The 72,089-nt window shown below is 38.1% G+C and overlaps 1 non-coding gene across 1 annotated transcript; it reads left to right on the top strand.

The window, feature by feature from the left end:
* Nucleotides 1–48,216: 48,216 nt before the first annotated feature.
* LOC138388907 (small nucleolar RNA SNORA73 family) lies at nucleotides 48,217–48,421 on the top strand. Its single transcript, XR_011234363.1, has one exon. It is a non-coding gene; the product is annotated as a small nucleolar RNA SNORA73 family (small nucleolar RNA).
* The last annotated feature ends 23,668 nt before the right edge of the window (nucleotides 48,422–72,089 follow it).

The raw sequence follows: 72,089 nt of genomic DNA, 5'->3' as shown, positions 1-72,089 counted from the left end.
AATGGCAAAGAAAATATATTTACTGAGGTTTACAATTTCTTTTCTCACCATAATATTTGACTATTGACATAGAAAAATGTAAAAAATTAATTTTACAGATCAAAGGGTATGCAAACATCACTTACTAACAGTCCTTATTTATCTCTACTTAAAAAATAGATCTTATGCTTATTTGTATTCCAGCAATTCAAGTCCATTGTTTCCCAAAGAGAAATGAAGAAAATATTTGCAACAAATATCAGCTATTTTTAGACCTTTTTTTCCTACCAAAAGTTCCAAATTGGCCATCTTCTTGTCAGATCTTTCAAAGCTTTTCTGTGGTATACCACACAGAAACATCTTTCTGGAAAGCTTCATTTATCTACCTTACTTGAATAAGGTTTATAGATTTCTTAAGCCATCAAATCACATTACTGTTGCAGAAGTTCTTAATGATAGGCACTTCTGTAAGACAATTGAAAATTTTTTGTTTTCTACATGAAACTAATAGTATAATCATACACAATAGATGACTTTTATAACCATAACAGATAGATCAATTAGACTATTAATTTGTTGATTTGTAACTAATACTTGAATCTAAGTCCAGAGTTTATAGAACTAACAGTGTCAGGAATGAATATTTTTAAATCAGCCATGGGCATCTAACACCAAAGCCTATATACTCTCAACTAAATTAAAGAGAGTTAAGAAAATTGCATTTAATTTCATTGAATTTCATTGGGATTTATATTTAAGTAATGAGTCATGATTTATCACATGAATTACCTATGTCCCCATTATTTCAAGAAAATATTTCACAACTTAAAACTGTTTTACACATGGGGTAGAAGAGTAGGTTAATCCATGAAAACAACAAAACACAAATATGGTCTATATGTTTAAAAGGTAAATATTGGTGATTTTTTAAATTGTTATTTAAGACTGTGATAAATGCACATTTATTAGGGATATTTCAATAAGATTATTGGTTTTGTGTGCACAAGCTTTCAGTATGAAATCTATTTTGAAGTTAGGCTTTAAATGAACATATAGAAAACATTTTTAGAAGCAATCATTTATATGAAAAAGACAGTATGAACCCAAAGTATCAGAATACAGATACAAATGCCCAAAAATCCATATGAAAACTATAATGTGTAAATCATAAGCATTAAAGAATATGTTTTAGATAATTTCACTTGTGCCTTTTTGTAGACTCTTAATGCTCCCTCCCCTCATACACATTTTAATTGCTGCATTAAATCATTCATTCATTTATTCACCATATATGTATGGAAGGTGTGTTTCATGCCAGGGTCTTAGACAAGATGTAGAGAACAAGCAGCGAACAAGATACAGTCCTGAACCCATGCATCTCAGGGTATAGAGGCCAGACAACCAGGAAAGTAACTTCAGGTTCTCTTCCAGGAGAAAGCACAGGTAAACAAAATAGCATGAAAGCACAGAGGAGCGCCAACAAACCTGGGCTTCAGAAGTGCATCCTAGAGAGGTGCCCTCAAAGCTGAGATCTGAAGACAAAAGAGAAAGAGAGAGGGAGGGAGGGAGCAGGAAAGAGAGGGAGGGAAGGAGGGACATTCTGATTTGTGCATCCTTAATGTGGCTGGAGATGAAATGCACCAGGAGAGGGAAGAAGCTTCTGCATCATCTCCCAATTTGTACACTAGAGGCTGAAATACCATCCTTTCCAGCAGTGATGGCTTCCTGGGAGTCCCATGCTAACCTAGAAAAGTGACTTGGAGAGTTTTATTTTCCATATGAAATAGGAGATTCCACAGGAGAACACAATATGCAGTCTTAAAATCTTCCAAAGGAGGCCACATAGACCCAGGTTTTGTAATTCACAGAACTGCATGTTCTACCACGTGTGACAAGACAGAAAGTTTTGATGTCTGTCTTTTCCAGAAATGTCTTACATGCTCTCTGATTTTCCAAGGAAAATAATAACAACAGCAACAGCCCACCCCCCCCAAAAAAATTTTTTTTCGCAAATTTTCTGACTCTCCATTTCACATTTCCTAGAGCAAAGACTGACATCTGACTTTAGCAGATACCAACTTATCTATCCGTTTACATGGAGAGGGAGTAGGGCCCTCTCATTTTACTACTCTACTGTTACCATCTTGAAATTCTTAATGATTTTTGAACAAGGGGCCTGGGATTTACATTTTACACTGAGCGCTAAAAGTTATACCATTAGTCATGGGAGAGCGAATGGCGACAGAATTAAGCGGGGGACAGATCTGGACCATATTAAGGACATGGCTACAGGAAGAAAGATATGTACTAGGGTTTTCAAGTCTCAGTCTCTTACTCAACCTCTTGACTGTTTTTGCTGCATCTGTGTGCTTCCTAAACATTTTTTCTGAATATCAACTCACTATTTTTTTTTAAATTTACTTAAATTCTGACTTGGCCTTATCTTAAGCAGTGATATTTATGAAATCATGAGTTTCATGATCCAGCCGTATATTTTTTCCTAACATATATTCGAAAGAAAGAAATAACTTTAAACATGAATGTCTGTGGCATACTACCTAAAATCATTCTGAATACTCTTAGGAGGAGTACCACACTCTGGGACACACTAAGACATGCAATGAAAGGAATGTGCATTTGAAACTTTCTCCCTTAAGGTAATTATCACATTGCTAAAGGTAAACGTAAATTGGGACATGTTATTATGTCTCCTTGAAGAATAATCTATACTGTTTTATCATCAAGCCCCTATAACTTCCTGTGTTGCCCTCACTTAGCAAAGCGTTCTAACCTTCTGCCCATTCCTGCAGGTGTTGAGTGAGGTGACAGTGTCATCCATCCAGGTGAGACCTGGATTCGTGCACTGTTGGCCAAATTAGTCTTAGCTGAGGAGCTCAAGATGTGAATACTCTGCTCTACTGTGCAGTGGACAGGCTCAGCTTTAGGCCAGAGATTTTATATCATTTTGTTGAAAAGTCCACTCAAATACCACCTAACCAGCTTGATGTGAGCCACTCTCTGACTTATGTGTTTCTTTCTTTCTCGTGTCACTGAAAATTCCTTTCCTGAATGAGCGAGTGTCCCAGAGTCTCTCACGTCCTCTGCTCGTTCTCCACCCAGACCCCTCTGTCTCCACTCACTGAGGACGTCAATTCATTCAAAATACTCCTTTAGTCCTTTCTTGTTTGTCACAATTTAAAAATGTTTTCCTACATCCTCATGTTTTACATTCTCACATTCTCTCTTGCCTTAAAAAAGAAATATATGTATTTATTACTATGCAAACATATACATATATTTACATGTATAGTATATGCATATATGTGAGCATGTATATGCGTGTGTATATATATTCTGTATTTCCTTTATCTTAGCTTAGAGCATTTAAACACAGATTGTGCTTTATTTTTCTTTGAAAACAATGCCAATTATTATTTTTATTATGATCATTAGTATTATTCTATAAATCAAGTTTAATCCATCACTGCAAATTTCTCAAGTAGCAAATTACCAGTTGGTTTGAACCCATGAAAAAATGAATGCTAATTAAAATATTCATCACATTGATTTTTTTAAAAAAATATTTATGTTACAGTATAATAAATTCTCTTGGGTCTTCCTTCAAAAATAGAAAAGCCCTAGGAATTTTCAATAAAGGTTTACTTAATTTTCAAAAGTGAAAAAGATATATATATGGGTTGATATATTTGAAAATCTTCCTCTCGTGAGGCTGTATTTTCCTTTAGCACAGATGTGATGAGGGGCTCATATGAGCAGTCACACTTTTCATTTGACAATAAAATTACTGTTTATGTGCTTATTCATTGAAAAATTATTTTAAGGCTTAAATTAATGTTAATATATGAATTTATTTGAAAATGATTATTGATTTTATATGACTGTTCTCTATACCCATCATCAGATAATTAGTTGGGCCAGTATCTCCCACCCCCCAACCCAATCTAATCTATTCCCATGCCAAGGCATACCAGCGTCCTGTAGGCATAATTACAGTATTTAGAACAAATTGTCACAGATAAATTTTGAGACTACTTTAGATCATTCTCTAAATTTGGAAAATGAAATATCATTGTGTGCTATATACCTACCTCTATTGTATTTTTTTAAAAAGAGAACAAATGATAAATATAAAAGTTTTGTTTTCACAATCACTATTGACTGTCTTAAGTTTGACGGTCTTCTATTGAATGACTCCTGGTCTTTCACAGTATCACAAAGTGAAATTCACTTCAATGATGAATAGATGATCTTTCTTTCTTCTGTATCTTCTAGATGATTAAAAAGCCCCAACTGTCACAAAATTCAAAGTCCAACCCTAAAACTTTAGAACTTCCTAAGTACTCACTTGTTTTGCCTAAAAGAAATAGTTATTCTATGTGACTCCCTCAAAGTTTTTGTTTCATTTTTGTTTGTTGCTTTTGTTTTAGTTCTTGTGACTTATTTTCTCTGAAAATCTATTATTGAAGTTTCACATTATCATAAAAATGTTAGGCTCAGGTAGAAGTCAAAAATAGATGGATGTAAAATCTGAATTTAGTAAATGTAAATCAAGTTCCAAGATTAGTCAGCACATCTGAAAGCAAATAAAACATTAGAAGACAATTTTTTCTAAATTTCAGATGACATAAATATTTAAGAACAGATTTTGAAATATCAGTATTAAAGATCATTTTAGAATATATTATCACTCTCTGTAAAATAACAGTTGTTAAAGCATCCATAAATAGGGATATGCAAAATAATTGTAAGACATTTTCTAGCCCATGTACAAAACACTAATTCCAGATGTTTATTTTGAAAGCTTTAGTCTCGTGAAACACCTACACAAATAGCTTGTATAGCCTGTGCTGTCTCAAGGATATAGCAGTGGAAAGTTACAAAAACTCACCCATGTTGTACCATCCTACAATTGTAGACGATTGGCTCTTACAAAAACCCCCAACAAGGAAGGGTTCTGCCTTCGTTCATCTGTCCCTTGCCTTTTCCTTAAGTTGTCTGTTTTGAAAGATGTATTTTCACTAGGGTTTGCAAGGCCCTCAAGCCTTTTCACTCTAGTCATGTCATCTTTCCCTCCACTCAAATGAAAAATGTATTTTTTTAAGGCGTGAAATGAATTTTTCCCTGAGCCAAACTTTCAGTTCCCTGGAATAAGTTTTGAACAGCTAACCTTATTTTACCAAGTAATACATCATCAAAGCCACACGGATCTGACAGTACATCACACAGGTCCAGGTGAAGTATTACACCTGTACATCATAAGACCCACGTCACTCAGGTGATATAGTCACTGCCTTGCCACCAAGTTCCCAGAAACCTACACAGCTGTCACAGACCTTTCAAGGTTTATTTAAAGGAATTTTACTTATTTAGCAAATCTTGCCTGATTCTGAAGAAGAATATCCATGTCTACTGTACCTGGAGAGAGAAGCAGTTACGGTCTTTCTGGGTTAAAAAAAAAAAAAATCTGATTGGGAAACTGAATTGAATCAAAGGGAATGCCTTCCCTTGCCTGCTTAAAAATGGGAGTCCAGCTGTTATTTTTCAATCTCCTTCTAAAACTCTGCCGTGAGAGAAAATTACAGCCCTCCACCAGAGCCAGGGGTGCAGGAGATGAAGTTCATCTCTGGTGTTTGTTCACTCTTACTTTGTGCATAACTTTCTCCTCGGGTGTCGGCTCCTCTGTTGGAATTTCCGGGCTACACATGGCCCCCCGCTGTGATAACTTTTGGTACATGAATGTCCATACTCTTAAATTTCACAAGTAAAACAAGACCCTAAAACCCTGGCTCTGACACTCTCTAGCTGCGTGATCTTGGGGAACTCTTTATTTCTCAGTTTGTGTAAAATGGCAGTAGGGTTCCTTATCACCTGAGATTCCGGTGAAGGTTAAATGAGATCATGCATGTAACTCAGGAAACAGTGCCTGGCACAGAGGAAGCAAGTAATTAAGACCAGCTCTTATCATTTTTATCCTGGTTTCTTTTGCCTAATTATTCTACCTGCTTTTCTAATTACTATCTCCTTACATTTCATTGTAGCACTCTGACTTGGAGCCTGTCTCATCTTTAATATTACATCCTTAGGGGGTCCTTTCCTAATTACCTCCCTCTGTTTTATGTTTTCATAGCACCAGATACTTGTCCTTAGTGGTACTTATTGCAAGTGTATGCAGTTAATTGTTAAATATCTGTCTCGCCCTGTGGTAAATTAAGGATGGCCACAAATTTTTTGCTACTCCTCCCATTCAGAGTCTGGGGATAATTCACCAACCTATGACTCTGGACAGCTTTAGTAATGTGACTGACCGATAGACTTTAAAGTGACAGTCTTTGACTTCAGAAGAAGCATTGCAGCCTACATCGTGTTCTGCTAGAACACTGTCTGTGAGGAGAGTCAGTCCCCATAAAAGATGTCTAAGTCCCCTGAGACTTCCATGTGGTATGGAAGCCCAAGCGGCTGCTGGGAAGGCCACATGGAAAGGAAGAAGGGCCCAGCTAATGGTCCTGCCTCAGTTCCCAGGTGAAAGTCAACACTAAGTTACAAGCCAGCCTGTTAGGACTGGGTCTTCAAACTACAGTTAGTTGGACAAGCTGATACCACTGCCCTGACAAAGTGCAGATTTGTGAGCAATATAAATGACTGTTGTGGCTTAAACCAATAAATTTAAGGGTGGTCCAATGTCCAGCCATAGATAACCAGAATACCCACCTCTACCATGAATCCCAGGAGGCCAAGAGCCATGTCTACTTGTTCAATGCTGTATTACCAGTGCCTCATGTGCTGCCTGGCCCATAGTAGGAGTTAGCCATAGGATTTGTTGAAGGAATGAATGAATGAATGAATGAATTGCAAACATCAAAGTGCCAAATAAATTGAAATAGGTCTGGAATAGATAAATTTATCTTTGTTATTTTATTAGTAAATCAAATCTTTTACCACTTCCAAATGATGATTTCTTTATCTAGATGTGATAGAAATGCCACCTCATAGGGCAATTTCATTCAATTCAGCAATAGTTATTGAGTATCCATTCTGCTCTGATTGCTGGAATTACAGCCATGAACTGGATAATCTCTAACCTCCCGAAACTCACAGTTGAGATCTATATTTCTCAAACTGTGATCTGTAGACTTGCATTAGTATTCCCTGGGAATGCTCATTAAAATTCCAGATTCCTGGGCCCCACCTCAGATCTGCTGAATCAGAATCATTAGAGGTGAGACCCCACAATTTACATTTTTTAACAAGCCTCCTAGTGATCCTTATACACTTTGAAGTGTGAAGGCAGGTCTAAACAAGAGAGTCTTTCAAACTTTCCTTGTAATCGCCAGGACACTTAATAAAAACAAACACAATAGATTTCTCTCTGAACCCACTGAATCAGGATCCCCAGGGACTACCTGGCCTGGCATCTGTCTTTTGTAATTCTTATCATTAAGAAAGTTTGGAAAACAATGCTCTATTTTTTTTCCCTGAAGAGGAAATAGGTATAAGATGTCTTATGCTCCCAGGTGCCTGGGTATTGGGGGGAAAAATGAGAAAGCGATACTTCCCAAATCACATAGCTAGTAAATCAGGAGGGACACCAGCCTGCTGTTTCTTAGCTTATTGTTCTTTTCAGTATTCTACAAGCATTTCTTATGCTAAGATATATCTTCTAATTGTAGAGAAAAATGGGGATTTCTGACAGTATAACTAGGTAGTGATAAGATAGTTTTACAATAGATCCTTAAAAAGTACTGCCTTATTACCTACCTGCTCCACCTATGCTCATATACGGCCAGCAAAAGGCATGTTTAGAGTAATTGCCAATCATACAAATGCACTGACTAGCAAGGTCTTGCATAAATTATATTCATAGCAAATGATTGATGAATGGGTGAGTGAATGAATGAATGGAGTGGAGACTTCATCTGAGTCCATGATAAGTTGTTATGGATACGGATAGCTGTTACCAAATAAGACATAGGCAGGGTGGTAGAATGCAATGGTGGTACTTTTCTTTCTCTCCCTCTCTCCAGCATGCATAGATTTAGACCGTGTGAGTGTGTGTGAGTGTGTGTGTGTGTGTGTGTGTGTTCTGTAAAGGCAAGCAGAAATGCAGGTGTAAGGCACCCAAACCAGTAATCACGTTCAAGTGAAGGCAAAGTGGGACTTGACATCATCATTTCTTCAGTCTGTGTATAACAACTGAATTATCTAGAGATGTGTTTGCAAAGAGAAAATGGAGTGGAGGTCACAGCATCTGTCTAGGCCTAACCTACATACAACCTTTGGTTTTTTTTTTTTCCATTACCAACACAGTTACATTTTCTCTTTTTTGAAGAATAATTATTCATTCGTCAGATTTTTTTGAGAACTTACCATATGCAATGAGCTATTTTAAATGGAGGCGGAATGGGAGACAGTATAATGACAGATCATGTCCTCTGCCTTCCAGGCACTGGTCACATGGTCAGAACAGAGGGCACAAGTCCAAATAAGCATAACACGAAATACAAAGTGTGCCCGTCTCTTGTCCATGGAATGTCAAGGTCAAATTTTCTGGGATATCCGATTGATCCTTACTTGACTGTGGGGGATGAGATCTGGGAAGGCTTTAGGAGAAGCTGTGATATTTTAACTGAGCCTTGAAGGATTTCCACAGGAGTGGGAACAGCACTGCAGGTTGAGGGAAATAATGAGCAAATCAAAGTAGTGGCAAGAATAGGGCATGGTTTGAGAACATTTTTGCATAACCGCAGTGTATATGAAAATGAATAGTATGGGATATTACTAGGAATCACAGAATCAGAAATGCAAGGATGAGAAATATGAACTTTATTCTACCATGATCTTGTAACATTACTTGTGATAATTAACAAAAGGATTTAATGCTGAGGAATTATATTAGTAAGAACAGAGCATTCCACTTTTGAATTTCCTTGACTCACAGAAGCAGCCTCAATGTGGGCTTGCACCATTTCAAACAAAGGGTTTTCAAATAAATTCCACGTTTATCTTGACTCTGTAGTTTTCAAAGCTATAATATACATCTGCTTTTCAGCTCAGGCCTGAGGTCAAGCCTTCTATAAACAGCCCTCCTTTGCTTTGAGCCTACTAAAACACTAAATTGTCTAAAGTTCTCTTAAATTCCACTCTTCCCCAGATCCCTGCTGTAACTGTGTCTCTTCCTCCCTTTGGTGAACCCCCTCTGGCTCCTCTCATAGACAGATGCAGCAAATTAACAAGCCCAGCTTTGTGGGACTATAACTAAGTCCCTTGTGGTCTTCATCATACAGACTTTATCACTCTAGATCAGCATTGCCCAATGGAACTATAATGCAAGCCACATATCTAGATTTAAATTTTTGACTTACCACATTTTTTAAAAGTAAAAGGTAACAGAGGAAATTAATTTTAGCAATTATTTTTAACAGTGTATATATATACCTATATAATAGTATTATTATTTCAACATGTAATCAGCACGCAAAATTATTGAGACATTTTGCAGTATTGTTTTTGAACTATGTGTTCCAAATCTGGTGCGTATTTTACACTCATAGCACATCTCAATTTGGATTAGCCACATTTCAAGCACTTTATATCCTTATATGGCTACCGTACTGGATAGTCCAGCTTTTGATCCAAGCTATAAAATAGAACTTTCTTTCTAAGTTGATAGGAACTTTGTAGAGTTGTATTGTCTAATACAGTAGCCACTAGTGCCCTGAAGGTATTGAAAGGTTGAAAGATGGCAACTGTGTCTGGAGAAGCAAATTTTTAATTTTTTTTTTTAATTTTAATTTATTTAGAGTCAAATAGCCACATGTGGCTATAGTTTTGATCAGGGCAGTTCTAGATAATGGGAAGCTATTAAAGTGTTTTGAGCAGATGAGTGTCCTTTGGGGAACTAAATTTTAGGACTACGAGTAGAATAGGGAAATACGATTTTAAATGGGGGCATTCCCTATAGCACGTTGGAGCAGTGTTCCCTTATGTTAAAGGATGATTAAAGTTGTAATGTGTTCTGACCTCATCTGATCTATCATGACATCTATAACAGCAATGTTATTTACCTCAATTATCCAGTCAAATCTTGGACTATGTCAAGCAGTAACCCAGAAAATAGCTCGTATGACCCCTGTATCATTTTAACATCTTCACTTTTCTATGGTTGGTTCACATCCCTCAGTGTCTGATGACCTTCAGAGATTTTACCCGCATATAACTCCAGCAGGGGTAAAACTGATGAAAATTGATGATGCTTTAAAAATGCACAATTACAGTAGCTTCATTAAAAACCAAGTGTGTTTCAAGCAACTTATTCTTTGTATCAATACGATATACGAGTACTCAAGCTAACGGTCAAACTTTCTCCCCTCTTATAATGAACCATAAAATTACACTTGGCAATCAAGAATACTGTAGCAGATAAGTAAGGCAATTTTCCCCATCATTTTTCCTTTTGTTGTCAATCTTGTTGCAAAGCCCATTGCCTTTTCAATGAACCATATTGTGAATATTCAAGATCGTGCGTGCCGCGCTTGAGCATATACACTTAGGTCAATCCAGGCTGGTTTTGAGCTGTTCATTTTAAATAGGTTAAGCCAAGTAAAAGCTATGCCTGGAAAGTTTTTATTAGATGATGTACTCCTTTTTCTTGGACTTATTTTAATAAGAAGGAACTTTTCCCTTTTTTATTGTTTTAAAAAATACTCTAGAATTTGATCTTGCACATATATTGTAGAACATCTAAGTCTTCAGGTTATTAAGATGCTATTATGAATTTTAATCTTGTAAATTATTATATGTTGACTATGCCATCTCTAAAAGTTTTATCCATACAGGTTTAAAATGAATAAGGAATTTACTTTCTCTCTGAAACTGAAGCTAGAAGAGGTAAACTTTCCTGGGCTTTGTTCCATAAAATGTTTTAGGTAAAGACTCTATGAGTCCCTGAATGGCCTTTAAGAAGTCATTGTAGGGGCTGTTAGGACCAGTTTATTCATTACTGAGAAACATAGAGTCCTTCATCTGTAAAATGGAGATAATGGTAACTAGCTCATGCAGCTGATAAGATAATTAAATGATATACTATTTATACAGTGCTTGGTATTTAGAACGTCAATATATGGCAGATGTCACTACCATAAATGAATAATCTATTTGTTACTATTTTGGCTAACTGTTTTCATGGATTAGCCCTGGGATCTTAGAGGCTTAACACAACAGAAGTTTATTTCTTGCTGATAAAAATTTCTGATTGTCAGATGGCTCTCCCCCAGGTGGTGAATCAGAGACACAAGCTCTTTCTACTTTGTGGCTCCATAATCTTCAACAAGTGGCTTCCAAGTGTGTCCTGGGGATTATAGCCATTCCAGCCAGTTGAAAGGGAAAAGAATATGTGAAAACTCTTGAAGATTGGAAATGCCATAAAGCATTTCAGCGCAGTCCACATTGTACGTGAGCTCACGTAACTGTAAGAAAGGGTAGGAAAGATGGTTTAACTAAGTACCCAGGAAGACAAGGAAACAGTTTTTTGTGAATACATAGCCATGTTTGCCACAAGTACGATCAGCTTTCCAAAGCTGGTGTACATTTCTATACGTGGAGTATTTGACTCCTTATTTGTAGAAATGCACCTGTCTGCAACAAGAGAAAGTTAAACACAAACTTAACTGGTTTTCTGTTGGAGTAGAGAAGACACAGGGGGCCTCTAGAGAAGAAAGGCTCACACTGAAGATTCCAAGAGGATCTGTGGTCAAAGGGTCGAGCACCCAAGTACCAAGCAGCAGCCCCCTCAGAGTGTCCAGTAAGGAAGAGATGGCCAGAGTCATTGTAATCCTGGTGGAGTTGCATTGTTATTTTCAAATTAGAAATGGTCCCTTTTGATTTCTGGGTGACAATGGCTGCCCCTGGGATTCAAATTCTTCCAATTTTTAACCATCTTTCTTTGCATTGTTTGCAGTGCCACAGAGTGAGTTTAAAAGAAAGGAAAACAATGAAAGATGTGTTTGTTGTTTGTTTTAGTATCTGATTTGTAAGAGATGAGAACGAAGGTACCCAACTGTTCAGGTTGGATCCCTGAAACTTGCTTAGCTCTCACCTATTCAAACTCAATTTTTCTTCAGCCTTAGATTCCTATTTTCCTTCAGTGGATCCCTCTCCTTCTTCACCGCTGTAAGATCTACCTGTCTTCACTGTCCCTGGCAATGTCCTGTCTACTCCCTCTTCAGCCCACAATCTCCTGGCTTCTGTCTCCCCTATGCTTCCCTCACATAGACCATGTTCTTAACATGGACATCAAGGCCTTCTAGACCTTTTCCCTGTCTTTTAATTTTATTTATCAGCAGTATTTGACCTAGTTGACCAACTCTAGTGAACAGTTCCTCCGACTTCTGTCTAGTTTTCTTAAACTAGAAATCCAAGTGTTTCTGTCATTATAACTACTCCTACTTGCTCTATGTCCATGTATAAACTAGCAAAAACCTCTGTTTGTTTATGCAGTCAGTCTTCCATATCCATGGGTTCTGCAACTGTGCTGTGGGCCTACCAACCACGAATCACAAATATGCAGGGAAAAAAACAATAAAAATAACAATAATAATAAGAAATAATACAAATAAAAATACACTATAACAACTATTTACATAGCATTTACATTATGTTAAATATTACAAGTATTCTAGAGATGATTTAAAGTAGAAAGGAGGATGTACATAGGTTATAGAAAAAAATTTGCCACTTTATATAAGGTACTTGAGCATCCTTGAATTCATGACTGTCCTGGAATTAATCCCCTGAGGATACCAAGGGAGGACTCTACATACTCTTTCAATTGTCTTTAATGGTTGTACTTGTTTCCAGATCACTTTCTATTGCCCCATTTAGGTTATCATTATCTTTGCCTAAATTATGACAACAATCAGCTGAGTGGTCAATTTCCCTTATCTTGCCCAATCTAACTTATTCTTTATCCTGCAGTCAGTGGTTTCTTTGAAATGTTCATCTCATTAACTGTTTCCCTGAATAAAACGCGGCAGTCTCTCCTTATTGCTCCTACGACAGAGGCCTAACTTCCTAAATTGGCCTCTCATGATCTTAATCTTGCTTTTCACTCTGCTGGGTTTCTGGGCCACCCGATTTTTCACTCCCTTAGGTCCAGATGCCTTGAACGTTCCATCCCTTTCCAGAACTTGAAAGATGACAATCTGTAAAAAAGAAGAGATTTATAAATAGCATTGAACAGAATACCAAATTGGTAAATTTGTAGGTTTGATGAATAGTAATCTGAAAATTGTTCTTTTCATCATTCTTATTTTCATTTGGTCACGCCATAGGTAATCAGTGAAATTTTATTCACATCTTTTATGAAAAGAGTAAGTTTTTATGGATGTTGCATGACTGGCTGAAAGCTGAAGAAAATCTTGGAGAAATTAAGAATGTCTATTTTCTAAGGTTTTTTAGGGACTCATAGAGTCCTCACCTGAAAGATTATCATGGAACAATAATTTTTAGTTGGGCTTCTTTGTTTTATTTTATTTCCATTTTTGCTAGAATCAAAATGACGATTTCAACATAGCAAAGAAATCCCTTGCTTTGCTATCACTCTTTCCCAGATTTTTGAGATAGTGTAGCATACACTAGCATGCAGTCCTCCTCATGTAACCACAACAGCAACCAAATGACTAAAGTGGCTTTCATCACAGAAGTTTAACTGTTTATTTAAGAAATCTGTAGGTAGACTGTGCAACAGCCATTGAGAGGTTCAATTGTATCAGGATTCTTTTAGATTCTATTCCTCGTGGTTACAAAGAATCATTAATGTTTCAATAAGGAAGGAATGGAAAGGAGTATAGCCATGAGATTTCCTTTTAAGTGTGGCTCTTATCAGAAAGCAGACCTCCACTTATATTCCACTGACCACAATTTATTAGAAGGGGAATTCTAGCCATGCATAATTGGGAAAGCATGTACTTGGCAAGTCAAAATAGACACAATGAGCTAAAAACCATCATGAATTGCCCCTAGGGCTTGGTCATGTTATGGACTGTTTGTCCTCCAACCTCCAAATTCATGGGCTGAAATCCTAAGCCCCAGTGTGATGATATTAGGAGGTGGGGCCTTTGGGAAGTGATTATGTCATGATGGGAGAGCGCTCATAAATGGGATTGGTGCTCTTAAAAGAAGAGACACAAGAGCTTGCTCTTACTCTCTGCTCTGCCATGTGAAAATCCAACAAGAAAATGGCCATCTGCAGAGCAGGAAGTGGCCCCCACCGGACGCTGGATACCAGGCCAGCATCTTGATGTACTTCCCAGCCTTCTGATTGTGAGAAATCAATGTTTGTTGTTTAAGCCACTCAGTCTATGCTAATTTGTTGTAACACCTCAAACTAAGACACTATCTCAAACAAGATCACACACTTATAAGTAAGAAAGCAGCTAGAGGGTGGTACTTAGAAGATAACTTAAAAGATTCATCCCAAGATACGCCCTATTTCTACCTGGGAACGCTAAAGAAAGTATGAATTATCAAGGATTTGCAAGCCTTCATTACAGTATTTGTGGGTAATATTCTCCCATCAGAACAGTTGTCTTTATAATAAAAAGCAGAAACCTTGTGGCATAATAAACTTCATGATTTTATTTTTGTGCTTTTAAAATACAGGATTTTTAAGAATTTTTAAAGGAACATTTAGTGACTTCTTTTAAGAATCACTAGGATAATACTCATTCTCTAAGATGAATAGAAATTAGCCTAGACTTAGAAGGAATAGATGATGATGCCTTATGTTTACACAATATCTTGTATATTACAAAGTGTTTCTATTTACATTATACCATTTAATCCAACACATGAGGTTGGTATTATCATCTCCATTTTATAGGTGAGGAAATGAAAGCTTAAAATTAAAACTTTTAGGAATTTGCTCATTCTGTTAAGAGGTTTGTCAGAATTTTGAACCAAGCCTCTCTTCTTTCCATCTTCCCATTTTCATGATTCCATGCACAGTAAGTCAAGGTTTTTGTTGTTGTTGTTGTTAAATTACCCTATCTAATTCTGAATGAATTTGAAGCATTTCAGTACTAAATAAATACAACTTTTTTTTTTTAATTTTAACGGCACTCGTTATATTATGATTGTTGGAATCACTCACTAATTCCTCAAATGTTTACCAAACTCTTGGTCTGTCTAAGGCACTGTGAAATAGACAAGTATAGTCTTGTACTTGCACCAGGAACCAAAAATTAGAATAAAATATTCATACAAATTTATATAGTACCTATTAAGGTCATGGTACCTATTAAGATATTAATGCTATTATATTATTAATAGTAACACATTAAAAGAGGCACATTAAAATATAAAGAATTTATTTGAGCAAATGGCGAGTCATGAATCAGGAAGTTCCAGCCGACAAGCAGTTGGGGGTCCCACCAAATGGGGTACAAGGTGCAGGCTTTTATATGTTGAACATGGAAGCAAGGCAAAGAAAATACTTGATTGGTTAAAGTGGAGCAGTAGATTTGTTTGGATCCTTCCAGTGGAAATGTCCTAGTTTAAGGTTAGTTGGCAGGTTCTGATTGGTTAAGCTTCAGTTTTGTTTTACCATTTTCACCTAGTTGGGTTTCAATTTGCTTACATAGAGCCCAGGGTGCTGAAGCCACCTCTGTCTAATGGCCTTTCAATTAATTATTTTAACACTATATTCCTTTAGCACTATATCCTTAGCAAACCCCACACACATACAGCTCATTTGATCTGTACAGGAATCCTCTCAGATAGATATTTTTATTATCCCCATTCTACAGATAGGAAAACTGAGGCTCGGGTGAAATAAATAGAGGCTCTGTGCCTTAATAATCACTTTCTTGCCACCTTGCCCATATAAATGATCAAAATACACCAGAGAGGAAGATTGAAAGTGTGTGCTTTGGAATCAAACAGGATTGGTTTTGAATTCCAGCCACACCATTGAGTAGTGGTGTAAAGAAAATGCGTAATAATAGTACCAACTCATGGATTTCTTGGGAGATTAAATAAAGTAATCCATATGAGGTGTTTGGTGTGTATTAAGCACACCATCAATGTTAGCTGTTATTAGGAATTATGCCTAGAATTGACTGAGCATAGACCATGCGGCTTGCACTATTCCAAGATTTCCTACATTAACCCAATTCATTGGTAATAACATTAAGTGGGAATCGAACTGAGTTCTATGAAAAAGGCAGTTTTATTAAATAAACAAAATGACTCAACAAGTACTTATGAATGCCTACTCCTTTGCCCGGCAGTTTTTGAGTCCCTGGTGATGCAGCACTGAAAAATTCTAATTCCTGCTTCTCACGGGACTTACATTCCAGTAGGAGGAACAGACACGAGATCCACGTGATTTCACACAGCCATAGGCGCTAGGAAGAAAAATAAGGCAGTAACTGGATTAGCAGTTGGACCACGTGATGGCTTTTTACAAAATACAGGCAAATTTTTTAACATTCCTCCTCCAAAAAGTGGAATTTAATTCCCTTCCTCTTGAATATGGGCCATCCTTAGTGACTTGCCTCCAATGAATAGAATTTGGCAGACATGAAGAAAGCAGAGGTGACACTGCTTTGAGTAACTTCCAAAGCTAGGTCACAAATGGCCATTTGGTTTCCACCTGGCTCTCTTACACATGCTGTCTCTCTCTCTCTCTCTTTTTCTGTCTCTCTCACCCTCCCTCTCTCCTTCTGCACCTGTGCTTTTGGAGTCTGGGTAAACCTGAAGCAGTTACAAAAAAAACCCCATGTGGTGATGCCACACAGAGACAGAGACAGATGCCTGAGGAGCCCCAGCTGTTTGGTCTTCTCGGCCCAGGTGTCAGGCATGTGAGTGAGTGAGCCTTCAGATGGCTCCAGTCCCCAGCCTTGTAGCCACCTTTCTCGGCCAAAGTAGAGTGAAGCGGAAAAGAGCTGTTCCCAGCAAGCCCTGCCCAGACTGCAAATTAGACAGCAAAATAAATGGTTTTGTTTTGTTTTGTTTTGTTTTAAGCCACTAAATTTTTGAGTGGTTAGTTACACATTCATAATAACTAGGTCAGTTATTTTAAAAAGGGTATGGGGAGGTTTATTTGAAGAGCAGATATTGGAACGAAGACCTGAATGATATGAGGTAAGAGGCATTCAAAGATCTGGGGGATGTATTTTCCGGAAAGAAGAAATAGCAAATGCAAAGGCCCTGAGGTAAGAATGCACTTGGTGTTTTGAAGGAATAATATGTCCGCCAATCTGGCTGAAGTGGAGGGAAAGACAGAGAAGAGTAACAGATAAGGTGGAACGGAAACAGGGCCAGATAAGGGAGGGTCTTACCGTTGGCAAAGAGTTTAGATTTTGGTATTAATGAGCTGGGAAATAATTGGAGAATAATTAGGAATAGAGTTGATGTGATTTAATTTATGTTTGGAGAAGGACCTCTCTGATATTGGTGTGAAGAGTACATCGCAAGGGCAAGAGTCAAGGAGAGATGTCATTTAGGAAGGGAGGGCAGAAATCAGAAAGGCTGTGATGGTAGCTTGGCTTGAGATCTTGTCTATGGAGTTGGGAGAGATGTGATCCTATTTTGGTAGTCTTTGAGGGCTAAGCCAATAGGTTTGCAGAAGAATTGAATGAAAGCAGAGAGGGAAAGAGAGGCTGGAATTGCCAGGGCTCCCTTGCCTTGCTACACAGAGTGTGATTTGCTGGCCAGCAGCGCGAGAAATGGTGAATTTCAGGCCCCTTCCCCATCTCATGAAATCAATATCTACATTTTAACAATATGCTCAATGATTGATTCGTATGCAGATTAAGTTTGAACAGCATTGTTTTAGACACTTAAGGCATATCAAGGAGGAAGTTGGTTCTTCACATCTGAGTTTAAGAGGGTCAGTCAGGATAAGACACTTCAAAAGAAAAGAAAGTCAGACTTTCATTCAAATTCTTGAGATAAATAACACAAATTTACAAAATATTGTTTGATGCCTGGTAACAGAAATACTATTCTCTGTTACTAGAAGAATCTACCATAATTCCTTCTGCAGATTTTTGCTCAGTTTTTGAAGATTTTAGGTTTTTCTTTAAAAGTATATTCAAAATGTTTTTCTTGAATTGCATTTTTTCTTCTGGGTTCTTTCTAACAGAACACAGTATAATTTTATGAGTCTCCAGATAACTGTGCTGAATTTTCATAGTTGGGAGATGGATTCCATTTTCTCTAGAAACTAGTGGGCCATCAGTAAAATGCTCTATTACCCTTCCTTGTTTTAACTCCTGAACTATACTTAACAGCCTTTTTGCTTCCCCAACAAAAGCTTGAAGACTCCTAATTCCACAACTGTGGCCAACTCAGCAGTTTTCCTTAAAATGCAAGGTCCAGGCTGTTAACGATAATGTAATAATGATAATAGTTTCTCCCAAACTCTCTTTTTTGCCTAATACCATATGCATGATATTTAGGGCCTTAAACAAAGATTTTTAAAAAGCCACATATTAAAAGAAATTGATAAAATTTCTAAACAACAAAACGTACATTGAAGTGCTGCAGAAATGATTTCAGAGACCAAATTATCCTTCAGGTTCCTGCAGTTTGTAGATAAGAGTAATTTTAGAAGTTTTATGCAAAGTTCAAGATGACTAAAAACATAAATTTCAGATGGGTATGTTCACTGAGAAGGTTGGAAGACAAGATTAGAAAGATCTTAAATTAGCCTTTTTTTTTTCCTCTAGCAGGTTAAATGCAAGTTGAAAGTGTTGAATATAATGCATTCCTAGATAAAATTTAAGACCTCTCAGGTTACAGAAAATGGATTCTATAAAACTAAACCCAAAATGTGTATTATTTCTCCTAGGATACAATTGTACCAAACCGTACCTGATGGCAAAAATCCAATTATAGCAGTAAAGCTTGCCCTCGGTTATTCCTTTCTTCAAGTAAAAGCAAACAGCAAAATGAGGTGAGCAGGAAGCAACTGCCTTCATAAATACATGGGCTTAAATTTGGTATCAGTTTTTTGTTAGTGAAAGAATGAAAATGGTAAAAATATCCAGTGCATTGCAAGTACCTTTCATATAGATTTTTGTGTTTTGTTTTTTTTCCCAAGAAGTGGACCAGAGAAAGAAAATAACTTTTTTCATGATAGCAGGACGTTGTCTAAGGAAGACAGTATGGTGTCATGGGTCTGAGTCAAAGCTCTTGAGTAAAAGAGTCAATGACTGAAATCATAATTCCAGTGGGTTCTATGACTTTGGAGCAAATTACGTAAACTTTCTGAGCCTCGGTTTCCTTTTTTGGTAAAAGAGGGATAATCACAGTGTTGCCTTCTTAAAATGAATTAGGATTAAATGGAACCATGTATATGTAACCATCTGTCAGCACTCAATAAATATTAGCTATTATGATCAGCTCAGCCTTTACAAAATACCTATTCTTGGCAGGCTGAGTTTCATTTTACCTAAACTAGCTTGATCTGCATTGCTTTGGGGCTGGCTCATTTAAGGCCTGGAAGATTACAAAGACACCATCAGCATAATTACAGCAAGATGTTTCCCAGTTTCTATACCAGAGAACAGTAGCGGTGATGACAGAAAAGGAGGCTTTGCTGTTTCAAGAATCACTTATGGGGGGAAATGACACCATGGTGAGCCCCAGAGTCTGAACTATGCTGATAAATTCTGTTTTCTCACTAACTTTTCTTTTCTGTCTGATCTTTCTAATGAACCCAGGTTGTCTAATCGGCAGAATATTTATAGTTCTAAAGCAGGTCTTTTGTTGCTGAAAATAGGCACCAATCAGAGGTGAGAACAATGAAACATTTATCTTATTAAGATCACAAAAGAAGAAACTTCTCTGCTATGTTCTCTCTTTCTCTCTCCCCCCTCCTTCCCCCTTTAGTGCAATAACTGGGATTTATTCTGGCATCTCATTGCTGTCGAGGTAATGTCCCTGCTCCCAAGCTGCCAGCTCCCTGATTTGGCTCATCGATATAGTTAACGACCACCTGAGAGCCAGCAGAGCCCGCTCACTCACTGCCTGCTGGGTCACCATCCCAGACCCCGGGTGTTCCTCATCTGCCTGTCACAGAGGGAGAGACAGCATCAAACAGGCTGAATCAGGCTGGCTCCTAAGGTTGCTCCTACCACTTACCAGCTGTGTGGTCTTGGCAACGTTGTTTCACCTCTCCAAGTGTCAATTTTTCATCTGTAGCAAGGCAATAACTATGATACTTGCCGAGCTTTTGTGAGAATTAAAAGAGATAATTATGTAAAAGCCTCTGGCATAAAGGAGGGGCTCAGTGAATATGTGTTCATCATGAAGCTGTGGTTCCAAAGGGATTTAACCAAGAACAATATTTTTTTAGTCAAACCACCCTTTCCTGCTTGTCGTCGTACACTATTAAGATCAGATCATTTTCTTTTTTTTTTCTGAATTCAAGACTCTCCCACAATAAGGGTAAGCACTCGGACGTTACCTTAGGCTTTCTAAAAGTAGTTTTCAGGTAAATCCCATAATGCCACAACACTGTTTATGCCTCATGGTTTCTAGATTCATCTGGGAAGATGAGAAACACTGAGGGAAGCAAAAATACGAACTTGGACCCCAAAACAGGCAGCACAATTGGAAAACACTTCCTCACATAGAAGAAAAGGAATTTTTGAAGCGTATAGATCAGCACTGTCCAACAGAAATACAATGCAAGCCACACATGTAATTTTTAATTTTCTAGTAGCCACATTAAAAAAGTGAAACAGCTAAAATTTAATTTAATAGTAAATTTTATATAATCCGATATCTACAAACATTATTTCGACATGTAATCAATATAAAAAAATTATAGGCATTTTTTTCATTCTTGTTTTGCTACTAGGTCTTTAAAACCCAGTGTCTGTTCTATACTTAACAGCCCATGTCAATTCAAACGAGCCGAGTTTCAAGTGCTCAATAGCCACTCATGGCAAGTGGCTACTGTATTAGACAGCAGGATTATAGAGAATACAATTTGCAGTTATGTTGAAATGATCATTTTAAATCCATAAACCATTTACCAAGGGCAATATCCACATCATTTTCAAAAGTTTGCTTCCAGTTAGAAAAGGCTTGAAGAGAAAAATCATCTAATAGCACTGATAAACTATTCAGCGAGCAAGGCTGCTGAGTTTAGAGCCACTGATGTTTGATCAGTGCCCTCTGCTGTTCATGTGCTGATTAAACGCTAAAGAAACAAAAGTTCTATCACAGTCGACGTTGCCCTAGACTCCAGCAGCAAATCAAATGTATTTTCTTTTCAGATAAATAGCAACTTAGATGTATGCAGTCAGTTAACAAGTGGCATAGTCAGAGAATTTCAGACCCCTCTCACTTCAGTGAAATAGTCTCTTACCTTGAGCCAGTGAAGTAACTAAAACTTGGAGGAAAACAAATGCATAGGCAATCATTTCTCATGCTGCAAATGCCGATGGGTATTCCTAACACTGATGTATTAATAAGATAGCAGGAAATTTTAACATGGTAATGAACTTTCAGAGCGAAAGATGGCTGGGCCTTTCAATGCACCATTTTCTCCAGAAGCAGTCAAGACTGCAGGCTGCTGTTAATTTAATTTGAAATCTCAAGAGCCATGTTTCAAAAGATGGCTAAAAAACAATAGCTCCTCAGGTGGAATTTCCTGATACTGCCTTTTGGTGACTGGGAGGAGAGACTCAAAGGAAAGCTCCCCACAGCTGTAGGTACGATAAGAATAACTAAGCCTGTGTACTTTGCCAAGTTTGGGGAAAAGTTTGTAATGCTTTCTCAAGAAAGTTTATTGTGCTTGGTTACATGGCTTCAGATGGTGTGAGCAGCATTTGGAAAGGTTGTGAATAGAATAAGCAAAAGAATTTATAACCTTGGTATATCATAGGGCCACAAGTAAACTTATTCCCTCTTGAAGTCCTCCCCTTCCTCTATCCCTTCAAATTCCTACTTTCAGTAGAAGCATATCCCTGGCCTCTGTCCACTGAAGCTGAGTGCCTCTCTACCCCATGGTCCGAATTCTGCATCTCAAAAAGCCCCGGAAGTGGCTGGCAAAGACAGAACTTTCCTTAGATTTTGAAGGAGGGAAGAGAGCTGAGGGGCTGATCAGCTGATAGCAAATAATCTTTGGTGGCTGCTAACATAGGCTGGGCACACATGTCCACAGCCATTGTTCCCTGGTTTGTATCATTGAGGAAGTGAAGATGTATCAGAAATGGACCTTGCAGTTATTTATAAACTGAAATATCAGCATAGGAAAGGGCTTATTGAAAAGAAGAGAATGGTAAATAACTTTTCTCTATTGCCGTGAAGATCAAATAAAGAAGCAGATCTTACACCAAATACCTTTTTGAAAAATGTAGAAGAGCATTTGTAAACAATTCCTCAGGAGTCAGACAGAGCTGTCTGAATCCTGGTTCCACCACTTACCAGCTGTTTGATAAGGCCAAGTATCTAACTTTATGAGCCTTGTTCCCCTCATTTACAAAACGAGATAATAGTATGACTCACTTCCTAGTGTTGTTATGGGGATTAAATGAACTAATGCTTGTAAAGTGCCTGATACATAGCAAACACTTCAGAAAATGATTACCAAAGTGCATAAGGGTTTTCAAATCTTTAAAGAACTGTGCAAGTATAAACCATCAATTATTGATATATATGAATCCTGCAGGGTACTTAGTAGATTTCCCAGCACAGAACATAGAAAACATTAAACTAACTCCCGTACTGCTTTCTATTCCCACCACCACTGCCCTAGTTTAGACTCTCAGTTCCTTCCACTTCATTTTTCAAATCACCTCCACATTCTGTATTGTTGCAGGATTTACCTCCTCACAACTCAGTGGCTTAAAGCAATGATTTATTATTTCTCATCATTCTGTGGTTCTGCAGCCCCCAGCCCCAGGCCATGGACTGGTACTGGTCCATGGCCTCTTAGGAACCAGGCCACACAGCAGAGGTGAGCGACTCCGGGAGCAGGGAAGCTTCATCTGTATTTACAGCCTCTCCCCATTGCTCACATCACCTCCTGAGTTCCATCCCCCCTCCCACCTCCCCACCCCCCGGTCAGTAGAGAAATTGTCTTCCATGAAACTGGTCTCTGGTGCCAAAAAGGTTGGGGACCTCTGTTGTAGCCTATGGAGTGCCATAGAATTGTAATCAAGGAGTAGCATGATTTTCTTTTTAAGTTTTTTGTTGTTGTTGTTGCTGTTGTTTAATCAGAGCGTAGAAGATAGATGGTAGAGGGGCAAGACTAGACACAGAGAGACATGTCGGAGGTCCCACACCAAGAAACAGGGATGGGGTTATTACAGGCTGAGTTATCAGAACACAAGCATCAATTTGAAATTGAAGGATCAAATGGAAGGAGTGGTGAGAGGAAAAGAGGAATTTAGGAAGGCGTCTGATTTTCTGGCTTGCTGGTTTGGTGGAACGGTAAGGTTAATTACTAATTTTAGTTCACAGTATGGGTTAGGGAATTGTTAGTCGGATTTGGATCCGTGGAGTTTGAGATTCCTCCGCCCCAAGCTGCTAGCTAGTAACATGCAGTGTTAGACTGTTTCTCAGCAGAGAGATCCACGTTGCTTGAAGAGGTTTGTGAGTTATGAGAGTGGGTAAGATCAGTGGAGGGAGTGGAGACAGTGAGAAGAGGAGGCTAAGGGCGGCGTCTGGGCGTGGTGAGATGTAAAGAGCAGGCAGGAGAGGAGAAGAACACTGATAAGGAAGATTCAGAGAGACCCCATCCTTCCCAGTCCGAGTCATTTCATACTCCACTGCCAGAATGACAACATTGAATAATGAAAAGATGAGTTCCTCATTCTACTTCTTACCTTCCTCAATGACTCCCCGCCGCTCATTGACTGAAATCCAAGCCAGGCACATAATGGTTTATACACTCCAGATCTTGCATATTATTTTTTTTCTGGCTTCATCCTTTACCATGCTCCAACATTCACCCTACCCTCTACTGTTACTGAGCCACTGTAATTCTCTGACCTTGATATGTTGTTTTATGTCTCTGGCCTCTGCACATTTTTTAATTTCTTTTTTTCTTTTTTTTTTAACCTCATCTCACCTTCTTTCTCTTTTCTTTGTTCTCTTACTAAGCTCCCATGAGCCATCCAAAACTCAATTCAAATGTATCCTTCCCTCTGCTCTGATTAGAAAGCTTTTTAAGCACTTTGCATAGATCTTTGCGCAGAGTGACATTTCCCAGGGAAAGGCAGTAGAATATAGTGGTTAAAAACAAGCACTCTGGAGCCAGACCTGCCTGCGTTCCACGTGGCTTCCCCACTGGACAGTAAGCTCCTCTTGAGAAGAGACCCTGCCATCTTCTTGCTAGTATCACCAGTAGGTTAACATACTCCTGCTTACATTAAAAAATGTTTTAATAACCTAGAAAATTATTTTCTTTTTTCTTATTAATTTCTTAATTATTATTTCTCTATTGTTTAAAAAAATCTTTTAAAAAAGACTTTGGCCAGGCACACTGGCTCATGCCTGTAATCCCAGCACTTTGGGAGGCTAGGAGGATCATTTGAGACCTGGAGTTCAAGACTAGCCTGTGCAACATAGCAAGACCCTGTCTCTACAAAAAAAATTAAAAAAAAAAAATCAGTCAGGCATTGTGGTGTGTGCCTATAATCCTAGCTACTCAGGAGGCTGAGGCAGTAAGATCGCTTGAGCCCAGGAGTTCAAGGCTGCAGTGAGCTATGATGAGGCCACTGCACTCCAGCCTGGGCAACAGAGAGAAGACCCTGTTTCAAAAAAAATTAATCAATCAATTAATTAAAGAAAATGACTTCAAGTGGAAAATTTTATGGGCATATTTATAAGCACAGGTATAAATACCTCAATTTTAAATGATTTTAAAATTTATACTGGATATTAAATTCAAATAGGTAGGGCTTTTAATTCATTTCATTTTCATTGTTAACAAAAATAATGTCTTTTCTGGTAGACATTAGGAAACAAATGCATACTTTGTCAAGAAAAAATATTTCCTGTCTTTGGATCCTCTGTGAACTCACAGAAAGTTTGTTCTGGCACAGTGAATGACCTCTTCCTCAAAGTCTTCAGGACCATAGTAGGTCAGTTAATTAAAATACTGATTAAAGTGAGATTTATACACTTCAACTTCTGGGAGCACAGGTACTTGTAAGTACCCCAGTGGACGAATGTGTCAGCATGTTTTTACCAGAGGAAATGGTGTGGTTTCCTCTGACAAGTTAGTTAACTGGAGAGGTTAAGGGAGTCTCTGCTCTTAATTAAATTTTCATGTCTAGTTTCTAAGAGCTATTGGGATTTGGATTCAGAGTGGCCTGGGTTAAAATCTTGGTTCTGCCACATTTATTCACGTGACAAACTGTCTGTTGAGTTCCTACTCTCAGCCAGTCCCTTTTTTTTTTTCTTTTCTTTTCTTTTTTTTTTTTTGCACACCTTGCCTTCTTGCATAGTTAACTGCTAGAAGACAAAGATGGCATGCCTATGATCAAATCTTCCTTATGCTACTTACTAGTTGTAGGACACTGAGTAAGTCATTTAACTTCTTATGCCTCAATTTCCCCATCTCTAAAATGGAGATAAAATACTATTCTACCACATAAGATTGTAGTGAAAATTAAATGTGTTAATAGGTGGAAGTTCATCAGATGTCAGCAACTGTTTTCTGTAAAGTCTCAGATGATAACTCTTTCCAGATTTGTAGGTCATATGGTCTCTTTTACAACTGCTCAACTGTGCTGCTATAGCACAAAAGCAGAAACGGACTGACTACACAGAAATGAATGGGTGTGCTTGTGTTCCAATAAAACTTTATTAACAATAAGAGGTGGCACCCAGATTTGGACCACAGGCTGTAGTCTACTAATCCCTAAAGATAAAAAGCCTAGGACATACAAAATTTTATCTACCTTTATTATTACTGTTATTCTACATTTGTGGAAGAAGTGTTTTATAATCAGTGGCATCTTCACTGTGTGGTCAGATTGGTACTTGCTTCTGCCAGTTATTTGCGGGCACTTTAAATTAAATTTTCTGCTTAAGATTTCTGGACCACCATAGTAGGGTGAATTAAAGACTAAAACCCATGTTAGTAAGAGCTTCTGGTCCAAATTCTTAAGGGAGTTAGTTTTCTTTTCTTTCTCTCATGCTGTGCCAAGGTCAAAACACAAAAGTTTCTTATTGCCCTTTCCACATGGTGGTTTTATTACTCATCTATCTCGACACTGAGGATTTAGTTCTTTGGTATCCCACTGTAAGTGGAGGTTTCCTATTAGACCCCCATCTTGGGCTCTGTTTCATTTCTATATAGTACTTAAAATCATAGTGCATTTCATAATTGATGAGTTCCTGAATCTGATGAAATACCTTATTAAGGGTTCAGGAAATATCAGCTTTTCTTGTTTATGATCATATCTGCAGTGGATGCAGTGGGGTACCCAGCCAGATTGCCTTTCCCAGCACCCCTCTGCTCCAACTGCTTTTCCAGAGACACTGGGAAGGTCACTTCATGCCCTCTTCCCCAGAGGTGGCCTACAGACAGCGACCCACAGATTGATGTGGGTTACAGGCTGAATCACGTCCATCCAAAATTCATATGCTCAAGCCCTAACCTCAGGTACCACAGAATATGACTGGATCTGGAACTAGGGCCTTTAAAGAGGCAATTAGGTTAAAGGGGACTGGTGTCCTTATAAGAAGAGGAAATTTGCCCAGAAAAAGAGACATCAAGGGCAGGAGGGCACAGCCAGAGGGTGGACACCTGCAAGCCAAGGAGAGAGGTCTGATATAGATCCTTCCCTTCTGGCCCTCAGAGGAAACCAGCCCCTCCAGCACCTTAATCTTGGACTTTCAGCCATTAGAACTGTGACACAGTAGACTTCTGATTTTTAAGCTACTCAGTCTGTGGTATTTTGCTACGGCACACCCAGCAAACTAATGCATCAGGGGTACAAGTGCTGACCCTCTTGTTTCAAGGTGGACCAACCCTTGCTGGCCCTGGTCCCCTTCCTATCTTCTTTCCTCTCCCCTGAGCACCTCCTTCAATACATCACCTACATCCAAATCCCCATCTCAGGTCTGCAGCTAGAGAACCCGACTTAAAATAATGCCTAAACTTCAAAGATGTTTCTGGTTCTAGAAGCCTATAAGTTTGAGAGGTAAATGATGAGGCTACAAATCAGATTGAATTGTAGTGGCTGCTACTGTCATTAGAAAACTGAAAGTGCTCAGTAAATGAATGATTTTTTTTTTTGGAACAATAGTGTGCTCTCACATTTGTGCTGATATTCCCAGCACACCAGCACCTGGCAGTGATACTAAAATATCACATGTGTGTATATCACTGGAATAGAAGACACGTTCAAACCCCAGGATCTAAGTCGGCAAAATGACTCAGGAAAAACCTGGCATCTTTAAGCCCATGTGCGGAGCAGATTTTAAAATACCCACATCAATCTAATTACAAAAAAGCAGGGAAAAATATTAATATCCTAGGCATATGCAAGGATTTCAATTATCTCTTGCAATATGTTGTGATTTTTTGTGTTACACAACATTGTTATTTTTATTCATTAAATCGTGATGCATGCATCTTGAGTAACTTTAATTTCTGTGGACTTTTTAAAAGTTTTCCTGTATCAGAATGCCTTAACATAAATAGCTACATCGTGTGTGTATATGTGTGTTTGTGAGTGTGTGTGTGTGTGAGTGAGAGAGAGTAAAAGGGGAAGAGGAGGAGGAGGGAAAATTCAACAGATAGGTAGATACATACATACATACATACATACATGGATGTATACAAACATGTTTGTGGAAAATTGTATATTTTCATTTATGCATTTTAATCTGTGATAAAACTGTGATATTAGGAGATAGCAGCACATGAATTGTTAGGATCACTGAGCCACGAAGTAACTTATGGTTAGGTCTCTACAGGATGATTGAAATAGAAACTTGAAACAATTATCAAGTATTCAATGAATTTCCAAATAATTGCCACAATTCTCTACCTCCACTGAGACTTAACTGATGTGTGTCTAAGGCAGGTGTACCATTCTAACTCTTTAGTGTAAATTTGGGAAAAAGAAAGACCTATGATCTGAGATGGAGATTATACTCCACTTTCTCCTTCTTAATCTCCTAGATAAGTCTATATCTATTTTTTATTTCCCCCTGAAGCTTGCCTGCCATAATAAAACCCATATGCAAAAAAATTGCAAAGTTCTAAAGCAGTCCTTCACTTCCATTATGTTAGAATCTCTTGGGAAACCTTTTGAAAGTTTGCATTCCCAACCTCAGTTCTGACAGTTCTCATTCCAAAAGCATGGGAAACATTTCTCTAAAGTATAATAGGTAAATAATAGGAAACTTTAGACAGCCTTGCTTTTTGACTTCATATAGACCAAGGATGCAAGATATCTTGCCCATATATGGTACCACTTTCCACTCCCAAACTCATGGCAGCCGTCAGTAACTGGTCATGATGACCTTTCCCAGTGACTTCACATAAGCTCTAAATCCTCATTCCAGCATAATTGGTGGCTACTAGGAAGTGAAGTTGGGGCCAGGAGTGGTGGGAGTTTGAGACAAGCCTGGGTAACTCCATCTCTGCAAAAAGAAAAAAAAATAGTGAAGTTGGCCTAAAATAAACAAATAAATAGGTAAATTAAACCTATTTGCTTAAAAACGGGGAAAGAAAATGAGTTAATTCAATTGCTGTAAGGATAGTGGAAACTTAGGAAGTCGCAATATATTGCACCATAATTGTTCCACTTACAGTTTTTAAACTTATTTTTGTTAATATCATGTGATGACTTAAACATGAAGAACTGCATTCACCCCTAAAAGAGGCCCATTTTATGTGTTATCGAGAAGATACTGCATAGAAGTCACCTTGATAGACAACTGTCTCATTAAATCTTCATTAGCAGAAGCAAGATTATTAAAGCTTGCAAACCTCCCTTCCCATTTTTTTCTTCATTCTGAGAGCACATTCAACCACTGATGTTAAGAAGACATTACAATCATTTACAAAACTAAAATTAAGAAGGTTCTACTTTTACGAAGTTAGCCTCAGAATGTTACACTTTCAAGAATAGAATACAATTTTGATTAGGAGCTTGTTCACACAGACAATTTGGAATGCAGGGTGAAGGCAAATGTGATGATGAAGCTACAGAGCCAGGAAGGGTAGTGCACAGCAAATTCAATTTTTGAAAATTATGTGGTGTAATATTAATCATCAGAGGGAGGTCTGATATTAAAATCTAATTGAAATGGAGTTCAGACAGGAAACTTCAGCTCCTGCACTCCTAACAGGAGTTCCTGAAGGCAATATAATTTTGAGAGGCCAGACATCTTCACAGTGGCTTTTCTTTGATATTTTCCTTCACAGATAATTGAGTCAGAATACTTTTGTCATAGAGTAAGCCTCTGGACCATGGATCCAGGAAACTCCACTAAAAGAAAGGCTTAGGTGGAGATGTGAAAAATGTATTGGACATTTGTTTAGGATTGTTGAGGGATGGCATGGATCTTAGTGGTTATTTATGGTCTAATTGAATAAGATGAGATTTCTCCAGGAAAAAAGTCAGAGGTTTCAGCCCTCGAATTTCAGTATGGGAGTGGTGATTGGGCAGGAAATGGAAAAACAGAAATTGAATTTGAGTTGATATTAAAATGTGTGAGCTTATTAAAATCGTGTGATAGCCTATTTTTCTTAGACTTGGCTCTGGTCATTGCTTGATTCACATCATTTGGAGGATGCTACATGGATAATAAAATAACCAGAGTTTGTGCAAACCAAATGGGTTTTGTCCTAGTTTACATTACCCCAGAGTTGGGGAGCTACTGATATATTGGGGGGCTTGGTGTGGTTAGTGCTAACTAATAATAGCAAAGTATCGGGGTTTTGGTCTGAGCTTATAAATCCAGGTAATTGCCCTAGCTTCAATTTCAGCTGGCCTTTGTAAATGTTGCCTCCAATAGGGACTAGATAAGAGGTAAATTGTTTGCTATCAATAACTTGCATTTATTCTTCTTGTGCCTAAATTCTTATTTTGAGAATAAAGGAATCATACCTGCTAATTATTTTCTTACAAAGTATATTTGTTATTTTTTGCCACTTTTAGATGACAAACCCAAACCCAGCCTTTAGGCAGTACTTATATAACATGCTTAGTATCTATTTGAAAAAAATAGAACAGTTCAGCCAAGTTGCCATTTTTTTTTTCTATCAGTCAGTTTTAACTGATAATTTTTATAAATATAGAACCCAGTCTTTTTGTTGTTGGAGGGGTTTATGAATATTAGGACCTCACACCCTTATCTCCCTAAACACATGCCTGTGGAACTGACAAGCATAAGGTAAATATTTGGGGAGAGAGTTATCCCCTTAAAACTTAAATCCAAACATGATATAAGCTAGAAAGAAAACAGTAATATAGAACGTCTTCTTCAAAATGAGATTAACTTTATATCCGAAGCCTGGGTTTTGCTCTTTGAACACAGGGTGAAATGAGCCTCTGACCTATCTAATGACAAAATCTCTTCCTTTGATTTTTAACATCAAGCTAGCTTTAAAAGAGCCTTTTATATTTAATATGTTACTGAAACTTATCCATGTAGAAACAGATTTGGTATTAGTCTGGTGCCAGCTTACTTCCAGAATTGATGAATTGAAGTTAAAATTGAATATATCAGGCGGCAATAATATGGCAATTGAAAATTTGGGGGTTCCAATCTAAGTTCTGGCATTTATTTGAGGAGGAACTAGAGGTCTAGAAACCTCACAGTCAACATCTGTAAAATGAGAATAACCATAATATCCATCTTCGGGAATGATAATCAAAATATTTAACAACTGGTTGCGCATGAGCACAGAAAAATCAGAACAAACATTCATGTGATCAAAATAAATGCCAGCCCCACAAGTACCACTGAGGATCAACTGGGTATCAGCCATCTTTATCTCATCAGATGGTTGGCACATATAATGAGACCTTAAGTCTTAGCTGTGATGGCTCCCAGGGACTTGTACATTGAACCAGTGTTGGTCTATGTGACCAATTAAATACAGCAGATGTGATGGTACTTCATTTCTGAGGTGACGTTATGAAAGTCCCAGCAGCTTCCACTGTGCTTGGTACCTTTCTTCTTCCCCTCAGTCACTCCCTCTGGGCAAAGCAGTATCATAAGCAACCTTTTGGAGAGGCCAGTGAGGTCAAGAACTGAAGCCCCCCACCAATAGCCATGTGAGTGAGCTTAGAGGACAATCCCCCAGCAGAGGAAACCTCCAAATGACTGACGCCCCGCTGATAGCTTGGTTGCAATCTCATAAGACATCCTAAGCCTGAACCACCCAGTGAAGCAGCTCCTGGGGGTTTCTGGACCCCCAGAAGCTATCTGAGCTAATGCATATTTGTTATTTTAGGCTGTTACATTTTGGGGTAATTTGTTGTGCAGCAATAGTTTACTAACTATGGCATTGGAATTACATAAAAGAGAAATGAGGAGAAAAACAAAACATTTCAGGACAGAAGGATGTGTCATCCTTCTTAATGCTGAAATATCAATAAAAAAAGATCTTAAACAGGACTTTTTTTTTTTCTTAGCAGAAGTGATGTTGACAAAAGATCATCACATTCAGTTGCATAGATTGTACTACACACCAGGGTGCCCACCTAAGGATGGGAAAAGGAGGTTACAATCAAACTTGTGTGCTGCTCTCCAAGCTGACTCAGAGTTGCATCTACCAAGAAGTAGAGGTGCATTTTGCTAACACACACAAATGCTGAATCCTCTTGCCAAATGTCTACCCATAAGGTTTTGTCTGCCCTGAGGAGGCATTTTTTAAAATAAGCACAAAGACACCATATGGGCTAGGAGTGGTTCCACAATTGGTGGGGGCAGGGGATTTAAACTTTATTGGAAGAGATAGTTTTAGCTTCAGATCCTGCCTACCTCATTTATTTTATGTGTATATTCAGATACATTTTATGACTTCTTTTTTCCTCACTAGTAAAATGGGAAATGAGAACAAAAATATCTATATAATTGGATCATGGCAAGAATCATATGAGATAATTTTTGAAAAGCATCAAGCTCAGTGGGCTAGGGCAGGGTAGATGATCAATACATGCAGCTTTTCCAACTCTTTTGCATCTGTTTGGGTTTAGGCAGAATAAAAGGGCTGTTTATGGAAGATATTACAAGCTTGCCAAATGAGTCAAAACTCATGATGTTTCCTATTACAGCAATCACTAGGAGAGAAACTAAAGGGAAATCTCAGCAGAAAGTCCTGAACTATTCACCTGTCAGTATCACAAAAATGGGATAGATGATCGATTAGATAAATAAATGACAGATGATAGAAAAATATTAATACATATATAATATATAGGTGTATATTAAATATGTGTGTATATATGTATATAAGACACTAAGCTACATCACCCTACTCACCCTCAGCAGCTGGGTTTCTATTGTACAGATGTTCAACACCTACAGAACCAACCTCCTTAGATCCCCCTTGGAAATACTAGCACCAGCTATTTAATACCCTCTCCTCGGAAGTCTGTGCCTGGGCCTGAGCGGGCTTCTCCTCTAAGCTCAGCAACACCAGCACCAGCTGAGCAAAGTCCCTCCTTAGAAGTCCGTATGTCCATTCTATGGAGATCCTCTCCCAAACTTCTAACCTCTAATAATTCCAACTTATTCGCTTTGTTTCCCCAGCCCTAGAAGTGTCAGCTTCTTCCTACAGTGGTCGCCTCTGTGATACTTTAGTTTCCCTTTTTGCCTTTTCAGTTACCAAGCTAACAAGTTTATACACAATTAGCAATTCTTTATATCACAATGTCTCTGTTAAAATAACTGCTGCCTGTGATTTCTGTCTCTTGCCTGGATCTGGACTGACACTATGATCACCTAACTGGCAACTCTAACCTCACAAGGGGCAATGGGAAGAAAGTGCTAAATATTTCAAGCCAGAATATTTACAGTTGAGTTAAAAGTATTTTTGTTATTTGGGAGGATTATGTACATTGTTTTTCTGTATTATAATACATTATGACTATTTTTCAACTCTCCACTTTAAAATAGACAAATAACAGTGTAATCACTTGAGGTTTAAATTTTTCTATGACTTAGTCATGCATCTCTTCATTTATTTCTGCTGCATTATCTTCCAATTCTATTACAGTTTCACACAGGGAAAATCTCTTATGGGCCAGAGGAAAATGGAAAAAGAGATATTACCTTCAACTTATACTCCTCTAGCCAAAATACTGAAGTTTTCTATTTTTATTTTCCAAGAGAATTCAGTTCCACCAGCTGAGCAGTGTGGTAGCTCTATTCTGTTTCACTTGTTCAGACAAGTAGAATAGATCCTAACTCCTGCCATCTTATTTTCTTCTGTTGGTTCAATAAAGCATCTAAAGGGCTTCATCTGAGAAGAGATGTGCTACAGAAAGAGGGGAGAAAAAGTCCTGTTGAAGCCTTTTTCAAAAATTCTTCTTGCATGAGCTCACTGTTTGAACAGACCATTCAAGTTTGAGGTCAATGACACCTTGGCCGTCAATATGGATAGGTCAGGAGATCTAGTGATGATAATGTTTTGTTAAAATATCTGAGAATGCATCGAACAGTGCACATTCTTTTTACGTCTAGTGATGAACCAAGAGGGAAAAATTAGTTTCACTGGCAAGAAGCACCAAGGAGTTTTGCTCAGGAGTTATTACAGCAGGCAGGAAACAACTTTTAAAACTAATAACATTATGTTCAAGGACCTAAACAGTGGCGTTTAAAAACATTATTTTATTTAATAGCAGAAGGACATTTTCTTCAAATGAAATTTTATGTGGAATCAAAACATAGGTAATAAAAGATACAGATGGCGTGGCAGGAGTTGAAGTTGGTTCCCGAAACCTTGCTGCTTCGAACCATCCTTCCTTACTTTTCCTGCTTTCATCCACTGTCAGTCTTGCACTAAGCAGAGTCCCAGCAGGAAAACATGGCATACTCAAATTTGGTAGTTTGAACATAATTTGATATGGAGATTATTTACAAAAGTGTAGACAAGAGATAAGGAAACCCAAAGGTAGCACGGTACTCTATGGCTAATAACAGTCAGAAACAATGAGATAAATTGCCTTATTTTTAATATTTCTCATCCCACACATTCTTTTTGATGCCATTTGGTATTGTTCCCATTGAAGAGTGGTATCTCTGTTACCTTCCCTTGAATCTACAAGTACTTGTGGCTACAGTAGAAAATGTATTGCTATGTGATTTCCATGGCTGCACAATAAGCGATGATGGAGTTTATATGCCTGCTTTTCTTTGGGAACCTTGTTCTTGGAACCCAGCCAAAATACTGTAAAGAAGTGCAACAGCCACAGAGAAGCCCATGTGAGGAAGGACCTAGGACCCCGGCCCACTGCAAGCCAACACTCACCACCAGCCTGCCAGCCAGGGGAGGGAGCCTTTTTAGAAGTAGATCCTCTAGCCTCAAGTTAAACCACCCCAACTGATATGGGAAGAGACAGAAATAACCCTTTTCTACCAAGCTCTGCAAAAACTTGCCAATTCTTGTGGCAAACAAATAATTGTAGTTTTAAGGTACACAGTTTTGGGACGGTTTGCTTTGCAGCAATAATAACTAAAATGAGAAGTTACTACCATTAGGCCTGAAGGAGAGAGGGGAGATATTGTTTACCAAAGCCCAGTAGGGGAAAGAGTTGTATGCTATTAACTCTTTCTTGCAAGAGAGGAAACTGGGGTAATAAATACCCTAATCTCACTATCTTTCTTCCTGATGGGCTCCCACTGATTCTCTCATTGGCTGAACCCAATGGGAGGCCAGAGGGTAAGAAAGGCTACAGATATAACACATGCAAGTTAGCCTGGTGAGGAACAGCACAGTATAGAAAAAGGTGGTCATAGATCTGCAGGGCAAAAAAGAAGATATCCAATCCAAACACCTTTGGCTGAGCCATAGGGCTCTGTGAAACAGTTTAGAACCCACCAATCTTGATAGGGCGCACCCATGGAACAGACAGCCTTCTGGAATTCACTTGATGTTTAAAATTCTGTGATGGATCATCACATCTTTGTAAAGTCATCATGGATAGATGGATCTGCAGACCTATAAATCGACCCACATATAGATATAAGCATGAGTATGGATTAATATGCCATAATGTCAAGATATTATTGGCAATTATTATCATTTTTTACATTTTTTTTTTTTGCTTTAACTATTTTGTTTTCTACCATGAGCACAGGCTATTTTTGTCATTTTCAAAGTTATTAAACGAATAATAAGCTTCAGTAGAATCAATAGCTTCTTTTAAGTTTATGACTCTCCTCTTGCCTTCAAATGCAAACCAGCCTGGGAGAGTGAGAGTGCATTAAAATTTAGGCCATCGGTCCTTTACTGGGTACCATGAATACATTGTAAGGACTTTGTTAAAGGCAGGCTTTGAAGGGAATGCAAAAGAAGGCTTTGTAGAAAATGGAAGGGGAGGTAAAGGTGAAGAAATACAATAAAATCAATGAGACTGGGACTCAAAGAGGTAAGTTTTTCCGAGTGTACAGAAGGTCTTTGAATATTCCAGTTTGGCTGATGGCAGAACCACTGTTTGAAGAACAACGTCATTGAGTAATGGCAGTCGATCTTGCTGCCTGTATGTGTAGGGTTTGTTTGCCTACATCCTGTTCGGTACTTCTCTCAGACACTTGTCTGACTGCTTCTCCAGGGTCTTTTGATATTATCTAAGAAAGGCCAAAACCTCCAGATCTAACAAAAAGTAATTGTGCCCACACACTGAACTCAGACCCTGTGCATAAGAATCACGTCTCTGAAAAACAGTGACCCTAATTTAAAATACTAACCTTCATTATGAGGTTACGGTCCAGCTCAGCACAAGTTGAATGGCCTCGAGTGTGTTTAAGCTTTCAGCACATTAATACTCTCATTACACTCAGGGCCTTCTGAGAGATAGAACTCATAGAACTGAGCTATATTTTGGACTGTTTGGAAGAATCCTATTAAATATTTCCTCCAAAGCTGTAATCCAGGCATTTGAGAGTCAGCATGACACATAAATGAATTATTCATGCAAGACTCTGCAAGATGGGCAACTTTCCTGCCAAGAGATGCACAGCAAGGGGTGTTATAAAACTGAAATTGGTATGTGGAGAGGGGAGCGGATGGAGACAGTTTCAAAAGATGAGCTCTTTGCTGGGGGGGGGAAATCCTCTAGACCTTTACATCTTGCTTTCACAGCAGAGAGCTTTCCAAATCCTTTCATTCTTTCCTGCCATTCCTTGTCCTCCTTTGTTCGTTCAGAAGCCCAAGATGCTAAAACACAGTCCTCTCCTAAGCTAGCTTAATTAGAATAAGAAAGGAATTATGAAATAAACCAATCAGTTCTGAAAGGACACGTTTGCATTTCATTGTATGACTCCGGTTACTTCATTCTGCACGGATGAAAGGGGTTTGAATGGCAAAGTTATTGCGGCGGCGGTGGCGGTGGCAGGGAAGACTCTGTCTTAAACAAACAAGCGGGCAGCACACGGCCACGTGCCTTCCTTACAGCGCGCAGACAGGAAACTTAACTTCAGCGCTGACATACGGCAGCAGTACAACGACGATTGCCAGTCCGAGGATTAGCGCCTGTGAGTTTTCCCCAGGTTTGCAGGATTTAATACTTTGATGCAGCACTCTGAATCTGTAAATGAATAAAGCTTATGTCACCGATGGTACATCCCGCTGAGCAGCAGTAAGTAAGCTCACAACAGAGATAAAAGGAGCCATACCCGAGTAAGCAGTCATAAGAATAAATACAAACTACAGATATTACTTATCTGGTCAGGTCTTACAATTTCTAGGCGAACAAATCATTCAGCACTGAATAGTCGTGATAATGACATTATGAATAATGCAGAACGTCAGCGGTGCAAGGGAGGCCATCATTAATGCAAAGCTACTTCATGCCTCTGAAAATGTTCTTTTTCTTAAAATTTATATCTTAGGGAATGTCAAATACACACCATTCACAATTAGGCTGGAGAGCTTAACAGCCCTATATTCTAATTCGGTCTCAATTAGGGATTTGGTGGCAACAGAATCTTCCCTTTTAGCAAAGCACAAAGTGATAGTCTCCAGGTTATTATCCCAATTCTGACAATCTAAGAAATAACAGCTGGAAAGTAATGAAAAATACATGTGGGTTTGAGGTCTCTGCTCTTTCCAAAATGCTCTTAAAGATTGTGTACATAATCTTTAGAGAAACACAAAAATGTTCTGCTACAACGAGCTACAGAACATGTAATATGTAAATATTATGTAAATATCTCCTTGTACTCTACAAGCTCACACCCAAAGCCTGTAACCTGGGCAGAATGCACGCTGCAAAGGGACAATGGGAAGTAAAATGCTTGGGGCCATGGTTTCACTTTCCAAATATGTAAACAAACAGAATTATTTGTTTGTGACTAAGGAGTTGCTGATTAAACTTATGTTGATGTTACTAAATTTCTCTCTGGAAATTGTTTTGGGTTCTAAATGACCGGGACAATTTTTTCTGAAAGGGAAACATAGGTGGAACTAATTAATAGCTGGGATATTTTCAGGAAGAAGAATAATATTTCCAGCCCACAAACCTATGTTCATGGGGATATTTGGAAAATACTCAAAGTGTATTTACTCTATGCTCTGAAATTTGAGAATTAAACTTCTTTACTGATCCCCCAGGCTAATAAGGTGATTATGGTTATGATAGATGAAGCACCGCAAGCCCCCTTATTCCTGGTTTGATACTCTGCTTTTGAGTGGTTTATTGAGCATCTGTGGTCCATAATATTTGTAGAATGTTATTAACAATAAAAATTAGATAATAAGGGCTTGACCACTTCCTAATTTCAAATACACAGACTTTTAAAATACAATGCATAACATTTCTCTACATTCACTAAGATAATTGGTTATATAGGCAGAAAAAAATATATATTCCTCAAATTAAATCAGTGAGTGGATATAAGAATATCTGGAAGTGATCTTCACATACCTTAAAGTAGGTTACAAATATTAAATATTTTTAAAAAATTAGGTTAAATGACTTCTGATTGTCAATGTTGGAATCTTAGATAATATGGAAATAAGTTAAAACTACAGTTAGAAAAGCAGTTACAAATTGTGCTATAAACCAAGCTTTCTCTTTATCCTCTGAAAATTTTATTTTTTGAATTCCTATAGATTTGGAAAAGTCACTTATAGGACATTTGGTCCATGATGTCTCAGGTATTTATATTATAAATACATGCCCAAAGTATATCAAGAAGGAAGATACCGTCATTGTCTCTCACCGGTAAACTCCCATATTTCATCATGAAGTATTCACCTTAAATAATATTAGAATTAAATAGATCCAACAAAATTTTATCATTTTAATGATATGATTTTTTGCATAGGTTATGTCTATGCAAATATAACAAATTAGAAATAAATCTAAGGCTGCTCCATCCAACTTGCTAATGTCTGATTTATTTTTCATTGCACATAAAACCAGATTTTCCAATGACTATAGCCTTAGTGTTTTTAATTTATTTTAGAGAAAATGATCTATATATAAAAAAAATTGGTAAAAGAGACTCCAGAAAAATATCTGTGCATCACAAACTCTGAGATTTAATATGCTATTTCTTTGCTTTGATAGAGTTCCCTAACACAGATGAAAAATTTCTGTAATTTTACATAAACTGAACAGCTACTAGTTGAAATAAGAATGTGTATCAAACCCATCCCCATGCTATCTGTCATTATAACATTTAGCCAATACACAAAATTGCTGAACACGTCCACTTGAAACATATCCGAATTTATTATAACAAAATGGAATCAATGAACATCTAGAAGGTTTTTGTCATCTGCTTATGTTTTACAATATTAAATACTTGACAATACTAAATAATTTTGTTCATGCCTCATTCCCATAGTTGCTGATATTATTAACGAGAAAGTTAAGTTGGGTTCTCCTAGTGCCTAGGATACTTCCATTGGAAACTCTGGGTCTTATGTTCATTCTTTCTGGCAATCAGGGTCCCCTTTGTTAAGCAGAGTCATTAAGTGATAAATGTCTGTATGACGAAACCTTCCAAAATAGTTTAAAGAAGAGAGTAGCCAAGAGGTTGTGAAAATTAAACTCTGTATTTTGAAAATTTTATATACCTAACACTTTTTTTCATTCATTCATTCAAAGTGTATTTAATGCCTAAGATGATTCTAGATGTTGCTCTAGACTTAAGGGATACAAAACTGAATGAAATAGTGCAGTGGTCAAGGAGTTCAGAGACTAGCTGGAAGGTCAGATAAATGCAAAGTAAAAATAAGACAAAAAGGGTAGGCATCCTTAATTAGATGGTAAGAGGTTCCAAAATGTCTTTCCAAAAATGTGATGCTTACATTCCATCTTGAAAGAAAAATCAGAGTCAAATAAAACATGAGAGCTGCAGTAGTCAGGCCAAAGAAATAGTTTTACCTGGGGAAAAGAGGCACACAACTGCACCACAGTCCAGGATATTTCAGTCCTGACAAAGCACTGATGTGAGGGAACAAATTTCATCTTTAGCAATACAGTAGTAGTGCACAAGAAGTTAAATGTTCCTTCTGAAACTTGAAGGGCTGATTTTGAACCAAGTGCTGTTTATACAGCAAGTAATGAACCCGAGGATGTTTTAGTTAACCCCAAAGGCATTATGTGTCTAAATTATAGTTTTATAATGCAGTTTCAAAGAAAAATCTTCTGAGATAGGTACCATCATTACAAATTTACAAATAAGAAAACCAAGCCCAGGATTTTTTTTTATTTCAGAATATTATGGGGGTACAAATGTCTTGGTTACATAAATCGCTTTTGTACTGTTTGAATCAAAGTTGCAAGTGTGTCCATCCCCCAGACAGTGTGTATTGTACCTATTACGTGTGAATTGGAATTTACCAGAGGTATGCTCGACTTTAGAAGGATGTATTTCTGATCCTTTAAGGGGGATATCAGAGAGAGACAGCTAAGCCTTCCCACAGAACTCTTAACAATTCACAGAGAGAGAATGGAATTTTTCAAAGGCTGTTAAGTCTGACTCATTGCAGTAATATTAAGTATTTTAAACAATGGGTATTCAATGATTTCTAGCCATTAAGATCTACATTGGAATTATCAGTACTTCTTTCTAAGATCATAGTTTTTGTTGTCTGGACTCCAATATGCTTAATTTGAATTTGGATAACCTTGAAGATATAGGAGTTCACAAAGTGGGCTTGGAAATGAACAGTGGTATTTCTAGTACATTTCCATCATTTTCCTCAAAGCAAACTTCAGGGAACACCATCCCACACCAGTGAAAACTCACACACCATTGCACAGGTTATGCAAATAAAATAATTACCCATATTAGTCAGTTATAATGGACTTAAAAAAATCTGATTTTTTTCTAGGCCCTGTTTGATTTTGTCTGTGTATATTATGTGCTTGGTAGTCTGATCTAGGTAGGATATAAAATTAAAAATAAAACAATCTCCTAGAGAGAAAGTTGAATTATTGAGCCGTAATTTTGAATTGAGTTTTTTGGTGAACACACAAATAATTTAAGCATTGCACTCATGTTTTCTATGTCATTGGTGGCTCTCTGAGGAATTACAGCATCTCATAATTCAGACTTGTTTACTCCAAGGTTAACAGCACAGAAAGCAAACACCTTTTTATGCTTAAAATGTGTGGTTGCATATTAAAAGTGTTGGAGATGATATTCTTTCTTGTGTCTAGGTAAAAATCAAAACGGTTATTAGATGGATTTTACTCATTCTAAAATAGTTATCGTATGACAATTGCGCATACAATACAATTGGATACCATGGGAGCAGAAAGCTGTGAAACACAACTACAGTACAGTTTAAAAAAAAAACTGGTAGCACAAAAGTACAGCTGTCCTTTAGTATCCATGGGGAATTGGTTCCAGGACTCCACCATACCAAAATCCTGGGTTGCTCAGCTTCCTTATACAAAATAACATAGTATTTGCATATAAGCTACACACACCCTCCTATATACTTTAAATCTCTTCTAAAATTCTTACAATACCCGACACACTGTAAATGCTATGTAAATAGTTATACTGTATTGTTTAGGGAATAATTGAAAAAAATAAGTCTGTACATGGTCCATATAGACACAACCATCCTTTTAAAAATTTTTTTTTTTCATCCATCATTGGTTGAATCCACAGATGCAGAACCCACAGATATGGAAGGTCCACTGTATATATGTGTACACATATAAACATTTTTTAAAAAAAAAGCAATAATTGTAAAACAGCCTATAGACAACATTATAAACATAATAAAAATAATTAAGATGACAAAAGCTAGTACAGCTGTCAAAGTTAGAAAATAAGATTGGTATTATCAGGGTAGGATTTTTGGAGGAACCAACCTTAATCCAGGATTTTTTAAACTGAAGATGTTGGGGGCGGGGGTGGGGGGAGGGTGGCAGCAGAAATCTACTACTACTAGCACAACTCAATGATGGGAATTTCTAAAAGGATACAGGGGGAATCTCATGACCCAAGGGCAGGAATGTTGGTGGCCTCACATAGGATAGAACTAGGGACCAGAATGCCCATAGGAAGCACTCTTCCCCCTGCCCATGTCTCCTGCTCTCTGCTACAAGGGCTTTCTTTCTGCTTCCTGCTGAACGTAGTCAGCTTGGTGTGGTAGCCCAGGGTACGGACTCGAATCAGCTCCCCTGAGTCTGAAAGTCAGCTTCATCCCTTACTTGTTATCTTGTTCTGGGTAAGTTATTTAATCATTATGGCTTCATCTTTCTCATTTGTTAATGGAGCTTATCCTAAAGGCACCTACTTCATATGGTTGCTGTGAGCATGAAACGAATAGGCATTATTAATCTTTATTATCTGGAATTTTCCACATCAGAACTTTTCCAGAACATGAGTGTTAGGAGATATTATGCGAAATGTGTTGTTATGTGAACAAATTAAGTGTGGAAAACAGTGGGTTAAAGCTAGTTAACTAGGCATCTCAGCTGAAAGCCTGCTTGGAACTTAATTTGGGACCAAGGCAGGGCTAGTAAGGTGCTTCCTTTAGGAGAAATATTTAAACAGGAACCAAAAACTCAGTAACTAAGATAAATATTTTCATGTATTATTTTTTTTTTTTTAAATCAAGTGGGTAAGCTATAGCCTGAAGGCTGCCTGCCTTTTTTTATAAGTTAGGTTTTATTGGAATCAGGGCCAGGAGTAGGATGAGATTAGGAAGGAAGGGCTATGAAATATTGGATCTTCATTTCAATTTTAATATATTCATCATGGATTTTTTACACTGAATTTGATTTTTAACTAATATTCCATTAAATATTTTATCTTGATTACTGAATTTTTTGGCACCTGATTAAGTTTGGTGCCCAAGGTGAGGGCCTTACTCTCCTTGCCCTAGTCCTATCTGTATGATGTTCATTATGTATCAGCAAGTTTATAACATTTTACTACTTGCACGGGCCACATAACTCTTTGCTTCATGGGGTGTGCAGGGCCAGGGTTCAGCAGAAGACACCCAGGGAAACAGTAATTTCTAGGTGCCCAAGAATTGCTTGAGCACTTCTCTTCCTTCCCTCTGCCTTTGGTGTAAGGGTTCCTAGTTCCAATGTTAAAGGAATTTTAATAAAATAAAACTTGGCTGATCGAGAATTTTAAGCCCAGTAAGTTCCACCCTGAAATGTATTCATAATTAATTTGGTAGCCAGGGCAGAGCCAATCACAACTAGAGGACCCACATGGGGTACAGATGGTCTTATTCTAAATTGGAATTCATTTCCAACCTCATTTCAAGCACAGTGCAAGGCTTGAGCCTGATTTATCACACAAGTGAAAAGGGTAAAGCTGATTCTAACTAGATTAGGAAGAAATTACTCCAAAGCCAACTTCTATGGTCATTTAGAACCTCAAAGCTGAAAGGCTGACTAATTCAGTGGAATCTGTGGAAACATCCAGGCAGAATTTAAGCAAATGAACAGAATTTCAAACAGACACCCTTTCCCTATCCCAGTTTCCATTAAGACATCCCCCAGTCTTCATGTGAACCACAATAGAATTTATATCCCCTCTTTTAGGACTTATCATAGCTTCTCTTATTTTATAGCTATTTATCAAAAGGCCTGAATTTGAGTCCTGACTATACTTTTGGTATCTATGCCTCCTTAAGCAAGTCTGTAGCTTTGATTTCTCAAATGTAAAATACTATAGTGGTATCTGGGCATTGTACTATACTATATTGGAAACTGGATGTAATTTCTAGTTTTGGAAAGAAAAAAATGGATGTCCAAGTGCTATATTAAATTCTTACGCTATCCATAGATAATAGACAATTTAAACCTCAACTTTTTTGAATGATCCCTTAGATCAGAAATTACATTATTCAACAGCAATTATAATATTAGTGCTGATAGCTAACATTTACTCAGTATTTTGGGGGCTGGTACTACTCTGAGTATTGCACAGTTATGAACTCATTTATTTCTGTCAACGACTAAGGAAGGTGGTGCTAGTATTACCTCAGCTTTAGAGTTGAGAAAACTGTGCCTGACTGAAGAGGAAAGTGGAAGGAAAATCTTATTTACCACTTCGCTGGAATGTGATTTTTTACTTTGATGTTATTTTCATATCATAATAAGATATTTCCTATTGTTATAACAGACTCCAAGTCACAGCCCCCCACCTTGTAGCTGAGCCTTCTTGGGGGTCCCTCAGTAGTGTGAAGAGGCTGGGATCAAGTCTGTTTCTCCCACAAAAAATGTTAAGAGATGTTATGCCCCAAATGTCACCCATGAGCATTTTCCCTAAATATATAGAGTTCATACTTTGCCGACATTTTCCTCCCGTTGTTCTCCCAGTATTCCCAGAACAATCCCTTATACCATGAAAACACTGACATTCATTTTCTTCTCCTGAGCTGCTTCTTTGCTCTGTAAGTTACAGAAATGGCAGATGCCTTAAACTCCTCCTGCCTTTGATACTCATGTGCTATGGTGTTTGCCTTGAAAAGGCTGAAATTAACCTATTAATCAATCCTAAATTAACACAGATTTTTAAAAAATTCATAGTATTTAAAGAAGAAAAATCTCCAGTCCCTAACTACCATACTCCCTGGGGATAGATAGAATAGGCAAGAAGGCAAGGTGTGGGAGGGTGTTTTCCATAATAAAAGTCATATGGGGAGAGCTGTGAGAATCCAGAAAGACCCTTTGGCATTAAAAATAATTCAACGTCATACTGGCCTCTGGCTAAAACAGGTAAAAAGAAAGAACATGGATTTAGAAAATACTCTCCCCATGAGAACGCTTTCCCAGTTCTGCTTTACACTTAGACAAGAACCAGAGCAGGCATCCGTTAAAGCAATGATTTCTAGACAGTATATAAATGTAAGTCATGTGGAAGACTTTCTGATAATATTTTTATTTGGGCCACACCCCATATAGTGGTACGGTGTGTGAGGATAGGGCCTAGAGTTCTAGAGCTACATTTCCATTTCTGTATGCACGTGCGTTTGTGTGCAGGTCTAGAAAGAATGTGTGTGCAGTGAATCAGAGTATGGGCCTTGAGCCAGACTGCCAGTATGAGCTGCACGTCTCAGCTGTGTGACTACGGACAAGTTACTTAACCCCTCTAGGTCTCAGTTTTCCTCCTCTGCGAAAAAGGAAATGATACTACCAGGACTCACCTCATAAAATTGTGGTGAGGATTAAATGACTTAAGAGCTTGGAACAGTGCCTTGCACATAGGAGACACTATATAAGTGTTTATTGCAATTTTGATAACAATATAGTAACCATAATAATTATTCATGTCATTGAATATGTACGCACACATGAGAGAATGTGGACATGTCCAAGCTTGAAATATAAGCAGGGATCACTCAAGTCCATCCAGGAAAACAGAGTCACTTTCCTAGAGAGGCCAGAGAATTCCAGGCTGCCCCACAGTAGCCAGAGCCATGGAAGGGCTGTCCCTTTGGAGCTGAGACCATGTAAAAACAGCTAGGCAGACGGAGCAGGAGCTTAGGTATTAGTGGCTAGATCTTCCAGAGAAAGAAGAGGGAGAGGGTGAGCAGACATTTTTTTCACTCCCCCCTGCCCTCGTTATAAGGAGTGGATGTGAGAGCAAAGGGAAATTTGACCAGTACAATAATATTGAAACATTCTTTTCATGAAGATAAATCTGTGCATATGAGTTGTGTAAAGATAATTGTTCAATCACTCATCTAGATAGATAGACATCATATGGAATTTGAAGTAACTCTGCAGGGAACTTTGATTTGGACCACATAGAGAAGTGCTGAGGGAAAGAGAACCTATACACTTGACATCTACTGTGCTTGCGCATGAGTTAGCCCAGCCTGTTGGAGCAGACTGCACACGTGGTGCTATTGTTGAAGGAAGACTTGCTGCTGGTTTCTGTTGATGGAATACAGTCATGCCCTGTATAACGACATTTCAGTCAATGATGGACCACATATATGATGGTGGTCCCATGAGATTATAATATCATATTTTTACTGTACCTTTTCTATGTTTAGATACACAAATGCTTATTACCACTGTGTTATAATTGCCCACAGCCGTAGTCTGCAACTTTTTGGCACCAGAGACCAGTTTCATGGACGACAATTAATTTTTCCATGGATGGAGTGGGGCAGAGCTCAGGCAGTGATGCGTGCGATGGGGGCTGGCTGCAGCCTGGTTCCTAACAGGCCACAAAATGGTACTGGTCCGTGGCCCAGGGGTTGGGGACCGCAGGCCTACAGTATTCAGGACAGTAACACACTGTTCAGATTTGTAGTCTAAAAGCAATAGGCTATAACATGTAGCCTAGGTGTAAAGTAGGCTGTACCACCTAGGATTGTGTAAGTACACTTCATGATGTTCACATCGACGAAATCGCCTAAGGATGCATTTCTCAGAAAGCATCCGTGTTGTTAAACAATGTGTGACTGTATTATGTTTCAAAGCGCCTTAAAACAAATCTCTCTGCAAAAGCAAAGAGTCTTCTTGCACTAGGACCTCTACATCTATACACCAAGACCTCTACATCTATACTAAAACAAAACCTCCAAATAAAGGTGTTTTTTTTTCATACTCAAAACTTCCAGAATTATTTCTGTTAGGCATCACAATCAAAGTTAAGTAGCAGGGTAAGTAAGCCTTAGTGAGTCATTATGACCTGAAGGAAAGCATATATATATGGCATATATAGCATTTGCAGTTTGCAAGAGAAAGTTCCTAATAAATAAGAAATAAATGGACTTGGAAACTGCTGAGCAGGTTTTCAAAGGCAAAAACTCCAAGTGTTTTCAGCTAAATGTGTTTTGTGGCCTCACTGACCTTTCCATAAAAATATTGTTAAGAAATCATATTACTTGCAAATTATTAAAGAGGGGAAATAGTGTACACTGTAGCAATAATATTTAAGTATCTCTTATAAATAAAACAAAAGTTCAAATTTTAATTAGGATAGGTTAATACAAAGTATGTTGCAAAGAAAAAGGAAAAGCAATTTGTTCAATTATTTTCAAAGGGGAAAGGGAGTACAAAAATGTTGGAATTGAAGAACCTGTCAGAGAGAAGATATATGAAAACTTAAACTTTTTTGGCAATGCCTTCACAATACTTTCACTCCATCCTAAATTGCCTTGACCCATCATATTAGCCTTTCTTGTTTCCCTTAAAGTATGTTCCCATCTTGTTTTGACTCCATTTTGCTGAATTCAGCCTCCAAATAAAGTTCTTTCCACTTCCATCTCCTTCTGTGACATATATCCATGCTTTTATCTCCTTACTACTTAGCTTCTCTTGTCAATTTCATGAATTTTTCGTTTCTATTATTTTTCCTTATGCTTCATTTTTTAGTTCCAAAATATTGCACCCATTCCATAATTATGGTTTGGACTTGCTCAAGGAACCTAAGGGAAAAGAGGCAGTTTCGAGAGGATGTCCATATACAGGAACCCAAGAGTATCTGGGCAGCCATTCTTCTAAAGGGCATGAAGGCAGGTAGCTCTGAGGACCAGTCAAGTCTCTGTCCCTGCCACAGAGATACTGTGCGAACGACCTTCTTCAGATGTTTACTCAATTTTCACTTTCTCTTCTTTTTTATTTCTCTCACTATAACTTTTTTTTAGTATCACCATATTAAGGGGGTACAAATGTTTTTGTTACATGGATACATTGTATAATGCTGAAGTCAGGGCTTTCAGTGTGCTGGTCACCAGGACAGTGTTCATTGTACCTGCTAGGTAAGTTTTTACCCTCACACCCCACCCACTTCCTCCTTACTTAGTTCCAATAGCCTTTACATCTTTTTGTGCCCAGTGTACCCAATGTTTAGCTTCCACATATTAGTGAGGATATGTGGTGTTTGTTTTTCCAATCCTGAGATATTTCACTTAGGATAATGGTCTCCAGTTCCATCCAAGTTTCTATGAAATATATTATTTCATTCCTTTTTGTGGCTGAGTAGTATAGTATTCCATGGGGTGTGTGTGTGTGTGTGTGTGTGTATCCACTCATAAATTGATGGGAACTTAGGTTGATTTCACATCCTTGCAATTGTGAATTGTTCTGGGATAAACATTCAAGTGTAGGTATCTTCTTGATAAAATGATTTCTGTTCCTTGGGGTAGATACCCAGTAGTGGGATTTCTGGATCAAATGGTAGGTCTACTTTTAGTTCTTTGAGGAATCTCTGTACTGTTTTCCATAGAAGTTAGACTAGTTTGCAGTCCCACCAGCAGTGTGCAAGTGTTTCTTTTTCTTTGCATCCATGCCAACAGCTGTTTTTTTTTTGTTTGTTTGTTTGTTTATAATGGCCATTCTGACAAGGGTAAGATAGTATCTCATTGTGGTTTTCATTTGCATTTCCCTGATGATTACTGATGTTGAGCAAACTATACATTTGACAAAAGGACTAATATCCATATTCTACAAGGAACTCAATAAATCAGCAAGAAAAACAAATAGTCCCATTAAAAAGTGGGTAAACAACATGAACAGATGTTTTTCAAAACATATACAAATGGCCAAAAAAAAAATGCTCAATATCACTAATCATCAGGAAAATGAAAATTAAAACCACAATGATACAATGTGGATACACCCGGGAGGTCACTCTCCCCGGGCTCTGTTCAGGTGGCATAGAGGAGCATAGGGCTCTGCCCCGTGATGTACAGTCCCTTTCCACAACGTTGGAGATAAAACTGGGCTTTGTGTCTGCACCTGCATATTCCTACGACTTCTCAGAGTCCTGTGGACAATGACTGGGGAGACAAACCATGCAGGAGACAGCTTTTTAGAGAAAAAAAAAAAAAATCACAATGAGATACCACTTTACCCCTGCAAGAATGGTCATTATTAATAAGTAAAAAAGAAAAAAATAGATATTGACATGGATACAGTGAAAAGGGAACACCTACATACTGTTGGTGGGAATGTAAATTGGTACAACCTCTTTGGAGAATAGTATGGAGATTTCGCAAAGAACTAAAAGTGAATCAACCATTCGATCCAGCAACCCTACCACTGGATACCTACCCAAAAGAAAAGAAATCATTAAATCAAAAAGACACCTGTAATTTTGTTTATCACAGCACAATACACAATTGTAAAAATATGTAATCAACTGAATTGTCAATGATGAGTGGATTAAAAAAATGTGATGTATATATACATATACTGTGGAGTACTACTCAGCCATAAAACAGAATGAAATAACGTCTTTCACAGCAACTTGGGTGGAATTGGAGGCTATTACCCTAAGTGAAGTAATGCAGGAATGGGATACCAAACACCACATGTTCTCATTTATAAATGGGAGCTAAGCTATGAATACGCAGGGGCATACAGAGTGGTAAGATGGACATTGGAGATTCAGAAAAGGGGAGGATGGGGAGGGATGCAATATATCTACCAGATGCAATATAAACTATTTTTGTGTTGGGTCACTAAAAACCCAGACATTACCACTATACAATTCAGCCACGTAACCAAAAACCACTTGTATCCCTAAATCTATTGAAATATAATATTTTTAAAAAATAATGGGAGCTGCATTTTAGAAAGAAGGAAGTGAACTCAAATATAATCAAGCTCCATATTGCTCATATTTTATGGGTATAAACTAAAACCCAGGGAAAGGAATGGGACTGGCTCTAGCACTAATAGTGATGAACAGCATGACACTGAGGAACCACCCATGATATCTTTATCCTGAAGCAACACCTCTCCCAGTACTGGGAAGCCTGTGCCTTCGTAGGAAATGAGGTGATTTTGCCACAATCCCACACTCTCACACAGAGGCTATTGTAGTAGTTCAAAACGTTTTTAGGTGCGTTGTACTTCTTCCAGCCTTGCCCATCAGAAGATGCTTGAGTCAGAGTGGTACCTTGGTAAAGTCATTAATAGGTTGTTATTTAATCTTGAGTTTTGTCTTTTATTTTGTAAAAATGGAAAATAATTTTTAAAAAAACTGAAATTGAAGGCTATGGATAATTATTAAGAAAGGAGATAGAGGGCAGACAGAACTGAATACCTAAACTGAAGCATTCATGGAGTCACCTGTAAGACCATGCAACACTGGGGAGCAAGATGGCTGATATCAGGACAACGCAGACTCCCAAGCTAAGAATTCAAGTGAACTTAGAAAGAATGATTTTAGTTAAAGTGTTAAAATCATACTATAGTCCTAGCAATTTCATTTATTCAGCATAAATTTTTGAGGCATTGATCTAAGGGTTAAGGTGATGAGAACTACTAATGGCAATTAAGTCTTCTTGAGAATGACAACTGAATATAGATGCTCATTACTGAAAGAGCTTGCTTTGACCTCTCCTCTAAATCAAGAGTTTATTAAAACCATTGTTATTATGTCAATGAAAATGTACATCCAGCACAGACTTCACCATTTGAATGAAGTGGCAAGAACTAAAAAAGTACAAACATCTGATGATAGGAAAAATAGTAAAAAAGAGAAACACATTTTAATACAGATATCAAAAACTTTAAATTAATGAATGCCGACAAATATCAAAATCTGAAGTTTCTAATACTTGATTACACAAGATCATGATTGCTTTTCACTTGCTTCACATATATAAGCCTTAGTGTGCCAATTAGATTTGAATGAGCAAATTCAAAGACGGGTTTTGGTAAAGTTCTCCTCAAAAATAAGCAGACATTGGACATAGTAATGGTTAAAAATATTTTAGGCTGCATGTTATGTTCATATGAAGTTGCTAACTCAGAGCCTTAATCTTCTAGAAAGAAGTTAAGTATATAGTGCTTGCACATAGATGTTTTAGGGTTATTGATTACTTAGTGCAGAAAATAGAAGTGGAGGGTTTTTTTTTTTTTTTTTTTGGTTCTGCTTTGGGATTTTTGATACTTGACACAACTGATTTGTCTAGTTTAAGTCCCAGAACTATAGAGTATGGCTATATTAACAGAATAGAAATCAAAGAAAATTATTGCTAATGAGCCTATGGTAGATTTATCTTTTGCAGCCTCAACAAAATGGACATCAGAAGTAGAAGTGTATCTTAGTACACTGGAAAGACAAATTTCATATATAGTATTACCTTGATAGGAAATGATCTCTTCCATATTGAAAATTAATCATAATGTCACATTTTTACTTGAACAAGGTGGATAGCTTGTGTCAAATCTAATGTTAGCCACTACCACTGACAATTCAATACAAGGTCTGAAGCCAGACCCAAGATTCTCTGGCAATTGGATGTGAGGGATATTTTCACAGGAGATGTTGAGTCTAGGAAAAGGCAACATGAAACCATTTAATCATCATTTTCAACATTTCACAACTTTGGAGAGGTGAAGAAAAGCTGGAAATGTCCAGGAGAAGATCAGAAATCTAGAAGAAAACTCAACATTAGCTGGAAATAGTTAGTGCCACCTAGGCTGGAACTTATGATTTATGTGGGCAATGGATACGTAGGGATGGTGATTTCCATATCTTTTTTTTTTTTATAATTGTTGAAAGAGGATTTTTCCATAGCTACAGATAATTTCAGATATACTTTGAATCTGAAAAGATTGTTGTGGATCAAGCCACATTTTTGGATCAGTGCAAGAGAGGTGTCCAGCAGAACACGCTTGGGACAGAATGATGAACATTGGACTTGAAATTGGTTGGCAAATCTGCATTTCAGAGCAAATTTGAACAGCATACAATGTGAGATGCCAGCTAAGCAGAATTGCCAACAATATCTGCAGCATATTCTCTCAGGTTTAAAGAGATCACCTAAATGACACAAGGTGAACAGAAGCTATAGGTAGCCAATGAGCACTTTTGGCTAATTTTTGAGATGTTAATTTAATGATGTAATTGAAAATAAATTAATTGACATGACATTAACATTGGCATTAAGAGATTTACAAATGGGAAAGGCATGCCACTCTCCTTGAAAGAATTTGCATGTTGTACATTGTACATATTTCAATTATCTACTGCTGTTATGTCTAGCCTCCCAGAACTTAGTGGTTTTAAAAGCAATTTCCATTTGTTAGCTCACAAGTCCACAATTTGTACCAGGCTTTTTGGGGATAGATCATCTCTACTGCACATGGAATTGACTTAGGTAACTTATGCAGCTGTATTAGCTGGAAGCTTGCCTCGGACTGGAACTTCCAACATGGTTCACTCACTATCAGGTACCTCAGCAGGAATGGCAGGTGCTGGCTGTCATATCTCTTTCCCTCTCCCTCTTCATGTCTATAATAATTCTCTAAGCCTTTACATGTTAGCTGCATCCCAAGAGGGTAAAAGCCAAAGCTTCAAGTCCTCTTAAAACCTAGACCTGGAAGTTCTACAACACTACTAAGGCCAAAGAAAGTCCTGAGATTAAGAGGAGGGGAAATAGACCTTACCACTTGATGGAAGGAATATCTGGGCACTCAGGGATGAGAAGTAGTATTGGTAGCAATTTTTTGCAGACAATCTTCCGCACTGTATAGGTGAACTATGTGAATAAGGATGCATGACACAAAACATAAAAGATAAAACAAACCAAAAAAGCTAATATTTATTGAGCACCTATTTTGTTCCAGATAAATGGTCTCTATCAGTATGTATCTTACTAAATCCTAGGAAATAAATACAATTCAGAGAAATAAACATAGGCTTTGTAGATAAAGTCATATTTATTATGGAGATAAGAAGATTAAAAGTGTAATTAGACAGGGGAGAAGAAGGGAAGTTTATTCCAAGGTGGGAGAACAGCAGGAAAATGGCAAATTATAGGAGTTCAGGAAGAAGATTGGATGAGAGGGGGTGTGTGTGTGTCTGTGGGTGTGTGCTTAAGGGGTAAGGCAAAAAGTAAAACAAAAAAAAATTGTCATGGAATTAGTCCTGGGAGATGTGGCTGGGAAAACAGTATGGAAGCAGATGGTAAAATATATTAACCGTTGAGAACATTCTGGCCACCAGGCCCAATTGGATCTGTGATTTGGGCCATAAAGGTTGTTCCTCAGATTTTCAAATTCTCTTGAGGGTTGAGATCATGCTAGCATTTTCATTATTGTATCATCAGCCCTGGGTTCAATTTAACATACTAAATTTAAAAAGAAGCATATCCACACTTAAGTCCATGTCATTATGGCTTATGGGTATTCAGTTACATCATGGGTAGCAGTGGGTGTGTGGACACCTGTCTTTCCCCATCAAAACCTTTGCCCTCTGTGGCCCACTTATCTTTGACAGGAGTTCTGATTATAACAAAGACCCAGGCTCTACCTCTGGCATACTGCAAGCACTGAGTAATCATTTGCTGATGGACTGATAAGCTGTCTCCCCTCTGAGTCAGCATCTTCCACTGATTCTGTCTCCACTGCCAAATGAGATTACCTGAGGAGCCTGTAATTAACCCTATCATTCCCAAGGAGAAAACACAGGATGTCTAAATGCCTCATGTCAATGTTTGCCAGGGCACAAACTCCATTAACGTCACTTTCAGACAGTCAACCTTCAGATTCACAATTTAGAAACATTCCCTCAACATTCTGGGTGCCTGGGTGGATAGATACCATTTTGGAAATCATTCATCCTTCAGAGACGTGAATAATTGGCAGGCCTGGGCTGTAATGCTCTCATCAGATGCTAGAATGTTGCCAGGAATCAAATTTGTTGCATGTCAGCTGCTTTCCAACATCACTCTTTTCTATCTTACAGTGAGACACTTCCTGGGTTGCAGGGAAATAAAGAAACAGCAACATGCATGCTTGCCCGAAGAAAGTGATAAGACATTCCTGAATTGGCAGGGACAATTCATGAACATACTTTGGAAACAAGGAATTTTATTGAAGAGATATGAAGCAAAAATGCATCCTAGTGAATAGAGCTTTTCTCTAAAAATTACAAAAAAATAAAAACAAAAAAACACACACATGCATTTATTTCCCTACTTAGATGGCTAACCTCATGAGCAATTTTGAAAATGGTATTTATACTCTATAGCTTCTGATCTTCTCTGAAGGGTTCAGATCCTCTTCTTAAAGATCAAAGATATTATATGAGATTCTCTTTTAGTAATTTGATTTTGTGGCATATAAGCCTGTGGTTTAAATAAATTCAGAAATAAATTAAAGAAATCAGTTGTGTTTTTAAAATGGAAATATACGGTAATACTTGGAAAAATTGGAGAACATTATCTTGGTGTGAAACCAAAGTGCTGCTTTTCTTGCTTAGTATTTTTATACAGCTCTGTGTAGGTTTAGGGAAGAGGAGGAGAGAAGGGAACAGAAGATTGAAAGGTGAAGTTTATTAGTGGTTAGACTTTATCTCCAATGAATATTCATGTGTTCATTTCAAAAGTTTGTGTTGAATTTCTAAGAAGCTTAAATTTAACCACTGTATCAAAAAGGATCCCATCAGCAAGTTACAGAAAAACCTAATTTATATGTCTTATATAGTAGGAAATACATTATCTCACATAACAGAAAGTCTTGAGTAGTTGGTTTGAGGGTTGATTAATTCTGTGGCTCAATGATTTTAGTTATTCATGTCAATTTCTTTGTGATTCTCTCAACTTTAATCTCGTGCCCTCAAGGGGGTTGCAGAAGCTACAAGCATCACATTGTCATGCAACAATGTCCAAAGGCAGGATTTGGCATATCTCTGCCTTGTGTCCTTCTTTAAGACTGAGGGCAACAACTTTCCCAGAAGTCCCTCCAGATGCATTTCTAGGGGACTCATTTGTCAGCATCATACCCACTGCCTAGTCATTAGCAAAATAAATGACATTACTATGATGACTTTATACTAATCAGTATTGACCCAACTGGAACTGGGGAGAGGTTCCTGAAGTTATAGGTACCAAATTACTGAAGAACACCATTGTAATGGTAACGAGAAAGAAGGAAGGAATAGCCACTGAGTAGGCAATCAAAAGTGACCACTGCAGATACTTTCCTTTCTGCAACTGTGGTTGGGTAGCAGTTAAATCTTGCTGTTTAACAAACCACTCCACAACTTATTAGCTTAAAAAGCCACCATTTTTATTTATCTCCTAATTCTGTGAGTAAGCCATTTAGGCTGGGCTCAGATGGTTAGTTTTCCTGCTGGTCTTGGCTGTTTTTATACGTGAACCTGTAGTAATTTACCAGGTAAGCTGGGAGCTGTTTGGTCTAAGGCAGTGATCCCAAACCTTTTTGGCACAAGGGACTGGTTTCATGGAAGATCATTTTTCCACAGTCGGGGGTGGGGGCTGTGGAAGGGATTGGGGAGAAGGCGGATCTCAGGCAGTGATGGAGAGCGGCTGTAAATACAGATGAAGCTTCACTCACTCTCCTGCCACTCACCTCCTACTGTGCAGCCCAAGTCCTAAGTTTCATGGAAGACAATTTTTCCACAGATGGGGCATGGGTATGGTGGAGCTCTGTGGCTGGGTCTCCAATCCCCCGTATAGGGGAGGTTCTTAGCATCAATAACTTTGCTCTGTTCCAAATGCTCTTTTATTCTGCAGCAGGTTAGCCTGGACTTGTTCAGGTAATGGTAGAAAGGTTTCCAGAGCCACTAGTAATCCCCAATGTGTAAGTGCTTTTTAAAGACTTTCTTTGCATCATCTTTATTAATGTCTGATTGGTCAAAGAAAGTCACATGGCCAGCCCTGATTCCAGTGTTGAAAAATAGATTCCACTTTTTAATAAAAAGATGCACACTGTCAAATTACAAAGGGATGGCTGCAAGAGAGAAAGAAGGCATGACCATTTTTATAATCTACCACACAAGTTTTCTAGAAGTTGCACACTGAGCTGCTTTCCACATTTTTTGCAACACATGAGCAATGGCAAAAATTGGAAGAATAGTATGTTACCTATAGCCTTTTATGTGCCATATATTACCCTAAATGCCTCACCCATTAAATTAATGATTACACTCTCATAAAACTTGAAGTCTATAGTAGAAGGCATCATGATATAGTAGAAAAAAATGAGCTATCATGTCAGAAAGATCTATGTTTAATTCTGGAGCTTATCTTTTGCTAGAAATATGTAAATGACCTTGGGAAAGTTATATAGTTTCTCTACAGATTCTCAATCTATAAAATGGGGATGTGTCATGTGGGTCCTCTAAGAAGCAGATACCAAGAAAAGGTTAAATATGCAAGAGATTTATTGAAGAAAACACCTGTGAAGGATAAAAGGCGATGGAGTAAATGTAGGCATAACCTTTGGTGGAGGTCTGTCATCTGTGAAAGGAGAAAGGGAAGGAAGAATTGGGTATGAAGAAATTAGACTACAACACAGTACTAAAAATGTCTTAGGTTCTGGTGGAGAATCCATGAGCTAAACTTGCCCATTACAAGAATCCTGAAGTTCTAGGTTCCCTGCTGTACTTAGTCTTTGGCTGGAAGCAAGCAGCCTAGGGAAAGGATGGTCTGGTGTGAACATAGGAGTAAATTAAAGGGAGTGGCAGCTAGAAGCTGTCAATCAGCAACACTCCCTGCAGCTGGTTCTCTTGAAGAGTGATCTGAGCAGTACACGTCCATGGTTCCTGCAGAGTATAACAATGGTACCCTTTGGTTTATTGTATTAAATGTGGTAATATGTGAAAAAGTCTGTCATATGGCCTGGCATAAAATAGAAATTGCATGATACTTTCATTCCAACTACTGAAGTATCAATAGCCTCAAATTTCAGGCTCTTAGTCAAAGATGAAGCCCAATGCTAAATGCAAACTAGGTGTTTAATAACATTGCTATCTAACATTCACCAGCTATAGGCAATATCTATTATTAATATATGGATTATCAAGCCTATCCACATGTCTGGGAACAGTTCCCACTCTAGTCTGTGACCTGTACCCTTCATGGCATGTTGGTACATCTGAAGTAGCCATGTCTATGTTAAACATCTCTACCATACTGACTATAGTCTACTGATTTGGAGTGAGCAGCTAACCCAAGATGAGCTCATAAAATCTCTTCCCTGGGAACTGAAAGATGGAAAGAGCCAATTTGGTTGTTCTCCCTCAGGTGGGTAGACCAGTAACAGGAAAATTCAGGTGCTATAGAATCTATGTTTCTAACATGTGGCCTGGGAAATAGAAAATGTCAGTGTGTTACCAGTATGAAAAATGAGGCAGATTCAAGAAAAAGAGCAGATATGAAAGACAGAAGTAGTGTCCTTTTAGTATTTGAATCCTTCAGTTTATTTATAATTTTCTGATGCATTCCTATATTTTGTTTAAGTGACGTATAAAACATATACCATATTTTCCCCTGTTTTCTTTAAATTGGTTCAAGTTAACAAATATGGCTTTATAAAAGTGCCCCAACTGATCCACCAATGTGTCGGTTGCAATTAGGCATCAAACCATTTTTTTTCTTTACTGTGTTATTTGAAAGTTATAACTAAAACAACTGAGATATAAAAATGGAAAGAGGCCATCTCTGTAGCACTCATGCTTTTGAACTAATGGAAACTTTTTAGACATGAGTTCTTGGTGGCCTCAAATTTAGAACAGCAATATTAAATATTGAAAGTATGTTGAAAGTATGTTGAAAAATATATTTAAACTATAAGAAGACAACATTGCTTGAAAAAGCTTACTACTATGTGATTATGAAAATGAAAATAGAGATTTTAAACATTTGGGATTACTAAATAGAAAGGAACACTTTATAGGACCATTTGTTAGAGCTCAGAATTTAATTCTTCAATATTAAAAAACATCCATGCGTTATTAGTAAAAATTATTTAATCGGAAGTACTTATATAGAGTGTGACTTGTAGTTCTCCTGTGGTTATTTAAAATGTATTCCATTCTGTACAAGAGACTGAATCAGATTAAAATTTAATTAATTTTATAAATTCTGATTCAAAAATACCTTCATAGACAGCACAGTGTATGGGACATCATAGGAAGTTAAAATATTTCAATAAGCATCTGAAAAGGTGTTAAGTCTTGTAAGAATAAGAGAATGTATACTAAAGCATTAGATGAGAACATTAGAAAATTAAACAACCTCACAATATTAAGTATTGGCACAAACAAAGAGAAAGAGGGACTCTCCTACTCCACTGGTGGAAATATAAATTAGTTCTACCAAATTTTCTTATGTTAAGAAATATGGTTGTATATAGAAAAATTGATCGTGTATATACACTCTGATCCAATAATTCTGTTTATAACTAAAATTACTCTTGCACATGTGTACAATGTGACACACACAAGTGTGTTCCCTGAAGCATGTTTTATAACAGAAAGAAAAACAAAACAATATAAATGCTCATCAATAAGGTAATAGGTAAATCAGATGTGATATAGTCATAACCTGAATTCTATAGATCAGTTAAAAAGAATTAACTAAATATAAATTAAAAAGGAAAAGATAGCAAAAACACATTATTACTAAATCATGTAAGTTGGAGTAGGCTCCGTCTAGTATGAGACCATCTCTGTTAGTGCTGCTCCTGTAGGAAGCAGTCATCAAGAGAGGACAATACATTCAAGGATTTTATTAGAGGAAATGTCCATATGAATGAAGAGAATAGGAAGGGAGCTGAGAAAAGCAGTGAAAATCATTTGACTTTAATGCTAGTCTGACACAGGGTGGAAAGGGAGAGAAGTTGGAGCAGAAGAGACCCACACTACTTTGCTGTCTAAGGAAGGTCCAACAAAGCCAACAGGGAGTCTTTGAGACAAACTCAACAGACATGTCTCAGGAGCAAGGCTGCTTTAGAATCTGCTTAGCACTCAGTCATTCGCAGGAAGCAGCCAGTGGAAGACGTGGTGCCACAATGAATTTCAAGGTGCAGCAGCTGGGCCACTTGGTCAGTTACACTCCCTGTAGGAGGAGCTCTGTGAAGCACATTCTCACTGCTGCATGCGCCATCATTAACACAATCAAACAAACACAGTCTATACCAAAAAATTGTTCATGAAGACATTTATTTATGTGAAATATTTTTGATGAAATATTTTTAAATAACCAGGAAGGATTCACATCAAAATCCTAATAGTGATTTCTTCTATTAATAGAAATGGAGGGAAAATGGGTTTGGTAATACGACAAAAAAGGAAATCCAAATGTAGCTGTAGTGTTTCATTAGTTTCATGTAAAAACAAGAAAAAGAAATATAACAAATTCTTATTGTGTTATCTGACCAGTATATGTAATGATGTCTTATTATTTTTAATTAACTGATGACTGATTGATTATCATAAAAACTTTGATACATTTCAATAGGTATTTGTTGAATGAGAATAAATATTTACAATAAAATCAGGCCAACTCCAAACATCTAGCGTTTCACAGTATCCCACAATGTGGTCTGGGATGGTAGCATTAAATTAAAACCTGTATTATGAAATTTTGGCACTCTGGATGCATATATTTTTTCCTAACATAAATATATAATAAAATAAAAACACTAACCCACTGACCCAGACAGGATATGTCTCAAGAAACCTATTTCTAAGTTACAAATCCATAAATCTTTATTTTACTATTGATAGTTAAATTGTTAAGGAGAGCCTTCAAATGTTAATAATTGAGGATAAATTTTTGGAATGAGAAAACTGACTGCATAGATACTTAGGGCTTTAAAAGAGCAGTCCTAAAGAACTTCTGAAGGTCATAATTAAGATAGACTCATTTACTACATACAGCTTCTCCAATTTAACAATAGCATTTTAAGAAACCAGTTTACCTCTTGGACTCTCATTCCTGTGGTCTGGAGTCTATTCTAACCCAACCATTTAAATTGTCTCTGATACATAAAAAAAGAAAAGACTTCACACTGGAAAAGCAAACTGGAGAGTCTGCAATTAAGTCATTGTAAGAATGCAAAAGGTTTACAGTCATCCTTGTGTATCTGTGAGGGATGCAGATACCGAAATACCAGATTCTCAAGTTCCTTATATAAAACGGCATAGTGTAGTTGGCCCTCCATATCTGTGGGTTCTGCAACTACAGACACAGAAGGCCAATATAATAATATTATTTTTTTCATGCCCAGTGTCTTCCTGTACATTTTCCTCCTCCATGTTAAGTATAGCAACATCTTCAGGTCAAAGGTCACCCTTGAATTGTCTAAGCCAATTCTTGGAACCCAATTTCTCCTGTCAACATTTGATCAAAAAGTTAACATGTGGCCCAATTCTGGCTAATGAGGCAAGAATAAACATCTGCTGGATGGCTCTTGGGTAATGTTTTCCCAACAACAAAAAAGAACACACAGAAAGAACACAGCTCTTCCTTTTAATGGTATTCTCCCTGAAAGTAACATCTGGAACCGCTACAACCATCTTGCTTCCAGCCTGAAGATGATCCCAGAACAGGAAGGAGGACAGAGTCAATGAACAACCCCACTCCCCATTCTAGCCAGGAAAAAAGAAAAAGATGGAGCATCATGCCTGGAATATGCCTGACATATGCACTTGCATAAAGGCATCATTATAAAAATAATACATTCATTTATTGTTTCAGCTATTTGAGTGGTCATTTTCTATTACGTGAAGCCAAAGCATTATGGAAATAATGTGAGATTTTTGTCAGTTGTTTTACTTCACTTTGTGTTTTATTTTAATGTGGTGTGGGGATTATTTGCAAGATAAAATATCAAGTTAATTCTCAATTTATCATTAGCTTATCGTAGAATGAATTAAATATCCCAAATCTTAGTCTTTCCTCAACTTTCTTATTCTTGCTCTTTGTTCTTTGATCATTTCACTGTGTGTTGGTGATATTTTCTGGCATTAGCTTTGTAGAAGAGTTGAAAATTAATCCAGATAGTTTAGAAGTAGCTGTGCTATTCTAATGAATTTTTGTATGAATATGGAACTATGCTATATGTTGATGATTACAATTTAATAAAACAGATGACTAAAAAGCAGTTGAAATCATATGTTCATCTACAGATATCTACAGTATTATTAGACAAATATTTGTGAATAACCCTGTAATAAAGGCCAAAAAAAGTCTTTAAGATAATTCAATACTCATAATACCTTTTTGTGATCTTGGCCCAACCATGAAACATATTTTGCAATCTATGAAATGGGTAGTAATAATATAATTTAAGTTAAAATAACTCTGCCAAATGATTGCAAAGTTTATCAGTAAAGACTTCAAGCACTTTAAAGATGCTCAATTTAAAATCTTAAGCCAATTATATTAACTTTTTTTTTTAGTTCCTTCATTACTGGGTGGCTAGTAATCACTGAAGGTATCTTATTTTACTTTGTGTAAAAAAGGGTGTGAGTGCAGGAGAGGATCACACATGCTTAGCAAAGGTTTTCTCCTCCCAGGAAGAGTTATTAGTGGCAAGAGACGATCAAGACAAATTAATCCAAATGCTTGTTGATATCCTTTGAGAAAAGTGGCTCCCCTACAAGCCAGTTCCTCTCAGAACTGTTGATTCATATATCTAAATCACAGTTCCAATTTCAGCATGTTCGTCAATCTTATAGACCGCAATATTCAGTGTTTCTTCATTAAAGCATTTTATTTCATTTTGCTTTAATGTGCAGTAAGGTTCTGCTCTCATGCACAAATTACCGTTCCCTGCTCTTTCAATGAAGAACATTTATTCTTTGAAGGTTCCATAAGAGGAAAGATCTGAATTTAAGGGGTTTATTCTTTTGTGTGATATTAACTGGCTGAACATAACTGAATAAAATCCATCAAATTGAACGCGAGTCAACAGAGGCACAAGAAGATTTTTTTTTTTAATTTCAATGTGTAATCCTCCATTAAGGATTTTTCACAGGACACAAGGCTGGGAAATACTATGAAACATTCAGTATATGATAGCTTTGAACACTAATATTTAATCTTTGTATTCATTAGAATCTTCCACCCACCCCTTGAAAAATACTGGGGTTGTCAACATATAACATTATGATCTATGTAGAGAATGGTTTTCCTAGCTACCATTAGTCAGTCACCATACACCTATCCCTCCACCATGCCCAAATAATATATGGAGGTTGTTAATGTAATTAAAATAAATTAAGACAGACAAGTTGTATTCATTTAAATTTGGGGGAAATGTGGCCAATTCATGTTGTAAAATATATTCCATGATTAATGTACATTTAAAATATTTTTGTTAAAAGAAGACATTTTAGGGATCATGGTAAGATGGCCGACCAGAGTCACCAGCTGCCAGTGCGTCTCAGTAAGAGGGAAATATGTTAGACGAAAGAGAAAAAACAAACAAACACACACAGATCAGGTATAATTCTGAGGGAGGGGTGCCAGAACCTACAAGAGACTTCACAGGAAGGAATTGCAGAGCAGAGCAAAGAGAAAAATAGTGGCAGAGATCAACTCCCTAGAGGCTTGGAGTCCAGCGAAAAGGGTAGGTGGAGCGGTTTGTTTCTCCCACTCTCACATGTCTGACAGTCAGTGGGTTCCTAAGCTGCTGGAGAGACTTTCTACCCCAGCCTCAACCCAAAAGCTGCTGTTGCCAATGAACTGGGAGCTTCTGGTGAACAAAGCACCAGGCTCCCAGCACACCCTGGGTGCTTCCTGTCACCGCAGACCAGAGCTGGGATGGCAGGCACCATATTGCTTCTCTACACACCTTGCACCTTTGTCCTCCCCAGGGGGCTTCAACTCCTCAGGTTTTGTCCTGCTCGATCCCACAGAAACATTTCCTAACTCCTGCCTAGACTACAGGAGCCACAGAGGTCCAGTGGGTCCTGGGGGAGTTGCATGTCCAGAGACTGGACATTCCGGATGGGCTGCCTTCTGGAGAGAGGGGCAGAGATGACCAGAGTGTTAGCTTTCCTCCATGAAGACTTTTTTCCTCCCCTTCCCCTCCCCCACCCAAGGCTGCTGGGAGAGTCAATTGAGCCACCACACTGAGGCTTCCACAGAGAGTGGGGATCAAATCCTTCCTCTTAAGGTCCTGTGGCAGACTGAGGGGTGCTCAGCCTGTGAGTTCCTGCTCACCAGCCCTCCCTGGTGCTGCTTTCTCGGCAGCTCCATCAGAGCAGGGCACACCCCAAAGTGGAGGGACATCAAACCTGCTTGAGCACTCCATAGGCAACTTGGGACAAGCACATTTCACTCTGGCATGGTCAGAGATTGAACTTTAGGAACCTGGGGACAGACCCGCCGCCAAGCCAGACCTGTAACCCCAGGTCTCGATCATGTCACCCAGGGGCACAGAGGAGAGATTTGTGCACTAATCTCCGGAGGCAAGGGCGCCCACATGGGCAGAACTGAGAGACCAGTGCAGGGTGGGTCCCAGCTGCAGCACAGTGCGGGGCGCCCCTGCCCCCACAGAAGCCCAAGCTCTCAGCCCAGGGCAGGATCCTGGACAGGGAAGCTCCAGTCCACAGTATAATCATGGGGACTCTCAGCTAGCGCGAGCTCCTGCCTGCCAGCAAAACCAGAGGGATGCTCCAGAGGAGGGGGGTGGGGGGTGGGGGGTGGGGGGCGGGAAGAGCGAAACCTGCTTCTGACAGCCAGATAGTGAATTTCAGATGGACCCATCTCCACAAGCAGACTTTCTGCTTGGGTGGGGCCACTTCAGTCCCTTTCTGGTGGCTCTACCCAGAAGCTTTGACCCCTGCTGAAACAGCTACATTGCCAGCTTTTGAAGCACCTGAGGGCAAGCTCACCTCACCCAGTCTAGCCCCGCCTGGCTGCACTCCCCCACCTGCCTCTGCTGTGGCAGAGAATAGGGACGTTCCAGTGCTTCTCCTGAGGGACTAGAGTCAGTCACAGGTCCTCAAAACAACAGTGCAGCTTGTTCCTTCTGGCAAGGTCCCCCTACTGACAGGGAGGTCAGTTTGCATGCCCTTTATAACATTTACTAGCTCAATCATACCTATGGCTGTTTACATAGATTTTTATGTCATTCCACATAATAATTAGTTTCGATCCTGATGGAAAGGCATTTGTCCTCTGACTTTCCTCACACGCAAATGAGCTTCGAAATCACCTAAGCCAAAGGAAACAAATTATATAGAGATGTGATTTATTACATAGCTATCATATATTTGGGTACGGATACATACTCATCTAACACACTGTCTTTTGACCAAACGAAGAGGATTACATGAAAGAATTATTGCAATTTACCTTTACCATCTTTTATATGCCAGCCATATAAGTTAGGCCTGTATTTGAGAAGCCCTGTATTTAAATTGGCCCTGTATGCTGAAGTAATAGACGTAGACCCGTGTTGGTCAGTATCATAGCCACAAGCCATGCTTAAATTAATTAAAATTAAAAGGCGAAAGATTTATATGATCTGAAGAGAAACCAGAGTATAATTTAATTAAAATTAAATAAAATGAAAAGTTCAGTTCCTCAGTTGTACTAGCAACATTTAAAGTGCTTAATAGCCACATATAGCTAATGGTTACATACTGGACAGTTTAGCTATAGAACATATAAAACAATCTTATAAATCAATAAGAAAAATAGCTCAGTAGAAAAAAAGGCCTATAATGAACATTTCCGTCATCACAGAGTGTTATATTAAACAACCCTGATATACAGAAATCACACCTTACATTCTTGAATAATTTCCAAATAAATCAAGCCACGCATATGGCATCTTATTTAGAGTTCAATGATTTTTTTTTTTCTTAAGTTCCTTTTTTGTTTTGTTGTCCATTACAAAAGTAGCCCCACTCATTTCTGCAAGCCAGTGGGACATAGAAATTATTAGCAAAGGAATATCCTAGTAACATCATGGTGAAGAAAAATCCAAAACGTCGGGTCAAGAGGTCTGATGCCAATAAAAAGAAATGTGATCTTAATGATAAGTAAAATTTCCCTAGGTATGTCCTCTGCACCAACCTCCTTCAAGTCATCTTTAAGTTGCAGATAAGTCATCAATCACATCCCCTTTCCCAGGCTACCCTCACGCACCTGGGTACACTCCTATTCCACCAGCTGAGTCACGTGCTTACTAAGAGCAGGATGCATTTATTCCCAAACTCATTTATTCCTGTTGAATGTTAAGATTTAAGCTTTAGGTTTTATTTAAACATTTAGAAAATGAAGTCATATGTGTGCTCCATGAAACAAGTCATAAAAGGCATTAGGTTCAAAAAATATTGTAAAATTAGGTATATGAAAGTTTTAAGTACTTGGAAAAAACAGTCATAAAAATGTAAAAGACTTTGCTTCCATAAGGAAACTGAAGCCATAAATCTTAGATGATGAAACATGACTAAAGAGCAATGGGAAACTTCCATCAGTGGGTGCATACTCAATAGTCCAAAAGTCTTGTCTTTGAATCAAATGATTGATGAATAAAAGAATATTTCTGTTCTTATATTAAAAATGTTTATTGTGTATCTATTGTATGATATCACATATTATATGATATTTTTATATGAATAATCAAATATTGGAGCCAATTTTGTCAGATTGTTTCTAATATATACTTTACCAACTAAACTCCAAAGGATAAAAACCCACTTATTGAATTATACTGCATTTAGAAAGAAAATATTCACATCATTGCAATAAGTGCATTTGAAATTTTTTTTTTTTAATTTTGTCCTTTGTGTTCCTGAGCCTCAGTTTCTTCATCTGCAAAGTAGATATAACAATAGCATCTAGCTTAGAAATTTTTGTGAGGACTAAATCAGCTAATATTATAAAACACTTAGCACTCTGGGAATTAAGAGTTCAATATATTTTATAAGATCTATTTCATAGTACTTTTCAGAGCTCATCAACAAGCCTCAAAATTTATAGTCCCCAGGTCAGCACTAGGAACAGTAACATTCAGACCAGAAATTGGATGGAGAAAAAAATGTAGCTGGGCGAGTGGCCAACCATCTGGTTGCAGGGCCTAGCCAGAACTTCTTCTATGCAAGCTGGCATAAATCCCTGTCTGAGGTGCTCAGCGTCCATCAGCCCAGTGTTTGACGCACCTGGCCCACATCCATAGGGAGCCTGAGCAGGGGACATCCACAGAGTGGCCATTGTCAAGCAGCCTGGCACATCTGGGAAAGAGAAGCACTCTTAGCTTACTGTTGGCAATTGGAAGTGAAGAGGTGGGGCTGCACTTGCCAAATTTTTAAGTCCATTTACAGTATTATAAAAGCAGAATGCATTTTTCTGTAACTTACCTTCTATTTGAAGGCCTTTTCTAACTTCTACCCAAGTGCAGAATTGCTACTCAACAAATAGCTGTTTAGTATTAACTTTAGTTGATGATATCTCTTCTAGATCTAAAAGTCTATGACACTATGGTACAATAAATCAATCCTAGCTACAGAGATAGTCCTTTGGCAACAGGAGAAACTCAAAATAATTTGTCCCAAAACAATGGCCTATGGGAAAAATGCATAAGTGATAGCAAACATTTATTGAGTATTTACTATGTGCCAGGGACCTTGCAGGCCTTATCTGATTTAGGCTTCACAATAATTTTATCAGTTAAATATGACATTATTTTCATTTTATGCAGGAGTTCAAAACAAAACAAGGGGGAGCTAGCCTAAAATCATAAAACTTCAATTCAGTTTCACCTTTGTCTGATTTCAAAGAATGGGCTTTTTAACAGTTAAATTATATGCCCCTTCGGAGATAAGAGTGGAGGGGAGGATGTGCTAGCTGAAAGATGAAGGAACAAAAGCCATTGTGTCTGTTTTAACACATGATTACAAATACTTTGATATTCCTCCTATGAGAAATGGGATCTATGTCCCCTCCCTTTTACTTGGACAGGCTTATGATTGGTTAAACCAATAGAGATGACAGAAGTGATTCTAAGTATCTTCCAATGATAGGTCATCAAAACCCATGCAGCTTCTGCCTTGTTCATGGAACACACTCCCTCAGTAATCTATGAGGATTCAGACTACCTGGAAGCCATCTTGCTATAAAGGGCAAGTGTAGGTGCTCCAAGGAATAGTCCAGACACCCCTACCATGTGGCACCAGGCATGCATGTAAAGCCACCTGGGATGATCAAGGTACCTACTTGCTGATACCACAACATCATGTGTGGTAGCCCTGAAAATGCACTGCTCAGGTCTCCTGAAGATGACTAGCTGTGGAGGGTAGAGATGATAGACAGCCACCACTCCTGATCCAGTACCACGTTTGTGCCAGAGCCACACTTCTCCCGGGATCCTTCCATCCAATGACTGAGTACAGTGAGGCTACTAGTCCATTGCCACTGTCCATTCCTTCGGGACAGAAAGTTCTTCCAACAGGCAACTTTCAAGAACAACAATGCAGCCTAACAGTCTTCCCACTCAATTTTTGTTCCTTACCTCTCTCTATCATAGGTGTCATGACTTTATAAAAAATGAGCAGTCGAGGGAAATAAAGCCTGAGCTAGAGTGACCAATTCATCCAGATTTTCCCAGTTTCAGCACTGAAATTCCAGGGCCCGGGAAACTCCTCGCTCCAGGGTAAACCATAGGAGTCGCTCACCCTACCCATAATTCTTAAAGTACATAAAGTAAATGAGGCTAAGACTTTCCTTTGATCTCTATGGTGAGAAGAGTGTTTCTCTTCCTTAGAGAGGCCCATTATCTTAATTATGAGTCACACCCCTCAATCTACTGGCTTAGTTATGAACTCAGGCTCATTCCTACTACATTAAAATCTGAAAATAATTTGACCTCACTACAATCTCTCTTCTCAGTGAATTTCTTTGATGGAAAGGCCAAAATACATTAAATTTAACCTGCAGGAAGTTTAGAGAGAATCTGTAGACTTGATCCAAGGCCCCCAGGCTAACATTTCCCAGATAGTATTATTATTCTGAACTCTTATTCCTTGAGAAGTTTAAGAAAGAAAAAGGGGTCCCCCGGCTAGTTTGGGAAATGCTGCATGTTATGTATCCATGCTAGAGAATCTCATCACCTGTTATATATTAAGAATATGAGCAGCCCTGTGAAAATGTAATCTTTTTGTGGGGAAATACAAATTTCCAAGTGTTCTATTTTACTCACTTTAGGATTGGCAAAACCTAAAATGATTTGTAATGTCCACCCTTGTGAAAAGAATAGTGAAACAGTTCCTTCAATAAACTGTTGATGAAAATATAAATTGGTAGAGATTTTTTGGCAGGCAATTTGGCAGTTATTTTTCAATGTAAATGTATGTGTTCTTCCATACAGCAAGTCCACCTCTTGGAATCTGTCTTAGAATAAATACTCATCATTGCACAAAGATGTGTATACAAGAGTTTTTCTTGCCACAAACATTTTAATAGCAAAAAATCTAAATCAGCCTAACTGACCACCCACATGTATTACATTTATTTCACAAGTGTTTATTGAAAATATGCTATATGCCAAATACTGTTCTAGTCACAGGAGATGGACCAATGAAAAACAGAGATAAAATACTCGTCCATTATGGAGTTTATATAGATGGGGCTTATGTAAGAGTCATGGAAGATGAGGTTCCATAAACAAAATAATAAGCAAACAAAATCTAACAAACTTAGACTTAGGTTTGGCTTGGTATAACGGAGACACAGAATAATAGTAGCTTGAAGAAGGGAGTTTGTTTGTTTCTTATGTCAAAGTCTAGATAGGTTCTGGGATGTTTTGTTGATGATAGACATACGGAGCCCAGTTACTCCCAGCTGTCAGCTCAGCTGTCCCCACATGTTACCCTCATCTTCAGGATCCCACATGGAGTTTGTGTCATGATCACATCCATATTCCAGTTAGGAGAGTGACAAAAGGTGGGAAGAATGGGGCAAGCCTCTTGGAAGTTGCACATACCATGTTCACTTAATCTCACCAGCCAGGACCTTCTCTTAAATGACCAACTGCAAAGGAAGCTGGAAATTATAGTACTTTTTTTTCTTTAGAACAGTCATATATCCAGCAGTTCTATTAGTGAGGAAGCAGGAGAATAGAGCATTGGTAACAACTAGCATTTTTTGCCATAAGACAGTAACAAGCTATCAAGAAAGGAAATCAAGTGATATGATATGTTAGTGAGGATTGGGCAGCAATTTTAGATTGGGTTGTCAAGGACAGCATTTATAATTACTTGATATTTAGGTTGATACCTGCATAAGAAGAAGCCAACAGTGTTTAAGTGTTCCTTGCTTTCCACATCCGTGCCAGCATCTGTTGTTTTGGGACTTTTTGATAAAAACCATTCTCAGTGGAGTTAGGTGATATCTCACTGTGGTTTTTATTTGCATTTCTCTGACAATTAGAGATGTTGAGCATTTTTTCATATGCTTATTGGCCATTAATCTATTTTTTTTTGAAAAGTTTCTGTTCATGTGTTTTGCCCAATGTTTAATGGGGTTGTTTGTTTTCTTGCTGATTCACTTGAGTTCTTTGTAGATTCTGATTATTAGCCCTTTATCAGATGTACAGCATGAAAAAATTTTCTCCTATTCTGTAGGTTGTCTATTTGCTCTATTGATTGTTTCCTTGGCTGTGCAGAAGCTTTTTAATTTAATCATTCATTTATTTTTGTTATTGCTCTGATTGCCTTTGGGGTCTTCGTCATCAATTCTTTGCCTAGGCTGATATCTGTAAGAGTTTTCCAACCTCTTCTTCTGGAATTCTTATAGTATTATGCCTTAGGTTTAAGTCTGTTATCCATTGTGAATTCATTTTTGTGAGTGGTGAGAGGTGCAGATTCTGTTTCACTCATCTACATGTAGCTATTCAATTTTCCCAGCTCCATTTATTGATAGGGATTATTTTCCCCAGTGTATGTTTCTGTGTGCTTTGTCAAAGATCAGATGGTAATATAAGGATGGTTTTACATTTGGGTTCTCTGTTCTCATCTGTCGGTCTAGGTCTCTGTTCTTGTGCCAGTACCATGCTGTTTTGGTAATATAGCTTTGTAGTATACCTTAAAGTCTGGTAAAGCAATGCCTCCCAATCTGTTCTTTTTGCTTAATGTTGCTTTGTCTATTCGGTGTCTTTTTTCATTCTGTACGAAGCATAGAATTATTTCTTCTAGATCTGCAAAAAATGACATTGGTACTTTAATGGGGATTGTGTTGAATCTGTAAATCACTTTGGGTAGTGTAGATATTTAACAATGTTGATTATGCCGTTCCATGCGGATAATATGTTTTTCCATTTTTTTTACATCCTCTGTTATTTCCTTCCTCAGTGTTTTGTAGTTCTCCCTATAGAGGTCTTTCACCTTCTTGGTCAAATATATTCCTAGGTATTTTATTTTCTTTGTTGCTATTGTGAAAGGTATTGAGTCTTTGATTTGATTATCAGTTGGACTGTTGTTGGTGTATAGAAATGCTACTGGTTTGTGTACATTGATTTTGTAACCAGAAACATTGCTGAGTTTATTTATCAATTCCAAGAGTCTCTTGGCAGAATCTTTGGGATTTTCTATATATACAATCATATTGTCAGCAAAAAGCGATAGTTTGACCTCTTCTTTCCCCATTTGGATAACGTTGATTTCCTCCTCTGTCTGATTGCTCTGGCTAGGACTTCCAGCATTGTGTTGAACAGAAGGGGTGACAGTGGGCAACCTTGTCTGGTTCCAGTTCTAAGTGGAATGCTTTCAGTTTTTCCCTATTCAGTATGATGTTGGCTGTGGGTTTGTTGTGTATGACTTTCATAATATTGAGTTATGTTCAATCTATGCCTATTTTCTTAAGAGTTTCTATCATAAAAGCATGCTGAATTTTGTCAAATGCTTAAAGAACTAAAAGTAGACCTACCATTTGATCCAGCAATCCCACTACTCAGTATTTACCCAAAGGATAAAAAGACATTTTACAAAAAAGACATTTGTACTCAAATGTTTATAGCAGCACAATTCACAATCACAAAGACATAGAAACAACCCAAGTGCCCATCAATAAATGAGTTGATCAATAAAATATGGCATATGTATACCATAGAGTATTACTCAACCATAAAAAAAATGGTAAACTAATACTTTTTGTAACAACCTAGATGGAACTGGAGACCATCCTGTTAAGTGAAATATCACAAGAATGAAAGAACATTCTTTCATTCTTTATTCTGGAATAAAATCTCAAAGTCTGTGTGGATCAGAAATCCAAACTTGAGGAGGAGAAGGGGGCGGAGCAAGATGGCTGAATAGAACCTCCAGTGATCGCCCCTCCGCATGAACACCAAATTCAACAGTGATCCATGAAGGAAGCACCTTTAGAAGAACCAAAAATTAGGTGAGTGATCACAGTACCTGTGATCACTATATCAAGGAAAGAGCACTGAGGAAGGAAGAAAAGATAGTCTTGCATTGACTACGCTGAGTGGAGAGACAATCTGTGTGCCCGAGGAAAGAGAGACTAAAGTGATTATGGGGCTTTGCATTGGAAACCAGGGCCACCCTGGCACAGGGGAACACAGCACAGGACAGAATTCTGCAGGTGCCCATGGAGGGAGCATTTAGACCAGACCAACCTCAGAAGCCTGAGTCCCCCACCACCCGCTGACAAAGGGTAGCCTGGGGCATGGGCTAAATTCATAAGGCAGTCAGGCCACAAAGGCTGCAGTCTGTGGGCAATTCCTGTGGCTGTGCTGGCTCTGAGCCAGTGAATTTGGGCTGCATGTGACCCAGTGAGGCAGGAGCAGCTACAGTTGAGCCAGTGCCTGTGTCACCCTTCCCCGAACTGCAGTCAGCGCAGCTCTGGGACAGTCTTTTTCCACTTGCAGAAAGGAAAGGAAAGAGCTCAGAGGACTTTGTTTTGCAACTTGCGTACTGGCTCAGTCACAGTAAAATAAAGTACCAGGCAGACCCCAGAAGCCCCCGATTCCCAGGCCTTAGTTCTTGGATAGCATTTCTGAGCCCACTCTGGGCCAGAAGGAAACATGCTGCGCTAGAGAAAAGAACCTAGTCCTGGCAGTACTCACTACCTGCTGACTAAGTAGCCCTTGGGCTTTTAATAAACATCAGAGGTAGCCAGGCAGCAGTCAACATGGGCTTTGCGGGAGACTAGGCAGGCTTCAGGTGTGATCTGGCACAATCCCAGCTGCAATGGCCATGAGGACATGCCCATGTCACTCCTCCCCCAACTCCAGCAGCCCAGCACAGAGAGAGGGAAGAGAGTCAGAGACAGCCTGGTAATCCAGGGAAGTCTCCCAAATCTTACCCAAGTCCACCAAAGTGGTACCAAGAGCCACAGCATTACCGGGCTTGGGCCACCCCAAGTGCTGATACCTGGCATAAGGCAGAGAATGTGGAAAGTCACTGGCTTGCAAAGCTTCTGCCAGAGGTGACTGGCCAAAGCAAGTTCCGCAGCCACATCTAAGTTCAAAAAGCTTGAAGAGTGCACTCCAACCATGTGTTTGCAAGGAAAAGAAAACGCTCGAAAACACAGAAGGGAGGATTAAAAACTGTTGCTGACAAATGTCTATCATTAAATACATACTTCAGAAACTCCATGAGATGACTACAAGTAGAGAGAAAGAGAAATTGATGATACAGGAGAAGGAAGAATTACGAAGATGAGAGTCAATGGGGTCTGCAAACTCAAATTGAGAAAATATCCATAGTTTAATATGAACAGAGATTTTTGA

This window comes from Eulemur rufifrons, chromosome 7 (assembly GCF_041146395.1).
Source record: "Eulemur rufifrons isolate Redbay chromosome 7, OSU_ERuf_1, whole genome shotgun sequence".
Lineage (NCBI taxonomy): Eukaryota > Metazoa > Chordata > Mammalia > Primates > Lemuridae > Eulemur > Eulemur rufifrons.
Note: the sequence above shows the minus strand (reverse complement) of the source record. Positions and strands in the feature narration are given on the sequence as shown.